This window comes from Eretmochelys imbricata, chromosome 7 (assembly GCF_965152235.1).
Source record: "Eretmochelys imbricata isolate rEreImb1 chromosome 7, rEreImb1.hap1, whole genome shotgun sequence".
Taxonomy (NCBI): domain Eukaryota; kingdom Metazoa; phylum Chordata; order Testudines; family Cheloniidae; genus Eretmochelys; species Eretmochelys imbricata.
This window is the reverse complement of record NC_135578.1, coordinates 10,689,378-10,761,466: the sequence shown is the minus strand read 5'-3', so window position 1 is coordinate 10,761,466 and position 72,089 is coordinate 10,689,378. Positions and strand designations below refer to the sequence as shown.

General features: G+C 43.1%; 2 protein-coding genes across 3 annotated transcripts; one reads left to right on the top strand and one right to left on the bottom strand.

Moving 5' to 3' along the window:
- Positions 1 to 6,027: 6,027 nt before the first annotated feature.
- GPR27 (G protein-coupled receptor 27) lies at positions 6,028 to 8,686 on the bottom strand. The gene has a single exon (XM_077822722.1). The coding sequence runs from the start codon at positions 8,008 to 8,010 to the stop codon at positions 6,868 to 6,870; it is 1,143 nt and encodes a 380-aa protein (XP_077678848.1). The 5' UTR covers positions 8,011 to 8,686; the 3' UTR covers positions 6,028 to 6,867.
- Positions 8,687 to 34,830: 26,144 nt separating this feature from the next.
- Positions 34,831 to 67,415, top strand: EIF4E3 (eukaryotic translation initiation factor 4E family member 3). 2 transcript variants are annotated; one of them, XM_077821772.1, is made up of 7 exons: positions 34,831 to 35,056; positions 54,471 to 54,543; positions 58,707 to 58,801; positions 60,859 to 60,919; positions 62,401 to 62,467; positions 64,816 to 64,971; positions 65,968 to 67,415. In XM_077821772.1, the coding sequence occupies exons 1-7, from the start codon at positions 34,887 to 34,889 to the stop codon at positions 66,012 to 66,014; spliced, it is 669 nt and encodes a 222-aa protein (XP_077677898.1). In that variant the 5' UTR covers positions 34,831 to 34,886; the 3' UTR covers positions 66,015 to 67,415. The 2 variants fall into 2 exon arrangements, with proteins under 2 accessions (XP_077677898.1, XP_077677899.1); XM_077821773.1 differs by lacking the exon at positions 34,831 to 35,056 and adding an exon at positions 39,710 to 39,818.
- Positions 67,416 to 72,089: the final 4,674 nt, after the last annotated feature.

Below are 72,089 nucleotides of genomic sequence, written 5' to 3'. Positions count from 1 at the left end.
TTCCAGAGAGGCACCCAGTCTTGATACGAAAACGTCAAGAAACGGAGAATCCACCTCTTCCCTTGGCAGCTTGTTCCAATGGTTTCTGGCTCTAGATTTCCACTTCCTTGTAGTGTACTATGCTGACTGCCTAAGATCAGCTGGGACTTCATAACTTCCTCATAACCTTACAAGACGATTTTAAAACTTTCCCACACTAACTGCTGAGTGTTATCAACCTGGCCACAACACAGGTGAAAAGTGTGAACCAAAGGGAGCAGTGCTGGCTTCAAGAGATATCCAGTAAAATTTCACAGTACAAATGTGCCTGACCCACAAAATCAAAGGAGCTCCAAGTACTGAGGTCATTACATACAAATAGAGTGCAGAAAAATGCACATTAAAAACTATTTAGCTTTACTTCCATAGTTAATTGATGAAACCCTGCATAGTAACGGACTGTTCACCCATAATAAGAAGTAGTACTTGTCATCAGTAGCTGTTTTATACAAAGATGGGTAAAGATAATTACAGATAGGGAAACTGAGGCATGGGGTGGTTAATTGACTTGTACAAGGTCACATAGGGCCTGATGTTCAGAGGCGCTTAGCACCCAGAAATCTGCTCAGACTCTGAAAATCAGACTTTTAGGGTCCAATTCTGCAACCCTTAGCTTGGACTGTTATATGAGTAAGGATTACTGAATCACTCAATATATGAGGGCTATGGAATTGGGCCCCAAGTCAGTGGCAATTCTAGGTGAGCAAAGACTACAGGAGCAGGTCTTTGGTGCTTTTGAAATTATTACCCAAGTCCCATTTTCAAAAGTAGCTTGAAAACTGAGGTCACTTTTGAAAATGGGACTTAGGTACTTTTGAAAAGTTCAGTCCTTTAGTGTAATAGCAGTGAGAGAAGACTGGTTTGAGCATGAGTGGGAGCCAGGAACTAGTGAGTTTTAATACATGGTCTCAAACAATAATTCCCCCATGGCTTTGAACAAAGCACTTCAAGACAGATATTTAAAATCATTCTCTAATTATGGATGCTCCAATTTTGACACCTTGGGCCTGATTCTTCTGAGGCTGACTTTAATTGGAGTCTTAGATGCTTACCTCTTTTAAAAAAAAAAAACATACAAAAAAAACCCAGGCCCAAGTTGGGTCCTCAAAAATCAGTGACTGCTTCTGAAAAAGTTAGCCCGAGGGACTTCATAAAAGAAATACACTGACTCCAGTCTTCCGGAAGGAAAAATCTTTGTAAAGGTCCAAAAGTGCACTATGACATAATGAAACCAAGCTTTTGACCTGTGTTGCACTCTGGCAACTTGCCTCACTTAGAGGCTGCTGTTTTCAAACTTAATTAGCTTGATTAGCTGCATATCTAGTAATCTTTATTAAATGTACAGTAATCACCTTTATTAGGCAACCGCCTGTCTTAAGAGACCACTCAAAATTACTGCTTCCCCCACTGAGTACAATTCTATTCCATCTTTATTAAGAGACCACTTTTGTTGAGCAACCAATTTTTGTCACTCCCTTGAGTGGTGGCTAAGACAGGTTTCATTTTTCCTGGGCCTCATTATATTCTTTGACAATCTGAACAGTGCCAGCATCATAGCTTTCTGGCTCAGATTATGCATCACAATAGTCTATTTTTGTGTATGCTTGCGCGGGAAGGATTAGAAATTAGAGCCCTAGTGAGATTGATGATATTTTATTTTGAAACAGAGCTGTCAACTTTAAATAAGGGTTTTTAAGGTGGGATTATACACCTCTGTTACCAGCTGAGCTGAAATCTAAACAAATACAGTATCCTGAGATATTTTAGATTTATGCTCTATAAGGCAAAAATATTCCACTGTCAAAGGCGTGAGGCCACTTCTGTGGTCAGAAGCTCCAGTGGGAATTCTTGGTAAGCACTGGCTGTGGGATGGGGCCCCAGCCGTGGAAGGATTTTAAATGTAAGTACAGCGGGCTAGGTCCTGAGCTGCATGCATAGTGGTGGGGTGTGTGAGAGGGAAGAGTAGGGGCGTGGTGTGAAGCTCATTTTTGCACACCGGTGATCCTAGAGGAGTATGCTGTGCCAATCCTCCAGCATAAGTCTGAGCAGCCTGTAGGTTCAACCCTTTGTCTCATGTAAACTGCACTGCACGCAGGCAAAGCCTCAGGAAAGCACTGACTCAGTCATAATTCCTGCCCTCTTGTAGTTATTCCCCACTTTCTGGGATGCACCTTTGTAGCTGGCCAGCTCTGCTTGCTGGGAGTGGGGAAACAGAGACTTTGCTCCTCCTAGTCCCTGCCCTGAGGGGAGTGCTGATTGTACAGCCCCTGCTCTTTCTCCAGCTTTGCAAACCTGGCAGCCTTTACGTGGCCACACAAGGCTGGGGGCCTCTCTTCCCCAGCATGACAGCTAGGGCAAAACTTTCCCCCCTTTTTTACTAGAGAACATTTTCCTCATTGGTACAGCCATTTTCTGACAGCATCAGACCCTCGGCACAGTAATACTGCAGGCCTCTGAGGGCAAGACCGCACTTTGTCTTGCAGAGCTGAGATCCTTATACTCAGTATTTGTTTAGATTTCAGACCAATTATTTGCTTTCATGCAGAGGGTGAAATCCTGGCCCTCTTGAAGTCATTGGCAAAACTTCTACTGACTTCATCAGAGAGGATGTCACCGGGAGTATCTGAAAAGAATGCATGAAATACGTCAAAGTTAGGGATTTATTGCCAATATAAACAAATAAGTTTAACTAACCTGCCATAATGTATGCAAAATAAGGTATACTACAGTATATGAGCTTGGCTAGTAAGATGCTACCATGAGCTGATGCTGGTATTGTCTGTGACACTGAACAATAATGTTCCCTGGAAAAGGAATGCTATTTTAATATACTGTATACAATATATATTAATCAAGTAAAGAATGCTAGATACAAATCCTACCTAAGTACATTAACTTTGAAAGCAACAGTATGTCAACACAGCCCCATTGCCATTCATCAAATCCCTTAAATTACTTTGCAGGACCTCTGAAATGTCTGTTGTGAATGCAGTACTAACGCCATGAAACTGAATACCTCTTTTGGTAGAAGAAGCTAGGTAATACAAATAGCTAATTCTTATTTACTGCCTTTCACCCATAGACCTCAAAGAACCTTTACCGGGGTAAACATAATTATCCCCACTTTATAGATGGGGAAACTGAGGTACAGACAGAGAAAGGTTTTTGTCCAAAGTCACCCAGCAGGCCAGTGACAGAATCAGAAATAAAACCCAGGGTCCTCAGTTCCAGTCCAGTGCCATATCCACTAACCCACGCTGCCTTATGTATGTTTCTCTCATCTGGTTGTTCAGAGGGACAGTATCCAGTTGTTAGCTCGCTTACCACTCTTGCATGCCATCTGAGATAGTTGTCCTTTTGCTGCCACTTACTCCTTCTGTGACCTTGGTCAAGCCACTTAACCTCTCTCCCTCAGTTACCCCATATGTAGGCTGGGGATAATACTTCCTAGGAACGATGTAAAAACTAGTTAGTTAACATTGTAAAGTGCTTTGAAGATGTTCATTAAAATTATTACTGAATATGATGGTTTGTGCATTTGATTTTAGTAACTTTCTCACCCTTATAACCATCTCTGGAAGAACAGTCTTCATCTCACTGTTTTTACATTTCTTTTGCTATTCTGTTTTACTTCCTGATAAATTGCTTTGTGTATAATTAGAGCAGTGATTGATTCTGCCAATCGAATATAACTTGTGAAGGCGGTTTGGTTCGTATACATGAACTGTAAACAATACAGCTTTCTTCATTTGTGTCAGTCTTTGGTGCTTAATTTTGTATTTTCTGGACCTAAATTATATTCTGTTATGGAATACGATGTAAGTCCAAAATAGCTCCATTGAAGTCAGAGGAGTCACTCCGGTCTTACAGCTGTATGACTGAGATCCAGCTCGGTATTTTTTGTGTAGGTGGGTTAAGAATGAAATATATTAAGCATTTCCACACTCTGCCCTTGGTCCACGTCAGAATTCCCTTAGATAGCACTGGGAATTGCCTACAAGGAGTACTAAACAGCCTTATGTATTTGACATTCTTTTGTTTTATCCAAGCCTTTTAGTATATCACAGCCAGATTTCGCTGTCATTGAAGTCAGCAGCAAAACCACCATCATCTTCAAAGGGTGCAGGATCAGGCTCACTGTCCCTACATGGGATTTCATGTACTGAGGTGGAAACTTTTCTGGTTTTAGTGAGACTGTCACACAGCAACATTGTCCTTTACAGCAGAATGATCTGATGCTGCTGTCTGAGTTCCTAAATATTAATAGAACCACCATTCTCCTGGAGGTGATTTTTCATTTCTACCAGTGTTGACTATAGATTTCTGTTCATGCCTCTAGTCTTTCAAGAAGTGAAATCTGGCTCTTGCAGTGGCAAGAACACTTTTAAATAACTGCATCTTACCACTATATTTTTTTAAAAGCAGAGATCTTCCCCCTAAGAGTTTAGAAGCTATGTTTAGCGGTCTCTTCATCCTCTCCCCACCGCTCCGCACTCACCAGAAAAGCTTTTTAAATCAAGCTTAGAGGGGAAAAAAAAAAAATGCCGTGTTTCTTATTTCTCTTTGTATGGAAAGGGAAGAGAACTTGGATGTGCATTTTCAGACTGTTAATGTGTCCTTAAAGGGTATCCCCGGTTGTCACATTCTTGTATCTCTACAAGACTTTTTAAAATTTTCAACATCAGTGTTACTCTGTAAAACCTGAATACAACTGAAAAGAACAACAGTAAAACAAAACAAGTTATACCCAAAAGGCAATTACCAATGATGTATAGATGTCTGTGAATAAGCCTTAACTGAGTAAGAATTGTAACATAAAAAACCCTAAAAACCCCAATATATTTCCACTTGCAATTCTGTAACTGTCGATTAAGTTTCACTTTGTAGTTCAAACCTTTGAACTATTTAAGTTGCTATCAGGCTCCTTTTTCAAACTTTGGCAAAATCCAGCCACTTTGATTATTTAAATTCATGTTCCTGTTTTTGAACCTTTTCATCTGCTTTCTGTACATTACTACTGAAGTGAAAGCTCAACTCTTAAAGCCTGTACCACATACTTCAGGAAATCTTGTCTCAAGTTTTCTAGACTCGGAGTTACAGCAAAAATTTGGTTTCACCATTCATTATCCAAATCTGAGGCTGTCTTCTCAGCCCTCTAATTTAACTGTCACACCTAACCTTAATGGAAGAAACTACAAGTTGTTAAGATATAGCAAATACATCTATGCAGTAACTTTACACTCAGGACAGATATATCTCATCTAGTGGATGTATAATAATTTTGGACTAGTGTTTATGAAAATACTCTTGCAGCAGTCACTGAAATTTCTTCGCAGAAATTAAGTCTCTTATTTGTCATGTATGTGACTTGTTATAAAACAGTGAAAATATTACTGTTTGCTAAATTTTACATCAGAGAGAGCTTCCTTGCTAAACAAATGTTTTTAACTACATATCTCTGAAGAAGCTAACTCCTGGCATGGACAGGATAGGTTGGTTCATGATCCCATTCCCAGCAACTCAGTTAATACCTTTAGGTAAGTCTTTTACAGCATAACCCACAATAATAAAATATAAAAATGCCTAGCCCATTAATAATTCAAAATAACCTTCCTGATAAGTGGAGCCTACAGATGAGCACAATGTTAAACCAAGCAACTGTGTTAAACTCCTTTGCCTACTAAAATTAGTGATACATAATTATCCAGAATTTTCCCATCATTAATAGAGCAATTTTTTACATGGTAATTAGTTTTAGGAGACAGAAAAAGAATTGTGCTATTTAAACCTGCCACCCATCATGAACTTAAGTCTCTTTAAAAATACTTTAGTGACTTTTATTGGTATAAATACCTAAAATGAGATTGAACAGCAAAGGAGAACTCTGTACTTCTCCATGATATCCTAAACTGCGAATTATACTCAGACACGAGACATGCAATTTTGTATGCACACAAATTATGTCAAAAAGCACTACTGCCATTCTAATTTCATAAAGTTTCAGTATTTTATTAAAGAAAACAGTCAAAATGTACAAGTATGTGACCCAGTTTTGTAGATAACTTCCTACAAAGTCAGTAAAATATGAATTCAACCTAGTTTAAAAACTGCTATAATTGATCATTTTTAAAGTTGATATTCATTTTAAAAGCACATTTCACAAAGAATTCTGAAATATTACCAAATGAGCAGTGCAACAAGAAAAATTAAAATTAGTTCTACACTGTGTTTGCATTTCAGGCAAAAATTACATCACTACTTTCAATACTTAAAATCACTTGAGAATGTCAACCCAACAGCTCCCCATAGAAACTGAACACTGCTTCTGAACACATTAGGAACTTCCTCTTCTTGACTTCAAAACAAATAATAAAACAACACCCTTTGAGGTCATCAAAAAATAACTTTAGTATAAAATTTTGTCTTGGCCTTTATCAAATCTTGAATAAAATTGTTAAGCCTTTATCAAAACAGACAGGAACAGAATTTTATCCATATCAGGTGCAGTCACACCTACAAAGGTTAGAAGCAAGACCAGAAACTCGGAGCCCTGTTTTGTTTTTTAAAAACTACACAAAGACAAATAAATAAAACTGCTTCTTACAGCCTAAGGTTTGGGGTATTTTGTTCATGTAAGTGGCCCATAGGCTTCAATCTCTTATGTTTTGAAGATAGCATATGCAGAGTATAGAAAAATAAACAAAATAGCTTCTTACAGCTGAAAGTTTGGGGGCAGGGTGGTGATTTGAATTTCCTCAGAACCAGAACTCGAGTGCATATGCAGAAATATGGAAAATGATCTATTTTTTCATTAAAAGAAAAGCCACCCTAAATCCCAAAGCTCTTGAGATCACAAAGGATGGTGCCCTGGGTGCTCTGTATGCTTTGGCAGCAAGGGAAGTGGGCTCTGAAGCAGACCCTGAGCTCCTTGTTGAAGATGAAGCACAGGATCGGGTTGACTCCAGCCTGAGCGAATGTCATCCACACCGAAGCAGTCAGGTAGACCTGGGGGATGGTGCTGGCCTTGATGAAGACCCGCAGGTAGCAGGCCACAATGTAGGGGGACCAGAGCAGCAGGAAGAGCAGGGTGATCATGTAGAACATCTTGCAGAGCCTCTTCTCCATCTTGAACTCCTCCAGCACCAGCAGCCTCTTGATCTGGCTGTGGGTGGCCTGCCTGATGCCCACCAGTGTGGGCGGGGTGGGGCCCCTGCCAAAGCCAGCCGTCCAGTTGGCAGCAGCTTGGCCGGTGGCTCCCGGCCCGTGAAAGGTCCAGTTCTGGCTGATGGCTGGGACTAGCTGGGCTGGCTTCATCTTGCGGTGGCCGTGGATGAAGAAGAGGAGCTTGACGTAGACCAGGTGGGTGGCGGCGATGACGGCCGCCAGCATGAGCATGAAGCCCAGCGTGTCGTTGGCCTTGACGTAGCGGTGCTCGAAGATGCACTGCTCCTCCTCCCGGATGAACTTGTAGGTGCCCACGTCGAAGACGGGCGGGAAGGCCATGGCCATGGCCAGGGTCCAGACCATGCACACCACGGCCAGGCAGGTCCAGCCCGTCATGCGCTTGGCGTAGAAGCGGTGGTGGGCGATGGCCATGTAGCGGGTCACCCCCACGCAGAAGAGCAGGAAGGCGGCGTGGAAGCAGAAGAGGACGGCCAGGAAGGCCAGCACCTTGCAGCTCAGCGGCCCGTGGGGCCAGGCGCCCGCCCCGCTGCGCACCGCCAGCATGACGAAGGGGAAGCAGGCCAGCGAGCGCAGCGCGTCGGCCAGGCACAGGTCCAGCAGCAGGTAGTAGGGGGCGCGGTGCAAGTGCCGGTCCCGCAGGATCAGCCAGGCGAAGAGCACGTTGCCGGCCAGGCTGACGCACAGGATCAAGCCCAGCGTGGCCAGCTTGAGGCCGGAGGCGCTGAGCAGGCCGCCGGGGCTGGGCAGGTGCGGGCTGCTGCTGCTGAGCTCGCTGGCGTTCGCCATCGGTCGGGTGCGGTGTGGGCGCCTCCCCTCCTCCTCCTCCTCCTCCGGGCTTCGCTCACGGGCTCCGGTCTCAGCGCTCACCGCCCGGCCGGGCTGCCCACGGCGCCCCCCCGGACCCAGGCGGCGGCGGTGGCCGCATCCCTCCCTGCCAGCCCCCGCCCCGCGATGCGCTGCGGCCCCATCACCTCGCTCCGCGATCGGTCCCGCGGCTGGGGAGGCGCCGCGGCTTCAGGCGCAGGCCAGGCTGAGCGGGTGCGGAGCGCGGCTGCGGCGCCCCCACGCCGGCATGCTGCCCCCGCCTCGCCTCGCCTCCTCCGCCCGCCGGGGCCAGGCACGGGCGGGCCCCCGCCGGTGTCCCTGCTGCAGCGGGGCGGGATCCTCATCGGGGGACATCCAACTTCCGCGGCCTCCTAGCGCCGCCGGGGGCGGGCGGGGGCTGCTGCGGCGGGCGGGGGCGCCTCGGCTCCCGCATGGTGCCGCTGCATGGCCCCGCTCCCTCGTCTTTTGTCCCACCCACGGGGCTCGACCTGCCGCCGCTGGGGCTGGAGGGGGGCGAGAGCGGCCGCTACCTTTTGGGGGCTGGCTCGGGCTCAACTTCCGGCGAGCTGCTTCTCCGGAGCCAAGTTTAGGGGCAGGCTGAGCCTGCGCAGAGGAGCGGGAGCCATGAAAGCCAAGGGACCGGGAGGGGGGCTCCCTGCCCGCCCCAGCCGCCGGCGGAGCTGTCCGCCCCCTCGCGCTCTCCTTGCGCCGCCGCCGCCCCTTCCCCGCCCAGTCAGGACAGCGGGGTGGGAGGGGACCCACGCGTGGGGCAAGGCGTTGACGAGGGGGTGAAATGGGCCTCGTCTCTTGAGTGGCGCTTATCGCCTGGCGCCGCTGAGTCGTGTCCTGAGTGTGCGTGGGGAGTGAAGGGTTGGCGGGCTTCACCCTGCTGCTTGGACCTTTCTGCGCCCCTCCCTGACAGGGGATAAATTGTTGGGGGTGCGGGAGGTTATCCCTCCCTGGCGCTCCTTTGCCTTCGGCAGGGACCAGCTGTCATGTAAAATCTCTAGGGAGAAAAGGGGGGAGACTTTTCCCCCATCCACTCACCCACCCACTCTTAAATTCAGAGGGTGTCCCCGTCAGCGTGGATTTTACCTCTCCTCCCAAGGGAACATGATCCTTATCGATTACTAATGAGCGCCTGCCTGCCATAATTCAAACGTGGGGACAGAAAGACCCAGAATGAGGGTTGGGAGACCAAGTGTGAAAAATCGGGACACTTTTTGGGGGGCCAGGTAATAGTTGCTTATATAAGACAAAGTCTCTAATATCAGGATGGGCCCGATAATATTGGGATGGCTGGTCATCCTAAATGAGGGACACTATGGAAACGAATGGTTCCTGAAATGTAAAGTAGCATGGGATACATTTGTTTAATATGATAGCTAATACTTTCAGGAACTTTGATTTCATGGCTTCCTGACAGAAATCATTTGCAACATTAAAGAAAGTATACACATACAATTAATAACCACAGGTCTGGATTCCACAGCCCTGGCACATGATGATTAGTATCTGACTCCTCAGGTAGCCCCATTGATTTCTCTGGGGCCATGCAAAGAATATGGTACTATTCAATATGTAGGAATGTCAAAATCTGGCCCAAAATAAATAATGTTTGAAATGAAACATGGGTGTAGGAATGCTAATCCCACTGCCCTGGCCAAATTCCAACTGGGGCACCGCCTATCCCCATTCCCAGTAATACAATACTGAGTAGAAAATGCTTCCCCTCTTGGCCTAACAGCTGTGGGCTGTTAATAGCCTTCAGGTTCCACCCCAGACATAGCTGCATGTCAGAGAGGGGTGAAGTAATCCCTAACGTACATATAGTTTATAAAGTGTCCATTTCAGATGAAACCATATCCATGCAAAATATTCTTGAGTTAGCTTTTGCTAGCGTTACACACACGGATTAGTACCTTACTCCATGGATAGCCCGTTGGCTTCAATGGAACCTTTGACAGTGACTGCAGCTCTACCAGAGTAAGGCTGGCAGAATGGGGCCCATCATTACTTATTGGCTGATAAAAAACAGTGAGATTTACAGCAGGTTTGTGTGGCAAACAGGTAAATGGAGGTACAAAATAAAGGCTGTTCCCTAGTAATGGGAGTGAATTCAGAAATCTGGCTCAAGTGCTCTTTGAAAGTCTTGGGGCTAATGTTCTGTTCACAGGAACTGAGGGACAGGAATGGTGGGCAAAAGTGGCGTTAAAACACCTAGATGATTGCTGTTTTCATGTCTAGGGTCCTGCTCAGCTCCAGAGTTAAGTTACAGCAACCTTGGAGCCATCCACCAGCTCAGAATAGTCACAGAAAGTTTTTTGTGACAAGGTGGTGAACACACCGTAGATGTGCGTACACTGCTACAACTGAACTGTTGGTGACAGTTGATATAAAATGTGTACTAGTTCAGTTAGTGTTGTCTTGGGGAGCCAGTGTAGTCTAAGACAAGTTGCTGTGCTTCTGTTTCCTCTTCCACCCTTTGTCTGTCTCACCTATTTAATGTAAGCTTCAGGACTCTCTCTCTCACTTTGTGTTCGTACAGCATCTATCACAGTGAAGCCCTGTTCTCGGGTGGGGCCTATAGGTTCAACTTTAATATAAATAATTACAACATTATGTAGTTTTATTAATGGCCTCTTGTGAGGGCCTTTGTCAAAGTCTTCCTGAAAAGTGTAAACAAATTATAGGACGTAATATAATACTATTATATTATAATAGTTCTAAATAATAATACTAAAACAGTTCAGTTTTATTCAGTATTATTTCTTCTTCAGGCTGTCAAAAACCATAGAAAATAGTTAGTCATTCATACCAGCCCAAGAAAATTAAAATATTAGGCTAGACATAATCTATTTGAATAGAACTTTCTGCCTAAAATTTTACTGTTGGGTTTAGTGCCAGAGGATCAGATTCTGATCTCAGTTACATCACTGTACATTTGGATTAACTCCATTGAAATCCTATGATTGGTGAAACTGAGATTAAGCTCACTCAAAGAAGTGGCCGGGGCAATTTACACTAATTCATCACATAGATTTTGTTGACCCGTGGGTTTGTTCTGGTTTGTATTTTTATATATTGCTATCATTAGGCAAGCAGAGAAACCCTGATAGCAAAATGCAGATAATTAAGTCTGCGTTTTGCTTACTACCGATACATCCAAGCTGTTTTCAGCTGTTGGGTTTCTCATTTGCACAGAAGTTTTACTGTGCCTATGGGTCATTTAGTATTCTGCACAGGTTTCAAGGCATTTCTCATATTTGTACAGCAGGTAGTTTACTTGAGTATATGGTGTGCAGTCTCCCCTATAGAGTCTAAATGGTCCTGCATTCCTTGGCTCCAAAGTTAGCAGGATCAGTGCCTTCCAGGAGGGAGCTAAGGCACTTGATATCCTAATTTTCCACAGTACAACAAAGGGCTAAGCTATTGGACTCTGGCACAACAAAGTGTAGGCTGTCAGGAGATAAACAAAACATTTTCCCAAGTGCAACTACAGGGCTAGGCAGAGGAGTAAGAAGGAGTTAAAACCTCTGGTGTCTGTGCAGGCTACTTGAATCTTGGGTGCAGGGTTAAAGAGTAAATGGATACCACACACCTGCTAGCCTCTCTCCCCCAGAGCAAGGGGGAGGCAGGAAAGGAATTATGGTTCTCAGAGGAACAATTCCTTCCTTTGCTGCTCCTGGGATGACACAGCTATGTGCTGCCCCTTACACAGGGTGAGATGTAAATTCTCAAGCCCAGATTCTTTACCACACCTCCTGAAAGGCACCGCAGAGAAGGCTCAGCTCGGGGAAGAGGAAACAAAGGTGGCTTTTAAGATATCTTAGCACTGCCTGGTGGCTGCAGGGGCTGACATGGAGTTAGAGCAGCCCTGATGGCTGCTGTCATTTACACCAGCTTCCAAACAATGCCTATGGGTGGCACTGCAGTCCAGAATCCCCATAGTGCTCAGTGATCCTGGAATGAAGCAGGTGGTGGGTAGGGGAGAGACAGGGAAGGAATTGGGTGGGACTTTCTCTTTGGGCAAAATGGAGGGGGAGATTCTGGCCCTCACTGCTACACGCCACTCCAGCGGTGTATAGGGGCTGCAAAGGGGCCACCGAGGGCTGGGGGAGAATTCCATGGTGTAAGAGTCCATACATTACCCTGGTGTTGGGGGTGGATTGTGGGTTGGAGAGAGCATGCCCGTAGCACAGAGCAGTAAGGGGAGTCTGGGCTGTAGCGCCATCTGTTGGGGGCTGGTGTGAATTACAGTAGTCATCAGGGCTTAAAAAGCTACCTGTGTCTCCTCTTCTTCTGGGTTTTGCTTTCTGTGCGGTGCCTCTCCACTGGCACAGACTCTGGCCCTGAGAATTTATATCTCATCCTGAGTCACACAGCTGTGTCCTCCCAGGACAGCAGATGATCTGGCTTGATCCTTAATACATGTCCCAGATATTTCCAGCTTCTTGTCTGGATTAGTTCAGAGAGAAGAATAATTTATATTCGGGTAGCACCCAGGAATCCGGGATAACTTTACTGGCGAAGTTATCCAGTGCTCTCAGACACTACCGAAATACAAATAATTGGGCAACTGGAGTGACGTACTGAAAGAATAAACTCTATCAGAAACTACTCTGAGAGGAAAATATCTAGGACTTGATCCATGAAAAGAGCAGCCCAGGCTAGACAGGGATGGTGAAGCTTTTTCCATAATCTAAACCCATCTGATACAGTGGGCAGGATTCAGATTATAGGAGCCTTGTTCATGGACCAGGGCCCCATTGTGCTAGGCGCTATGTAAACACAAAACAAAAAGACAGTCACTGCCCCCAAGGAATTTACAGTCCAAGTATAAGATGAGACAACAGATGAGTATAGATAGATGGGGGAGTATAAGGAAACAACGAGACAGTGTTGATCAGCATGATAGCAGTGGTATCCATGCAAAGGCAGCATAACCGGTGTCAATTTTTTTGGTGGTATGATGGCAAAGAGTTTTAAGGAGGGATTTTGAAGGAGGATAATGAGGTAGCTTTGTGGATGTTTATGGGGAGATCCCCCCAAGGAATAATACTTTGTGACAACTGTAAAACAGAAAGTGACACAACATTAAAGTAATATTGGGACATTACCATGACAATAGTGTAAGGAATTGTAAACCTTGATAGTATTACCTGACTTAAGTGGGTTGCACAGCAACCATGCTTCCCTGCTATAGCCTGTAACACACAGTGCATTGGCTCCCAAATAGTTAACAAGTAGAGAATAAAATGGTGATTTAAAGCAAAACAAGCTCCTCCCAACATCAGTCCCTAACTCCACTTTTAGGAGTTCCAACTGCCAGGTCACAGAGGTGGCATATTCAGGACTCCCATGACAGTGGAATAGATTAGCACAGGAAAGATTTGCAGCCAGTAAAACTAGATTTAAGCATTTTTGGCTTGTCTCTGTTCATAGAAGTATTGCCACACTAGTGCAAAACATGCAAGTTAGACCTGACCAGGAGGTTCTCCCTCAGTGTCTCTGAGATAATGGAGAATGACTGAGTATTACTGAATCCAGCACAATACCCTTCCACCAAGCCACTAAACATGCATATAGTTATGCAGGTCTGGTCCAAAGGTGTTAGAGATGAGCTATCCAATTTTTGAAGGGGTTATCCCTGACAGTTTAATACCTGAGATTTCCATACTGGGGGAGTATATTCTATCCTGACAGGAAAACGGTCTCTGACTTAATGGGTCTATTCCATCTCTAACTACTGAGTTCCTGTAGCTGTTGAATAGAAAAAGAGAGCACAGCTCTGCACTGACACTAATCCTCCTCCACAGCAAGCTGGATGTTTTGAACTAGAACAGCTACTCGCATTTTCCCCCATGTGATTGTGAGTCAGGCTTGGCTTCTCTATTCTTCTCCATAATTGAACAGAAGATTATTTTGACTGGAAATAACCAGACAGACCCAGCTACCAGGACTGTGATTGCTTCCATGCATGCCACTTGCTAAAAGTTCTTTAGCATTCGCGTTCCCTACAACAGACGTTAGCTTTTAAGAGCTCACTTAATGGAGAGGGAAGAAAAGGAGGCGGGGAAGAATAGGCATTTGGAATTCAGTTCTATCACTGTCTTTTCTAAGGTTGACATTCTGTGCTGCTGATAACGTGCTGTTCTTTAGAAACTGAGCTTTTGTAGATCAGTTCCTCTGTGACAGAGGACACAGCAGTAGCAAGGCAGGAAATACCAGCACCATGAAGTCTTTCTGTATGAGCTTTTGGTGGCTCTTCCAGACCCTGCCAGACACATGTTGAGAAGTTGCAAAAAGTAATCGTATGAAAATCTCTAAGGAAACTTCTATGTGCATGCAAGTTTTCTTCCTGCCTCAGTCCACTTTGCCATGTTACCCTCTCTTTGGGCAACAACTTGTCTGATTTGGTAGCATTTTACCCTTCTCGCACATGTGTAACTGACTAATCACTGTGTAAGATAGTGGGGACTCAGGCCCTGTATCTGATTGAAAGAGTGTCTTGATTTTTGATGCTGGTCTGGCACCTGCCATATTAAACAGGTGTTGGAAGCCTGCAAGGAAAAGCTAATTGAGCCCTGATCATTATGGCAGATGTGGCTCATTGGCTCACCCTGAGTATAAGAGAGGTAGACAACACCCACCCCTGGTCAGAGGAGAAAGGGCTGAGTCTGGGGTTTAGCAAGGTGTTTTTATGCTAGCAGAACTGGCTAGTAAGGACTACCTGAACCTCCCAGCAGGTATGTTGGAGCAGTGTAAAGATACTATCTGTTTATAATGTTCCACAAGAGGAAATAACTGAAGCTCTCCAGTTCCTTGAACCATAACTCTTTGGCTCCCTCAACATACCAGCCCCACAGACTTTGTCAGTAGCAACCTAACTACCTTGAATCAGGGCTATTCTGCCTGTGCACCTAAAGCCTCAGCTCCTTATTCTGGAGCTAATGAGCTTATGGAGATACGATGGTGCTTAAGCTCCTTAGTCCAGAGATAAGTAGCTTGCTGCACTTAGATGCTCCACCAGCCTCTTGTTCTGAAGCTATTATGCCTCTCAACTTCAAAATCCCCTCCTTCAGTAGGTGAGGTTATAAATTCTTGTGACTAAATAGATGTGCTATTAATTATCTGCATATCTGCATCCTTCTTTAAGGACTGGATGTCACCTGAGCAGAGAGATGAACATACAGGCTGTGAAATAGGGGGCTGAGAAGGGAAGGAATTCTTGTCCCCCTGTGACAACAATGCATATGGGTAACGGGTGATCTACTTCTAGTTCTACCTCTGTCCCTCTCCAAACCAGGCCCTTGAGGTGGGGTGCCATAAGCTCCTGTGGAGCTGTATTGTATGGTCTGAAGGAGTAGACCCCCTTTGTGAGCTCCCTGAATTTTGTCCTTGGTGTAGCAGGACCCTTTTGACCACTGAATTCAGGGCCCTCCTCACCTGTCGGAGTCTGAGGGGGAATTTGTCTTTTAGCATATAGCCTTGTGCGTCATGTCCTCTTCCACATTCTTAACTTTGTCAAACCTTTTCCATATTCAGACTTAGCAAAACATGTTCTCTCTGCAGAAAGGTCCATTTAGAGACCATGGGCTGAACCTGTTAACATTGAAATAAATGGTAAAATACCCGTTGATTAGAATAGAAACAGAAAGCAAGTGTGTTACCATAATCTTTGAGATATTGCTGTTAAAAGCAAGTGGACACCGTAATTTTATCACGTGAAAAGGGCTTTTTTTTTTTAATGGCTCAAAAGGTTTTGCTCAAGCTTTCCACAAAAACAAATTCACTTCTCAGCAGGGACAAAGCATGGAAGGGTTCAGAGAACCCTTTTGAAATGTTATGAGCCCACGGTAGGAAACCAGGTTAAAATGGAAGTTGTTTTACAATACTGAATATATAGCTTGACTTTTCTTTTGGATACTGTAGTAATAATTATTTGTTTAAAAATGTAAGATCTGCTTCTTATCATTCTATTTGTACAGCACATAATATGGTCCTGATTGGGATCTCTAGGTATTACTTTAATATCTGACCTAAATTTCCATAATCAAAACATAGAATCATGTTTTACCAAAATAGGAAACACTAATTATTCCTTCATCTGCCACCAGAAAGAATCACCACAAACTTCCACACACGGGAGAATTAGCTAAAAAAGGGAAACCTCAACAAAGTCTCTTTTTTTCCAGAGGGAATGAGTACACAAGTCTTCAGCAATATAGTAAGGACCCAATTCTCCACCCACTTCTTACTAAGCTTAATGCCTACTACAACGAATAGTCTTATTTAAATCAATGGGGTGACTCCTGTCAGTAATTGCTACTCTTTGTGGGTACAGGATTTTAGAAATAAAAACATTTCTAATTGGCTAGTCAAAGCTCCTTTATTTTTATTCTTTGTTTTGCCTTATTTTAGCTTAAAAATAAGTGAGCCCAGTTCTGACTAGCTGCACTAGTATAACTGAGAAGAGAATTTGGAACACACCCCATGTGTCTTTTAAATTTTGAAGTCACTTGCTCTCCGTGGAATACCTGTAGATTTGATCTCCTAATTGAATTATTTGGCATGACAGCAGTAGTAATGGAGTTGTACGTTGTCACTAGGTTATAATGGGGCATATCACAAATAAGAATCTTTAACCACTACTATTGCTTGGGTATTGTTCCACCTAATAATAATTACTTAAATATATTTATACGGTGTTTTTTGTGGTACTGATAAATGTTGCTTTTCCAGTGATACAGAAAGTGCTCTGGTAAGAGTTTCACAACATAATTGTTTAGATAAAAGCTTAATGCTTTCTACTGATAATCCTGTTGTCTGAAAGCATTTCTTCTTTATGACATCAGTCTTCTTACAGGCATTAATTTCTATATTCCTATTGATTCCAGAATTCAGAAAGCGTTTTGGGAATCTCTTCAAATTAAAACTTTAATATTTTTATTTTAAACCATCGAAGGGTTGAGAGTTTATTTGTACTTCTTCAAAATTGCTACACTTCTCTCATTCACTCTCAAGTTATAAGATCATTTAACTTGAACAAATAATAATACCTGAAATCTGATATTACTGTTAGACTATACTTTGTTTGTATAGGTTTCAGGTGATTTATGAATGATAGCTGTGAACAAGCTGGGTTTAGAAAGTCTCATGTGGCCTATGTGCCAGAGTAAAAGAAAGCAAGACACTGCCCTGCACCTCTCGTACATCCTTTACATCACTGGACAGGCTACCCAGATCTTGAATCAAGATGCTTGGAACAAATGGAACGGGAGGGGTGAGAAATGGGTAAATTTTCAGGCAGAAGCTAACCTAATATAAGATTTATACCAATACTAGAGAGTGCACATACAACAGTCACACCAGTTTAATTAAACTGACTTAAGTTAAATTGGTGCAGCTTCTGTGTTCAAACAAGACCTAAGCCAGTGTGCTAGCATTGTCTGCTATAGGCTATGACCCCCTGGAGAAAAGAGGAATTAAGGAAAGAACTGGGACTCAAGAGGTGTATGTCTGAGCTCGGGTGCCTCCAGAGACTACGTCTGGGATGGTGCAGTTTGCTCAGGCCTGTGCCTAGGGTAGAATCTCGCCCTTATTGCTTTCGTGTATGGGGGGTTAAGTAAACCTATCCAGCACTTTTTATATTTAAACGACTGCTCCAACATTATCTCATTTAAAAAAAAAATTATGCTATGAAAACAGTGCAGAAAAAGGGTATCTCATTTTTATGAGTTCATAGGTCTGTACTGAGCTTTTGTGGGCTACTAACTAAGGCTTTTAAAACATTTTTATCATGCTATATTATTATTTTAGCTTTTAAGACTGTCTAATGAAAGGGAATCTATTATTTTAATAGCTCGCTCTCTGGTAAGAGGACTTACTCACTTATTGAAGTAAGTAGAACTTGAAATGTCAGCTAGAAATTGACAGGAAGGCTGTGACACGTAATGGAGACGAGTGAATTCCGTAACCAAAATTTGAGCGGAGTTTAAATGTCAAAATGCCCCAGAACTCCCAGATGCCCATTCGGATTGTCAGACATAATGGATTGCTTTCTTTGTTCTCTTACCCATGTTTTAAGCCTTTGTGTATTGGGACTTTTTATTTTTATTCTTGGTTCTCACATTCTGTCTAAGCAGGTTCAATTTGACGGGAGTGTTTGGAACAGAAGTTCCACTTCAGGATGACCCAGAGGCCAGAGCTGTGTCAGAATAAGGGGGGGGAGCTCTTTAAAATAGCCAGCATAAAATTTGCAAACACATGGGTAAAAATAAGGAGAGGCAGCTTGTTCAGTGCCATAGAAAACAGGTTTCAGAGTAACAGCCGTGCCACTAGCCGTCACCTTCAGCCCCCAACTAAAACCCCTCCAACGCATTATTAAGGATCTACAACCTATCCTAAAGGATGACCCAACACTCTCACAAATCTTGGGAGATAGGCCAGTCCTTGCCTACAGACAGCCCCGCAACCTGAAGCAAATACTCACCAACAACCACATACCACACAACAGAACCACTAACCCAGGAACTTATCCTTGCAACAAAGCCCGTTGCCAATTGTGCCCACATATCTATTCAGGGGACACCATCACAGGGCCTAATAACATCAGCCACACTATCAGAGGCTCGTTCACCTGCACATCCACCAATGTGATTTATGCCATCATGTGCCAGCAATGCCCCTCTGCCATATACATTGGTCAAACTGGACAGTCTCTACGTAAAAGAATAAATGGACACAAATCAGATGTCAAGAATTATAACATTCATAAACCAGTCGGAGAACGCTTCAATCTCTCTGGTCACGCAATCACAGACATGAAGGTCGCTATCTTAAAACAAAAAAACTTCAAATCCAGACTCCAGCGAGAAACTGCTGAATTGGAATTCATTTGCAAATTGGATACTATTAATTTAGGCTTAAATAGAGACTGGGAGTGGCTAAGTCATTATGCAAGATAGCCTATTTCCCCTTGTTTTTTCCTACCCCCCCGCCCCCAGATGTTCTGGTTTAACTTGGATTTAAACTTGGAGAGTGGTCAGTTTGGATGAGCTATTACCAGCAGGAGAGTGAGTTTGTGTGTGTATGGGGGTGGGTTTTTGGAGGGGTGTGAGGGAGTGAGAGAACCTGGATTTGTGCAGGAAATGGCCTAACTTGATTATCATGCACATTGTGTAAAGAGTTGTCACTTTGGATGGGCTATCACCAGCAGGAGAGTGAATTTGTGTGAGGGGGTGGAGGGTGAGAAAACCTGGATTTGTGCTGGCAATGGCCTAACCTGAAGATTACTTTAGATAAGCTATTACCAGCAGGACAGTGGGGTGGGACGAGGTATTGTTTCATATTCTCTGTGTATATATAAAGTCTGCTGCAGTTTCCACGGTATGCATCTGATGAAGTGAGCTGTAGCTCACGAAAGCTCATGCTCAAATAAATTGGTTAGTCTCTAAGGTGCCACAAGTACTCCTTTTCTTTTTATAGAAAACAGGGTACTTTAATCTTTCAGAATATTATTTTTAATGGTTGAGAGTCTTATGTATTAATCCTGCAGTCCTCACTCATGTGAGAAAATGGGACTTCTGTGGCGAGTGAGTGCTGTCGGAATGGACCTAAATAGATTTATGATTTTTTGTTTGCCCTTTAAATGTTGTAGTTAGATTTAAAAAGGGGAGAATCAAGTATGCCCAATAAGTAAAATCCATCCCTCAAGTGAGGGTGCATGCCATTTAAAACCTTCCATGCCATTTAACACCCATTTAAGCTTCACCTTAAGGGCTTATATGGTGGAAAGGGACATTGAGACTGGGGTGAGTTGAGTCCTGTGAGCAGAATTTGGCTCACCAAGTTCAATAAGGCACCCAAGATCTGATACTGCTCCCATAGAAGAAAATGGGAGTTTGACATTGACTTCAGTCGGAGCAGGATTGAACTCCATGACAACTGAGTCCTAGCATGCAATGCTCCATTTTATGTTGATTGATGTGCCAAATCCATTTCTGTAATACGATAAACACTTAAATAAGTTTTATCTGACTATTGATGGTATTGAGAGTCACAAAACTATTTCAAACAAGCTGGAAATAAAGCATTACCATATTGGTGAAACAGGATTACTATTACAATCCAAGTTTTCATGGAATCTGTCGCGTTGCCAGGATACTAACAACCATTAGTATTCTTTTTTGTTTGAATAGATTCATTCTAATATACAAACAATATGTTAATAGGACCTTTAATATTTAATAGGAGGCTATGGGCCTGTTTTTTATCTCATTTTCAGTATGATTTCAATGACGTTAACCCCAATTTACATCGACACAATTGAGCAAAATTTGACCCATTTGATTTAGCCTCACCTTTTTATGTGAAGAAAAAATGTTTGCACCGAAGTCTGTGTTTCATAAGGTAGAATCTTGATCTGAACTAAGGAACACACTTTGTTTGAACTCTATCGTTTTTATTTTTTAAATTTATAATTTTTTTAAAAAATCTGCATGTTTCAGTTACATCCATGAAGATAGTCTGCCTCTGGGGGCTAACTTACACAGAGGTCCATGGCTTTGCTTTCTTATTGTATTGCATTTCTTAAGTATATTGGTGTAGCCTAGAGGATGGAAGTTGCTGACTTTGGTATAGAAGATTGTTGGCTGAATCATCAAACAGATTCTAGCTCATAATCTGCAAAAGATGAGAATAGACTCCACCATATCTTTTCTTTTCCTTTTTCATATTCTTCCCTTTATCGTGGAATCTTGTTTAGTTCTTCACTATTTAAGTTACGGATGCTGCTCCCAAACTTTGCAGTTCCCAGGTCAAATCCACTCTAGCACACAAATTGAAATGTTTTGCCCGTTTTGTAGGATCTCTCTCCTGCATATTGTTCCCTTCAGCTATGAACCATACTATATACAACATGAAAAGATTTCCATCTTTATGCTGACACCAGCTCAGGAGCTGTTAGTTGCAGTGCCAACAGCATTTCTCCAAAAAAAAAAAAAAAAAGTCAAATCTTTGCTCCAATGGAGGACACCAGTAACAAAATAAAGAACACATATTTGGGAAGATGCATATAATAAGTGAAGCATATTACAGATATTTCTTAGTGACATGAGACAAAGAAAAGATGCTTGGAGGGTCTTTTTCTTTATACCTGGTTTAAGGCACTATTCTAACCAATCCTGGTTTTAAGGCACTATTTGGATCAAATTTTTTTCTTTGCATTTCTGCATGTGAAATTCCTGCCCTGCTTAGTACTTGTTCCTTTCAGTGTCTCAGGGCCTGATCCAGTGTCTCAGGGCCTGATCCAGTGCCTTATGACAGTGGGAGCAGAGATGTTCTATAAGTGAGCATTGGTGGTCTAGCAGTGACAGTAGTCTGGAGATCTGGGTTCCATACCAAGCTCTAACTCTGAGGCAAAGATTCTGTGCTGTGTTGAAGCTGTGTTGCCCCAAAGCCAGTAGAACTGGTCATGGGAGGATTAAGGAGCTGATCTAATGCCCACTGAAGTCAACGGGAGTCTTTATGTTAACTTCAGTGGGCTTTGGATCAGGGCCAGATTTTTTCCATAACCTTTTCCCTTGGAGTATGGAAGGGAAGGTATTTTCCCCTGTTATATCCTCAACCTTCCCTCTGTCCAGTTGCAAATTCCCAAAATAGTTTTGAAGCATCTTGCTTAGGAGAATACTGTAGCGGCGCTATCTATGCCCTTAGTACTAACCTTCCAATCTGCTCCATAGGAACTGAGGCTTAATGCATTGTAAATCACTTTGGGATCCTTGAATCAAAGGTGATCTAGAACAGGAAAGAATGGTCATTATTTATCATTAAGATATTTGTCTTCAAAAGGTTACAGGATAGATTTATATCAAGGCATATTTTTCTACCAGTTGTGAGTCATGCAATAGATAATACATTATGGTAGATGAAAAGAAGGTATCAGAAGCTCAAATTAGGATGCTGGCTTGGAAGAGCTAGCCTGTTTAGAACACAAGATGTTTGCCCCATAGCTGCTCTTCTAACCTCTTCTTTAGCTGCAGAGCCTTTTTCAGCCAATGTAAGCTGTTTGGCCTTCCACATCTTTCACCTTAGATCTTGCCTCCAGGAGCTAAACAACAGGGAAAGTCCAAAAAGAAAGACGGGCTCTTCCACCCCAGAAAAAAAGAAACTTTCAGCCAGTTTTCATAACCACAAGAGCAGGAGATTGTGAAATACCATAACCATTCCACTGATCATTTTACATTGTATTCATTTATGTAACACCTTCAGTACTGAAGTGCTGAGAGAATTTTTTTAACCTTTTACCTGAAGATCAACCTGTACCAGGCAACCAGAATTTCCCGCTCCCTTGTGTCATCACTTAAGACATTAAGACATTTTCCCCTGAACGCTTTCCAATGCATTATCTTCTGTAATCTATGTGTGGCATGTTAATGGTTTTCATAGTGTAACTGTAAGGGCAATTTTCTTTGCAATTATAATAGAAGTGGCAGCAACTGCTATAGCAAAAACTCTATAATGGTTTCCATCGCAAGGTCAGTTTGGGTCACCTTTTTTCCAGATGGAAATTTTCCAAGCTTGCTGTCCTTCCCAAAGGTGATTTTTTTTTTTTTAAATTTGAACAAAACCAATTCAGTCCCTTTTCTGTGTTCTAAATATGTATATTTCCTTTCTCACTGTATTTAAAAAAATACTTGTGATTTTTGGTTTTTTTTACATGCTCTATAGTGAAAAATGTACTGAAGAAGCCATGAGTTCTGAGAAGTGGGTTGGTGTTTGCTCTGTAACGTACCAAGGGGTCTAGAGCAGCGGTTCCCAAACTTTAAGAACTTGTGAATCCCTTTCACTAAAATGTCAAGTCTCGCAAACCCCCTCCTAAAAATGAATATTTCCAGGGATTTTCTCCTTTACCTGAGTATAAATTATAAAAGCAGTGATCCCAGAAATATAAAATTTGTTTTAATGACATGCTTATTACGCACCATTTATTTATTAATTATTATTAATCATTACAGTATTTTAATTACATTATGAAAACAGCAATACTCTTACAAGATCTCACTTTTGTAGCTTGTATCACCTTGAATAAGGCTCCTATTTTTCATCAAGGAGTATCAGATGTGAAACAGCATGAAGGTATTTAAGAAGCCAACTCAGAGTTCCCCCTACACGAGCATTCAGGTCTTGAGCAGTCCAGGAAAACAACGTATGTTACAACAAAGCTTAAACTTGTTCTTCATAATAATTTTAAAAACAATACTAGCTGCCTATTTAATTTTAAAAACAGCAAAAAATAAAAAATAAACAGCAAAAAACCCCACCTCCCTTTCTTATAAGGAGTCTTGAAGTTTAAATCTCCTCAGCGTGATAGATATGCTTGTTTTGATCTGCTTAGCTCTTGGAAGTCCAGGGCTCCGGGCTGCTGGCCCCGTGCTGTCCGGGGTCCCTAAGGCCCTAAGGGAATTTTTTCCTGAGAACCCCCTGTATCGGGGGTTCATGAACCCCAGTTTGGGAACCACTAGTCTAGAGGATGTAAAGGTCAAAGATGAGTACTAGGCACGTCACAAATTTTGCAAGAGGGAGCCCAGCTGTGAGCATCCTTAGTTTCTCCTAAGGAAAAAAACTAGTGAATTCCAAACTACATTTAGGATGCCTGGCTAGGTACTCAAAAGTCAGGAAATGCCATAACTAAGGTTGCACCACAGCTGTAACCAGGAGTGAAAGTAAAATTGAGCTTTTACTGGTACGGGGCTGCTGTGGCCCCCCTGGAAGGGGCGGGGCCTCGGGCGGAAGGGGTGGGGATGGGGTCAGCGTCCCCCAGCCAACCCATCAGAGCTGCCTGGCCCGTGCCACCTGGGGCCACGATTTAAAAGGGCCCGGGGCTCCCACCGCCCCTGCTGCAGTCCGTCCCTCCCCCCCATTGGCGGCCGGGGGGGGGGCAAAAGAGGCAACGACATTAACTTTAATGCTTTAACATCACTGCCCCTTTTGCACCCCCCGTCGGTGGCCCTGCTAGGTTGTCGCTGCTGGTAGGAACCTGGGAGGACCGTCAATGAGGGGTGCAAAAGGGGCAGCAACGTTAAAGCACTGCCGCGGCACGGGCCAGGACTGGCGGCTACTTTTTACCGGTACGCTGTACCGGCCCGTACCGCCTTACTTTCACCCCTGGCTGTAACTCTGAGCACCTCTGGTTAGATATACCAATGGGAAACAGTGCACTATGCAGGACTGAGTCCATACTTTGTAACAAAATAAAGGGAAGCCCATTTGTTTTTAACAAAATAAAGTTACATAATGGATTTTAGCTCTGCCATGTTCCCAATTTGCAGCAAATGAAGAACACATTAAATAGAGTATATCACTGCCCATATCACTTGAATACATTCTGTTTCCATGACAACCTCTGCTTAACAGCTTGGCTATGAAATCTTTCCTAGATGGGGGATCTCTTGCCAAAAACAGTGCAGTTCAACATTATATATATTTTTAGGCATTTAAAAACATTTCCTTTAACCTTTTAGAAGTAAATATAATGGGCTATAAAGGATGCTTTTATTATATTCTAAACTTTGCTTTGGCTTTTGGACGGTTTGCTTGTCACTCTTTCCACCTACCATCAGCAAGTCTTTTATTTCTCACAATGCCTCAACACACAGCACTGTCGCAGTCAATGATTCAGTAGTGACTGTAACATAAGGTTTATATCCAGTAGAAATTAGCTTTCATGGCTGCTGGCCCATTCTGTGAGCCTCAAGAATACCAGAATCAGCAACTGAATTGTAAGCGGTATCAGCAAGAGGATCCATTCAACTTGGAGCCTGATTCAAGTCTCATTGGAATCAGTGGATGTTTTCTTTGACTTCAGGCCATTGATGATAGGAGACCCCAAGTTGGCTTAGAATGGAGGTGACATCTATTTTTTTTTAAAGCAATTTTAACGAGGGTTCAGCCTCAGTTAGTTGGCAGGTATCAGTTATGTAGGCCTGAGAACACAAAGAGGAAAAGAGAACTAGTATATTGCAAGTAAAACCAACTAATGTCTAGTTAGAAACTGAATAGTATAGAACTCATTAACCAGAGGCCTTTTAAAAAGAAACTAATGAACTTATATAGTGTTATGTGCCTGAAAAAACAACCAGAGGCCAGAATAGATCAAATGTAGTCCACTATCATGTAATGGGCCTGAAACTAGTAATGTTGGACCTTCCAAACAAGGGTTGCAGATCTTTCATGATTAGGTAGATTAAGAAATAACTTGGTACCATGTCTATAGACGGTAGAATAAATGGTGTAGAATAAATGTCCTTAGATCATTGATAATATTCATGTCCTTAAATATGTTATGTAAAATTAATAATATGTCTTTAGTTAAATTAAGTGCTAATATTACTAGATATGTGCTGGGGAAAATAAATGAATGCACAATAATACATAGGGTAGTATTACAGTAATCATTCTAGCAATTAGCTAGAGTGCAATCTGACACACCAGTATTGGTTCATTAATTTCTGGTTCCACATCTTCTGTTTTTACCAAGCATGATTTCAAGATAGTCTTGAATTACAACATTGTGGCCCTTTTTGTTTGAATTGATTTTAGTCTCTGTCTGGTTCTCTTGCACCTGTTTATAACATTCATTACTGAAAAAAACTTGACCTACTTTCCATCAACTTTTTTCTTGTAGGTTATTGTAAAATCTAATGAACGTTCATATACTTTTTACAGGTGAGCTCACAATTAGGTTACATTTGTCTATCACAAAAGGTCTTTCCCAACTGACTGTACATCAGTCATTCCTGATGCTTCCAAAGAGCCTACTCCAGCACTGTGTGTGTCTAATCACCTGCCCGCAGCATGAAATTGGTTGAGGCTCTGCTATGGCAGAGAGGTGCAAGAACTCAAATTAGGCACAGGAAAGTGATGCTAGAGGCACACTGCTACAGTTACAGAGCTAGCTGCGCCTCTATTGCGTCCCGGATCTCTCTGAGTGGTGCCAGGCCTTGGCCTTTACCTATTCCAGGGTGGAATTTTGAAGTTGTCTCAGTCTCACCCTTGGCTACAGTAGCCTGTGTATCAGCTGTGCTTATTCAGCTGGTCTAACTTGTTCAACATCTGTGACGTACAGCGATCAAGGCAGCTTTTTTAAAACCAAAGTATTAGTTATTTTAGCAGGAAGAACAAAGCATTAAAGAAAAAAGGCTTTTTAAAACAGTCTACGCATGTCTGTGCCTTACTATCACCTGATGGTGACCCAGGCAGTTCTAAGTTTTTCAGACGCCCCAGCAAGTCCCAGTGCCTCAGTCTGGTTCCCCCGAACAATTTTTGCTAGGCTAGGTTGGCCCTCCGACATCCTCAGAGATGCAGGAACTAATTTCCTGGCAGGAACTATGGAAAGCCTTTGGGAAGCTCATGGGGTGAATCACTTGGTTGCCACCCCTTACCATCATCAAACAAATGGCCTGGTAGAGAAATTTAATGGGACTTTGGGGGCCATGATACGTAAATTCGTAAATTCAGATGGGGAGATACATTTCTGCGTGGACTACCGTAAGCTAAATGCTGTAATTCACCCAGACAACTATCCAATGCCACGCACAGATGAACTATTAGAGAAACTGGGACAGGCCCAATTCATCTCTACCTTGGACTTAACCAAGGGGTACTGGCAGGTACTGCTAGATGAATCCACCAAGGAAAGGTCAGCCTTCATCACACATGTCGGGCTGTATGAATTTAATGTACTCCCTTTCGGGCTGCAGAATGCACCCACCACCTTCCAAAGACTTGTAGATGGTCTCCTAGCAGAATTGGGGGAATATGCAGTCGCCTACCTTGACGATGTGGCCATATTTTTGGATTCCTGGGCAGAACACCTGGAACATCTACAGAAAGTCTTCAAGCGCATAAGGGAGGCAGGACTAACTGTTAAGGCTAAGAAGTGTCAAATAGGCCTAAACAGAGTGACTTTCCTTGGACACCAGGTGGGTCAAGGAACTATCAACCCCCTACAGGCCAAAGTGGATGCTATCCAAAAGTGGCCTGTCCCAAAGTCAAAGAAATAGGTCCAATCCTTCTTAGGCGTGGCCGGATATTACAGGCGATTTGTACCACAATACAGCCAAATCGCCGCCCCACTGACAGACTTAACCAAAAAGAAACAGCCAAATGCCGTTCAGTGGACCAAAGAGTGTCAGAAGGCCTTTAACCAGCTTAAAGCGACACTCATGTCTGACCCTGTGCTAAGGGCCCCAGACTTTGACAAACCGTTCCTAGTAACCTCAGATGGGTCCGAACGTGCTGTGGGAGCAGTTTTGATGCAGGAAGGACCGGATCAAGAATTCTACCCTGTAGTATTTCTCAGCAAGAAGCTGTCTGAGAGGGAAAGCAACTGGTCAGTCAGTGAAAAAGACTGTTACGCCACTATCTACGCTCTGGAAAAGCTACACCCATATGTTTGCGGATGGCGTTTCCACCTGCAAACCGACCATGCTGCGCTACAGTGGCTTCATGCTGCCATGGAAAATAACAAAAAACGTATTCGGTGGAGTTTAGCTCTCCAAGATTTTGATTTCGACATCCAACACATCTCAGGAGCTTCTAACAAAGTGGCTGATACACTCTCCCGTGAAAGTTTCCCAGAATCAACTGGTTAAAATCTTCCTTGAGATGTGGAAAATATTGTTAGTCTTTATATACTTGGTAGTATATTTAGAGGTGCATGTGTCTTATTAACTCTGTTTTCTCCTAGCGCTCCAGGAAGAAATCCCAGCCAGCGTTTAACCCTATCTGTGATTTGGGGGTGTGTGTCATAAATATAAAGGGAAGGGTAAACACCTTTAAATCCCTCCTGGCCAGAGGAAAAGCCCTTTCACCTGTAAAGGGTTAAGAAGCTAAGATAACCTCGCTGGCACCTGACCAAAATGACCAATGAGGAGACAAGATACTTTCAAAGCTGGAGGGCGGCGAAACAAAGGGTCCTGTCTGTCTGTGTGATGCTTTCGCTGGGACCAGAGCAGGAATGCAGGTCAGAACTCCTGTAAAGAGTTAGTAAGCAATCTAGTTAGATATGCATTAGATTCTGTTTTGTTTAAATGGCTGATAAAATAAGTTGTGCTGAATGGGATGTATATTCCTGTTTTTGTGTCTTTTTGTAACTTAAGGTTTTGCCTAGAGGGATTCTCTATGTTTTGAATCTGATTACCCTGTAAGGTATTTACCATCTGATTCTTTTACTTTTTCTTTAATTAAAATTCTTTTAAGAACCTGATTGCTTTTTCATTGTTCTTAAGATCCAAGGGTTTGGGTCTGTGTTCGCCTATGCAAATTGGTGAGGATTTTTATCAAGCCTTCCCCAGGAAAGGGGGTGTAGGGCTTGGGGGGATATTTTGGGGGCGGGAGATGTTTCCAAGTGGGCTGTTCCCCTGTTCTTTGTGTAACACTTTGGTGGTGGCAGCTTTTAACATCAGCTGGTAAAAATAAGCTTAGGGGGTCTTTCATGCAGGTCCCCACATCTGTACCCTTGAGTTCAGAGTGGGGAAGGAACCTGGACAAGTATATGTCCCACTCCCAGCCGTTTTGTTTTCTCCAACTATCAGTTAAGAGAACTGAGGTTATGGCATACTCATATATCTCCTCAATTTGATCATGGCTTAAGGGTTGTTATCAAATTCTTTACTGGCTTTACAGATACAGAAATCAGAAGTTTCCAGTACAGACCAGTATTTACTTTGTAAGAGAAGATGGCACAGGGTGGCTTTTATCATTGTGTATCACTTTAAAAATAAATTATTTAACTACATGACAAACGTTAAAACAGTATTTTAAAGCAAAATCCTGTAAAATTCTTTAAAAGTTTCAATGATTATTTCCCTAGATGTTTCCTCATTAGTCTGAATTCAAACCTGCTAGTGCAAGGAGGTGCTTGTTGTGATGCACAGAGGATTCATCCTACAGTTGTAGGGGACAGGCGGTGTTTTCATAGTTGTTCTTTGTTTGATCCAACCCAGGAAGGTGGCTTTAGCTTCTATCAGATGCTCCATACAAGCCTCGTAGATAAAGGACACGCTAATCCAGTGCATCATCTGACTGCATTCCCTCTCCCCAGCCAGAGTCACCCTCTTATATGGGATTTCCAGCATTCGTTGTATCCTCTGTCCCCCACTGTAGACTTTTGTCACTGGCAGCCCTCATTTGCACTGGTATAAACTAGGGGTGAATTTAGATTGTACACATCTCACTTGGAAAAATGGCTGAGGGCTTGTCTGCATGGGGAAATAGCCAATCTGCACGAGCTCCCCAGGTAGATGCTCTTATTCTGGACATTAAGAGTGTCCTTTTGTGATTTAACTTAATCCAGTGGTTCTCAAACTTCATTGCACCCCGACCCCCTTCTGACAACTAAAATTACTACATGACCCCAGGAGGTGGGGACTGAAGCCTGAGCCCGCCACTCCAGCTGGGGCGCCCAAGCCCAAGGGCTTCAGCCCCAGGCAAGGGACCTGTAAACTGAGCCCCCGCTGCTTAGGGCTAAAGCTGAAGCCTGAGCACCATCACCCAGGGCTTTAGCCTTCGGGCTTCGGCCCCAGGTCCCAGCAAGTCTAACACCAGCCCTGGCGACCCCATTAAAATGGGGTCACAACCCATTTTGGGGTCATAACCCACAGTTTGAGAATCCCTGGCTTAATCAATTTTGGAAGGGGATTAAGCTAAACCATAAAACGGCATCCGTGCCAGTGTCCAGAAGGAAAGTTGTAGCAGAATAGCTATTGCGCTTTAAATTCACTACTAGCTTATTTTGTAATGGCTTTCCCACGTAGACAAGCCCTGAATCTGTGTGATTTGGTTCTCTCTATTTCTGGAGTCTTTTTGAGTACTGTTACTTACAGAGTTCATGATAACAGCAATTTCTTTTAAAACTGAGAAATAGAGTTTGCAGGCTGGATAGCTCAGTGCTAATGGAATATGGAACATTTCACCATGATGAGGCCACTGGTTTCAGTCTGGTCTAAAGAAAAGGAGTACTTGTGGCACCTTAGAAACTAAGCAATTTATTTGAGCATAAGCTTTCGTGAGCTATAGCTCACTTCATCGGATGCATACTGTGGAAAGTGTAGAAGATCTTATTATATACACACAAAAAGCATGAAAAAATACCTCCTCCCTCCCCACTCTCCTGCTGGTAATAGCTTATCTAAAGTGATCACTCTCCTTACAATGTGTATGATAATCAAGGTGGGCCATTTCCAGCACAAATCCAGGTTTTCTCACCCCCCCCCCCCACACACACAAACTCACTCTCCTGCTGGTAATAGCTTATCCAAAGTGACCACTCTCCTTACATTGTGTATGATAATCAAGGTGGGCCATTTCCAGCACAAATCCAGGGTTTAACAAGAATGTCTGGGGGGGCGGGGGTAGGAAAAAACAAGGGGAAATAGGCTACCTTGCATAATGACTAAGCCACTCCCAGTCTCTATTCAAACCTAAGTTAATTGTATCCAATTTGCAAATGAATTCCAATTCAGCAGTTTCTCCCTGGAGTCTGGATTTGAAGTTTTTTTGTTGTAAAATAGCGACTTTCATGTCTGTAATCGCGTGACCAGAGAGATTGAAGTGTTCTCCAACTGGTTTATGAATGTTATAATTCTTGACATCTGATTTGTGTCCATTTACTCTTTTACGTAGAGACTGTCCAGTTTGACCAATGTACATGGCAGAGGGGCATTGCTGGCACATGATGGCATATATCACATTGGTGGATGTGCAGGTGAATGAGCCTCTGATAGTGTGGCTGATGTTATTAGGCCCTGTGATGGTGTCCCCTGAATAGATGTGTGGGCACAGCTGGCAACGGGCTTTGTTGCAAGGATAGGTTCCTGGGTTAGTGGTTCTGTTGTGTGGTATGTGGTTGCTGGTGAGTATTTGCTTCAGGTTGCGGGGCTGTCTGTAGGCAAGGACCTGGCCACTATGGATATAGAAGCCCTCTACACCAACATTCCACACAAAGATGGACTACAAGCCGTCAAGAACACTATCCCCGATAATGTCACGGCTAACCTGGTGGCTGAACTTTGTGACTTTGTCCTTACCCATAACTATTTTACATTTGGGGACAATGTATACCTTCAGACCAGCGGCACTGCTATGGGTACCCACATGGCCCCACAGTATGCCAACATTTTTATGGCTGATTTAGAACAACGCTTCCTCAGCTCTCGTCCCCTAACGCCCCTACTCTACTTGCGCTATATTGATGACATCTTCATCATCTGGACCCATGGAAAAGAAGCCCTTGAGGAATTCCACCATGATTTCAACAATTTCCATCCCACCATCAACCTCAGCCTGGTCCAGTCCACACAAGAGATCCACTTCCTGGACACTACAGTGCTAATAAACGATGGTCACATAAACACCACCCTATACCGGAAACCAACTGACCGCTATTCCTACCTACATGCCTCCAGCTTTCACCCTGACCACACCACACGATCCATCGTCTACAGCCAAGCTCTGCGGTACAATCGCATTTGCTCCAACCCCTCAGACAGAGACAGACACCTATAAGATCTCTATCAAGCATTCTTACAACTACAATACCCACCTGTGGAAGTGAAGAAACGGATTGATAGAGCCAGAAGAGTTCCCAGAAGTCACCTACTACAGGACAGGCCTAACAAAGAAAATAACAGAACGCCACTAGCTGTCACCTTCAGCCCCCAACTAAAACCCCTCCAACGCATTATTAAGGATCTACAACCTATCCTGAAGGATGACCCAACACTCTCTCACAAATCTTGGGAGACAGGCCAGTCCTTGCCTACAGACAGCCCCCCAACCTGAAGCAAATACTCACCAGCAACCACATACCACACAACAGAACCACTAACCCAGGAACCTACCCTTGCAACAAAGCCCGTTGCCAACTGTGCCCACATATCTATTCAGGGGACACCATCACAGGGCCTAATAACATCAGTCACACTATCAGAGGCTCGTTCACCTGCACATCCACCAATGTGATATATGCCATCATGTGCCAGCAATGCCCCTCTGCCATGTACATTGGCCAAACTGGACAGTCTCTACGTAAAAGAGTAAATGGACACAAATCAGATGTCAAGAATTATAACATTCATAAACCAGTTGGAGAACACTTCAATCTCTCTGGTCACGCGATTACAGACATGAAAGTCGCTATTTTACAACAAAAAAACTTCAAATCCAGACTCCAGGGAGAAACTGCTGAATTGGAATTCATTTGCAAATTGGATACAATTAACTTAGGTTTGAATAGAGACTGGGAGTGGCTTAGTCATTATGCAAGGTAGCCTATTTCCCCTTGTTTTTTCCTACCCCCGCCCCCCCAGACATTGTTGTTAAACCCTGGATTTGTGCTGGAAATGGCCCACCTTGATTATCATACACACTGTAAGGAGAGTGATCACTTTAGATAAGCTATTACCAGCAGGAGAGTGGGGTACTTTTTCAGGAGGAGGTATTTTTTCATGCTTTTTGTGTGTATATAATAAGATCTTCTACACTTTCCACAGTATGCATCCGATGAAGTGAGCTGTAGCTCACGAAAGCTTATGCTCAAATAAATTGCTTAGTCTCTAAGGTGCCGCAAGTACTCCTTTTCTTTTTGCGAATACAGACTAACACGGCTGTTACTCTGAAACCAGTCTGGTCTAGGTTGATGGCTAGTAACAGCTAGTAATCTGCTGGATTTTGTGAAATGATTGGTGGTCTCAGCCTCGTTTCTAGGGTAATAGCTGTGCATATGAGAAAATCACCACATCTATTGGCACCGATGGACATGTTTGATGGGAATCTCAGAAAGGCATACCAATAATTTAATAGGCATGGTGACTGAACTACTGCAGTCATAGGGCCTTGATATGGTCCTTCTAGGTCAAGAGACATTGGCCCCTTCCTCATCCCCTACTCCTTCTGAGGAGAAAAACACCACATGGGTTATTTTGGCTGGATAAAGCCCCATGTTGTGTTGTTTTTGCAAGATTACAATTTTTGATGTTCACTGCCAAAATAAAAGGAGAGTCCACAGCAGGCATATCTATGGATACAGGAATCCAAACTATTCCAAATGGTCATTATCTTCTGCCTTCTATTTGAAGAGTAAATTAAATAACAAGAGATGATGCAACTAGTTTTCCAGATCTTATTTGATTTGACAAAGCAGTTAGCAGTTTCCATCTGCACAGTATAATCATTAACTTTGTTTCCCTGGTAATGTACATCCTGTTTTTTATGGGTGACCTTACTGATGGATTCGTTTTTTAAAAGGAACATGATTTTATTGATGTTCTTTTAGGATGAGGTGTATATGAAATTATTCAGCCCATTAAATATGCTTTCCAAGAATCCGATATGATTCATAGTCTCCAGTCGTGCTCTTGCTTATGCACCTGCTTAACTTTACTATGAGTAAAATTATTTTGTATTTACTTTTTATTAGAGTAAGGTTCTAGCATGTGTGCTTTCTGAAACATAAGGAACAGCTTTCCATAGACAAAGGTAAATATATTCGATCAAAAAGGTATATAGAGAATTGTCATATGCTGTATCCCTCCCATTGCCTATATGTGGTCTACTTATGCCTTTATCCTGAAGATACACATGAGCAGTCCCGTTTCACTCCATGGGATGAAACATGCATTTGTTACCCCGGTGTTTGCAGGATTAGGCCCTAAAGTCCAGATTTTACAGGTATTTAGGCATGGCTCTGCTCAGCCTTGCAAGATCTAAGTGATTTAGGAGCCTACGGTTTGGTCTACATTTGAAAGTTATATCTGCATAGTTACAATCCATCAGGGGTGGGGAAAAAATGCATTCTTATTGACTGTAGCTATGCTGACAACTTCCATTGCAGATGCAGCTATGTTGATGGAAGAACTCTTCCATCAATGTACTTATACCTAATATCGTTGAGGGAGGTGGTGCCATTACACTAACAGGAAAAATAATTTTGTTAATGTAGGCTGTCTGCCCTATGAGGGTCTAGATATACCCCAAGTCTCATTTTTGAAAGGGGTCTTAGGAGCTAAAGTCCCATTGACAATGAGGTCAACATGTGTGAATTGGCCTGCTCACAGAGCCTACTGCGGGATCAGGGCCTTAGACTGGGAGTTCTTTGGGACAGGGAATCTGTCTTCTCCAACTGTAATGCATCTGGCAAACTTCCCAGGTATAGGAAGTGCCATAATGGAAAATGGATCATGTACTTTAAAAAATGGTTCGCCCTCATTTATGAGGACAGTGATGTGTGCACCCTTCGATGTCCCCGCCTTTGTGGGGGTGTCTGTGTGTCTTTCTCCTTTTCGGTAGGGGTCGGTGTGCTGGCGTGGTGCACTGACCGGTCTGTGTCCCTCTGTCGGTGTGTCCTCCCCCCTTTCCCTGTCTGTCTGTCTGTCCCCTTCTATTAGGCTTAGGGTTGCCAATTTAGGTTGGACGCATTCCTTGGAGGTTTCATCACAGGACATAATCGTTAAGGAAAGATTTAATTTTTAAATCCTGGAGGGCTGGCAACGCTACGAGACTCTGGGTGTCTGTCCTTCTCCTTGTCTGAGTCTCCCTCCTTGCCTGTGTGCCTCTTCTCCCGGCATCCCCGCCCGCCCTTGTCTGCCTGCCTGTCCCCTCGTCTGTGTGTCTGTCCCCCTCCTTCTATGCTGCCCCCGCCCCCCATCTCCTCCCCTCCCCGTCCGTGTGTCCCAGCGGCGCGGCGCCCCCTGCTGCCCGGCGCGGGGGTGGCAGGCTGGCGCCGGCGAGCGGAGGCCCTGACAGCCTCGGCCGGCGGCAGGAAGCGCAGGGCGATGGCGCTGAGCCCCCCCGAGAGCCAGCCGGGCCCGGAGCCCCCGCACCCGCCGCCCGAGCAGGAGGGCGACGAGGACCCGGTGCCCATCAACCACCAGCAGCTGCGCAGCCTGGAGCCCGAGCCGGGCGGGATCCCGCTGCACTCGCCGTGGACCTTCTGGCTGGACAAGTGAGTGCGGAGCCGGGGCCTGGGGACCCTCCGCGGTACCCCCTGGCCAGGCCCTATGAGCCCCCTGGACCCGGGGACCCTCCGCGGTACCCCCTGGCCAGGCCCTATGAGCCCCCCTGGACCCGGGGACCCTCCGCGGTATCCCCTGGCCAGGCCCTATGAGCCCCCGGGGACCCTCCGCGGTACCCCCTGGCCAGGCCCTATGAGCCCCCGGGGACCCTCCGCGGTACCCCCTGGCCAGGCCCTATGAGCCCCCCCGGACCCGGGGACCCTCCGCGGTACCCCCTGGCCAGGCCCTATGAGCCCCCCTGGACCCGGGGACCCTCCGCGGTACCCCCTGGCCAGGCCCTATGAGCCCCCGGGGACCCTCCGCGGTACCCCCTGGCCAGGCCCTATGAGCCCCCGGGGACCCTCCGCGGTACCCCCTGGCCAGGCCCTATGAGCCCCCCGGACCCGGGGACCCTCCGCGGTACCCCCTGGCCAGGCCCTATGAGCCCCCGGGGACCCTCCGCGGTACCCCCTGGCCAGGCCCTATGAGCCCCCCTGGACCCGGGGACCCTCCGCGGTATCCCCTGGCCAGGCCCTATGAGCCCCCGGGGACCCTCCGTGGTACCCCCTGGCCAGGCCCTATGAGCCCCCCTGGACCCGGGGACCCTCCGCGGTACCCCCTGGCCAGGCCCTATGAGCCCCCCTGGACCCGGGGATCCTCCGCGGTACCCCCTGGCCAGGCCCTATGAGCCCCCCTGGACCCGGGGAACCTCCGCGGTATCCCCTGGCCAGGCCCTATGAGCCCCCGGGGACCCTCCGCGGTACCCCCTGGCCAGGCCCTATGAGCCCCCCGGACCCGGGGACCCTCCGCGGTATCCCCTGGCCAGGCCCTATGAGCCCCCGGGGACCCTCCGCGGTACCCCCTGGCCAGGCCCTATGAGCCCCCCTGGACCCGGGGACCCTCCGCGGTACCCCCTGGCCAGGCCCTATGAGCCCCCGGAGACCCTCCGCGGTACCCCCTGGCCAGGCCCTATGAGCCCCCCGGACCCGGGGACCCTCCGCGGTATCCCCTGGCCAGGCCCTATGAGCCCCCGGGGACCCTCCGCGGTACCCGCTAGCCAGGCCCTATGAGCCCCCGGGGACCCTCCGCGGTACCCCCTGGCCAGGCCCTATGAGCCCCCCTCGACCCGGGGACCCTCCGTGGTACCCCCTGGCCAGGCCCTATGAGCCCCCCTGGACCCGGGGACCCTCCGCGGTACCCCCTGGCCAGGCCCTATGAGCCCCCGGGGACCCTCCGCGGTACCCCCTGGCCAGGCCCTATGAGCCCCCCTGGACCCGGGGACCCTCCGCGGTACCCCCTGGCCAGGCCCTATGAGCCCCCGGGGACCCTCCGCGGTACCCCCTGGCCAGGCCCTATGAGCCCCCCTCGACCCGGGGACCCTCCGCGGTACCCGCTAGCCAGGCCCTATGAGCCCCCCTGAACCCGGGGACCCTCCGTGGTACCCCCTGGCCAGGCCCTATGAGCCCCCCTGGACCCGGGGATCCTCCGCGGTACCCCCTGGCCAGGCCCTATGAGCCCCCGGGGACCCTCCGCGGTACCCCCTGGCCAGGCCCTATGAGCCCCCTGGACCCGGGGACCCTCCGCGGTATCCCCTGGCCAAGCCCTATGAGCCCCCTGGGACCCTGCGCAGTACCCCCTGGCCAGGCCCTATGAGCCCCCTGCCCCTGGGCACAGGGACCCTGCGCGGTACCCCCTGGCCAGGCCCTGTGAGCCCCCCAGACCCGGGGACCCTCCACGGTACCCCCTAGGCAGGCCCTATGAGCCCCCTGGGACCCTCCGCGGTACCCCCTGGCCAGGCCCTATGAGCCCCCTGCCCCTGGGCACAGGGACTCTGCGCGGTACCCCCTGGCTAGGCCCTGTGAGCGCCCCCCGGACCCGGGGCCCTCCGTGGTACCCCCTAGCCAGGCCCTATGAGCCCCTCTGGACCCGGGGACCCTGTGCGGTACCCCTTAACCAGGCCCTATGAGCCCCCTGGCACCCTCCACGGTACCGCCTGGCCAGGCCCTATGAGCCCCTCTGGACCCGAGGCCTCTCCACAGTACCCCTTAACCAGGCCCTATGAGCCCCTCTCCCTTTCCCCCGCCTGGGGACCCTGTGCGGTACCCCCGGGCCAGGCCCTATGAGCCCCCCCACCCCAGGGCACAGGGACCCTGCGCGATACCCCCCATCAGACCTGCCTGGGCCTCGGGACTGTCTGCTTGACCCCTAGCCCTGGGGCCCAGGGACTCTCTGCCCAGGAACCCTCCGCAATACCACCACCCCCCCTCCTCCGGCCCCCCGCAAGGTCCGCCTGGGCCTAGGAACCCTCTGCCTGACTCCCCGCTTCCCCCCGGGCCCAGGGACTCTCCGCCAGGCCCCATGAGACCCCCCCCAGCATAGAGACCCCTGTCCTGAGCAGGGCCCTGCTCGACCCCCAGGCCCAGGGCCCAGCGCTGCTGTGTCTCTCAGACCGGGGAGAGGTGGTGGGTCTGGTCTTCTCTCCCTTGCAGACTCTGCCGGGGGGGAGAGACCAGCTCCATAACCGCCAACCGCAAATACATGGGGCTGAGCTGCGGGGGGCGGGGACGACCCTCTCCTAGTGCAGAGTACAAGCCCCCCACTGCTCCCAACTGTACCAGCCCACTCACCCCCACACTCCTAACTGCCCCAGTCCAGACTCACCGCCTGACACCACTCCATTCCTGACTGCCCAGCTTAGAGTCAGAGTTTAATGCCTGCCCCCATTTTTGACTGCCTCACCCTAAGGTCAAAGCTTGATCCCTTCACCCCATTCCTAACTGGTTCACCCTCACTGCTTTTACCCCATGTCAGAATGAAATCCTGAAACCCACCCTCTAATACACACATCTGTACCCAAACTTCATAATGTGAGATTGGCTTGTTATCCTACAGAACTGGGTTGTAAACAGAGAATGAGTCCAGGAGCCATAAATAAAAAGCTTCTTCCTATTAGTCAGCTGTGGCCTGAAACTAATACAATTTCTTACAACATCTTGGATTTCATTAGCACCTTTCCCCCCACAGGGCTTTACAAACGAATCTTCAACCTGTATGCTGGGATCATTTCAGCTGCTGCTGAAATGTTGCCATGCTTATGGCAGCTGTTTAACGTGTGCACAACAGCTCTCAGCACAACAAATTAGAACATGAAGTGAAGGACGACAGTAATAAAAACAAAACTTGTTTGTAATGCTGACACTTAAGATCATAAATGAATTTTTAAAGGAGTAAGAGCTCACCAAGTTTCCTGAAATACTCTTATTGCTAATTATTGAGCACCTGCAGTGCACTGAGTGCAGTACAGAAGAAGAAATTGTCCCAGTGCCGTAGTGTTTACGATCTAAATTGAATACTGACAATGCAGTTCAGATGCTACAGGCCGTCTATATATAATGTTTTAGCAATTTAAGTTTTATTTGTTTTATGGTAAACAACCTAGAGTATTTTGGCAAATAGGTATCCATTGATCACTGCTATTACTCACAGAATACTCTAGGGTTTTGATATGATGTTCTTTTTAAAAATAAGCATAAAAACATTTCAAAAACATCTCTGATCTTCACCAGAGTCTTTTGTAACACAGGTTGAACGATGATGAGTTATTTGTCTCACCCTGACTTTCATGTGTACTACACATGGGAAAACTTTCTATATGTAGGTAGTATAGACATTAAATAAATGAAACATTTTTATATACCACTAGTTGGTAGCTTTAACATTTTCTAATACTGTAGTCATAACATTAAGAAAATACATTTCAAAAATGCCTTTTGTTCATAGTATAATAAACATTGATTCAGGTAATAGTGTTGTTTCAAGCCCTAAATTTAGACATAATGGTTGTAAGGGCAATAATAGTAGGCTAATGGTTATATTTATAAGATCGTGCTGTTATTTCACTTTAGTCATGTACACACCTTTATAGTTTCTTTAATGCCCTGATCCTGAAAAACTGACTCAACATGGGCAATGCCTCCTCCCCCGACTTTAGCGTGATTTTATGTGGGTGCAGGGATCTACCAGCACTGAGTTATTTGAAGGACTGTGGCCTAAATTTGTAATCTTTTAAAAACTGCATCACTTCTTGTAGATGGTCCAGCAGAAGTGAGCTTTTTTGAGGAAGTAGCTAAATCTTACATTTGTTAAGCAAAGTGAATGTCTAATGGTCACCTAACATTTTACCTGCTTGACTGTTTTTAGGAGCTTTACCTTATTCTGTAGCTGAAACATGGGTAAGGCTACGTTTTAGTCACGGGTATTTTTAGTAAAAGTCACGGATAGGTCCCGGGCAGTAAACAAAAATTCATGGCCCGTGACCTGTCCATGACTTTTACTATACCCCTAACTAAAACTTTGGACGGGGGGGTCTGAAGGAGGGTGGCGCGGGCTGTGAGCTGCGAAGCCAGCACTCTGGACGGAGATAGCACACAGAGCTGCCTGGCCATTACTCCACCTAGAAACTGAGTATTATCTCATTCATATATGTAAAGTTGTACACTTGCAATTCTCACAGGCAGTAAGCCTTTTTCAGTATGTTTGGCTACAGTATTCCTCATTAGATATTGTGTGCTGATATCTTGCCCCATATTTATTTTAGGAAAATGAGAATGATGGAAGTATCTTGGAGAAAATTATTATTCAACAGTCGGACAAGGAAGGTCATGTGTATGATCTTCAAATGTTAATAATTCAGCTGCATCATAAAAGATCAAGGTAGCTTCCAGCTTTTTAAAAAAAAAAAAAAAATATATAACTTTTTAAAAAGTGATGCTAAATTCTACTTTTAGGTTATGTTCTAAGTGTTCCGAAACTAGAGAGGAGCATTTAGCACATGAAAATTAAACTGTTTTCCTCCTCCTTTTGCAGGATCCCTAGTCTGTACCTGCTGTAGTTTACCTGCTTTTGTTGTTTGTTGTAATGCTGCAGCATGAACTGTGTTGGTGACATTGTATTGCCCACGGACCTCCATTGGGTCTTACAGATGCCTGTCACTCCAACTCAGCAATGCACCCTTACGCCCACATGGGGCCGAGGCTCTGCACAGGTGTAGGGTTCTGCCCACATGAATCAGCTTTCAGGATCTTGAGCCTTTGAGTGAAAGGAAGTCTTGTGGTTTTTACAATAATCTGCAGTCTTGCAAGTTTTCAAAAATGATCATATTTCATAGGGTATAAGCATTTTAAAAACAATGCTTTAAAAACTGAAGACTCTCGTTAGGCAGTTAGCAGTTTCCTGGTGTGTGTGATGTCTGGGTTATTGTGTTAAATGAGAATTCGACAGCTCCAAAGAATTTGGGTCTTGCAGAAAAAGAAAAGAAAATGGTAAGTAAGGAGCATGGATGCCCCCAATACTAAGGTGGCTGGAGGCATTCAGAACAATTGTTTCATTTGATCTTGGAATTTAGATCTGCAGATCATCTTTGTATAAAAAACAAAGCTACAACTGAAACTAATATATATACCCATTTACACATGTATATCAATTTCATATGTCAGTACTGAGCAAATTTTATAGCAGTTAATAAGCCCCAGAAAATTTGAACACAGCCTATAATATGACCAATGTACAACAATTTATGGCTAATGCTACACTGAGGCCTGGTCTACACTGGGGGGTGGGGATCGATCTAAGTTACGCAACTTCAGCTACATGAATGACGTAGTTGAAGTCGACGTACTTAGATCGACTTACCATGGTGTCTTCACCACGATGAGTCAACTGCTGCCGCTCTCCCATCGACTCCGCCTGCGCCTCTGACGGAGCTGGAGTACAGGAGTCGATGGGAGAGCGCTCGGGGGTCGATTTATTGCATCTAGACTAGACGCGGTAAATTGATCCCCGCTGGATCAGTCACTGCCCGCTGATCCAGTGGGTAGTGTAAACATACCCAGAGTAAAAACCTTTCTAATGAATAACTAAAATAATATGCTAGTAGCACTAGCTTCTAGTTTTCAAGCTGTGCTAGGAAAAGACTGCAGCTGGATCCAGCAATCTGATCTGTGGGTAACTTCTCCAGAGCCCCAGTTACTTCAGTGGAACTCCACATGGGTACAAGGATCTGCTATGTAGGTTAGATGGTAGGATCATAACTTAATTCTGTTCCTGCATGACTGCAAAAGCAGTGCTTTTGAGCTAAATTACTTACGTTATAAGCATAGATTAATACTACTGTAACCAAAAAACCACAAACCTTTTTTGTTTTAAAAAAAGAAAAAATATCAGTGGCTGTAGTTTCTTGTGACTAAACATAGACAAATTTAGTGCAGTGTTGTTAGTCCACTCCAGGGAAGTGAAAACTTTTATTTCCAGCACTTATCCTGTCAAAAATTTAGATTTCCCTTTTCCCTTAAACGTTATTATGAGCTTTGTAATTACAAATAAAGGAGTTTAAAATATAGTTTTAAATATTTCCACCAATCAATTAAATCTGTGTATTTTAGTGACCATTTTGAAATTATACAATTGTGGATTTAACACTTATATGGCATATATAAAGAAGTGAAATAAGATAGTAACCAGACCCAAAAACAAAAATCATGAAACATCCTGTGTTTAAACAGTTGATGTCTTATTGGCCAAGTAAATATTTTAGTTACTGACTTTTTATTAATGATAACATTGTTGATAGTAGATTTTTTTTTCACATAAGTATGAGAGAGACTTTTTGTCTATGCCACCTTATAAGGGAATAAAACAGTATCCTAACCGACAGGAGTGGGGCAAGGGATGTTGTAACTACTTCCGTAAGAGGTGCAAATGAAAGGCACTGTTTTGCCATCGCAAACAATTTTCAAGGCATTTGTTGTCAATCTCTGCTCTTGTCTGCATGTATTATTAAAATTAGGATAAATCCTTCATTGCCAGATAGATGATCTGAATGGCCTAATATTAGTCTTATCCTTCAACTTCTGTAATTCGGTGCTTAAAAATTATGTTGTTTCTTAATACATAGAATTTAGCAATGAAGAGCTACAAAGATTAATTTCTGGCCTTCACAGAAAAGTGAATGGCACTTTTGCTTTACCTATTTTGAAAATGTTAAGGTGATTAGACGTTAAGAGCTGGAAAGCTGTCCTGTATTTTAGTCTTGCATAAAAGATTTAGGGGAGATTAACAGTGGGCAATCGGTCGCCACCCCCATATTGAACAGCAATAATAGTTGTGATAACTAGCAAAATCACCCCCACAAACGTTTTTTAGAATTGATATTTGCTGTGGTACTAACCTAGAACAAAATAAATACTGATGCACATATATTACAATAAGTTGGTGCATGAACTGGACGATAGAGAGCACAAGGATATATCTCAGTGCATCAATGTCTTATATAAAATACACTGATTCTTAGAACCACATGCACAAAAACCACCAGCTTTTTGGTGGTAAATAAGCCTGATAAGCCCTGTTGCCGTATGCTTGAGAAAGTGGCTGTTGATGCACTGGGGGTTGTAGGGGATCACAAACTAAATATGGGTCAGCAATGTAGTACTGTTGCAAAAAAGAGCAAACATCATTTAGGGATGTATTAGCAGCAGAGTTGTATGCAAGACACAGGAATTAATTCTTCTACTCAGCACTGATAAGGTCTCAGGGTATGTCTACACTACGGAATAAGGTCGAATTTATAGAAGTCGGTTTTTTAGAAATCGGTTTTATATATTCGAGTGTGTGTGTCCCCACAGAAAATGCTCTAAGTGCATTAAGTGCATTAAGTCGGGGGAGTGCTTCCACAGTACCGAGGCTAGAGTCGACTTCCGGAGCGTTGCACTGTGGGTAGCTATCCCACAGTTCCCGCAGTCTCCGCTGCCCATTGGAATTCTGGGTTGAGATCCCAATGCCTGATGGGGCTAAAACATTGTCGCAGGTGGTTCTGGGTACATATCGTCAAGCCCCCCTTCCCTCCCTCACTCCGTGAAAGCAAGGGCAGACAATCGTTTCGCGCCTTTTTTCCTGAGTTACCTGTGCAGACGCCATACCACGGCAAGCATGGAGCCTGCTCAGGTAACCGTCACCGTATGTCTCCTGGGTGCTGGCAGACGCGGTACTGCATTGCTAGACATTAGCAGCAACCCATTGCCTTGGGGCAGCAGACAGTACAGTATGACTGGTAGCCGTCATTGTCATGTCCGAGGTGCTCCTGGCCATGTCGGCCACGAGCGCCTGGGCAGACATGGGCGCAGGGACTAAATTTGGAGTGACTTGACCAGGTCATTCTCTTTAGTCCTGCAGTCAGTCCTATTGAACCGTCTTATGGTGAGCAGGCAGACGACATGGATTGTTAGCAGTCCTATTGCATCATCTTCTGCCGGGCAGGCAAGAGATGAGGATGGCTAGCAGTCCTACTGCACCATCTTCTGCCGAGCAGCCATGAGATGTGGATGGCATGCAGTCCTTCTGCACCGTCTGCTGCCAGCCAAAGATGTAAAAGATAGATGGAGTGGATCAAAACAAGAAATAGACCAGATTTGTTTTGTACTTGTTTGCCTCCTCCCCCATCTAGGGGACTCATTCCTCTAGGTCACACTACAGTCACTCACAGAGAAGGTGCAGCGAGGTAAATCTAGCCATGTATCAATCAGAGGCCAGACTAACCTCCTTGTTCCAATAAGAACAATAACTTAGGTGCACCATTGCTTATTGGAACCCTCCGTGAAGTCCTGCCTGAAATACTCCTTGATGTAAAGCCACCCCCTTTGTTGATTTTAGCTCCCCGTAAGCCAACCCTGTAAGCCATGTCGTCAGTCGCCCCTCCCTCCATCAGAGCAACGGCAGACAATCGTTCCGCGCCTTTTTTCTGTGCGGACGCCGTACCAAGGCAAGCATGGAGGCCGCTCAGCTCACTTTGGCAATTAGGAGCACATTAAACACCACACACATTATCCAGCAGTATATGCAGCACCAGCACCTGGCAAAGCGATACCGGGCGAGGAGGCGACGTCAGCGCAGTCACGTGAGTGATCAGGACATGGACACAGATTTCTCTGAAAGCATGGGCCCTGCCAATGCATGCATCATGGTGCTAATGGGGCAGGTTCATAATGTGGAACGCCGATTCTGGGCTCGGGAAACAAGCACAGACTGGGGGGACCGCATAGTGTTGCAGGTCTGGGATGATTCCCAGTGGCTGCGAAACTTTCGCATGCGTAAGGGCACTTTCATGGAACTTTGTGACTTGCTTTCCCCTGCCCTGAAGCGCATGAATACCAAGATGAGAGCAGCCCTCACAGTTGAGAAGCGAGTGGCAATAGCCCTGTGGAAGCTTGCAACGCCAGACAGCTACCGGTCAGTTGGGAATCAATTTGGAGTGAGCAAATCTACTGTTGGGGCTGCTGTGATGCAAAGTAGCCCACGCAATCAAAGATCTGCTGATATCAAGGGTAGTGACCCTGGGAAATGTGCAGGGCATAGTGGATGGCTTTGCTGCAATGGGATTCCCTAACTGTGGTGGGGCCATAGACGGAACCCATATCCCTATCTTGGCACCGGAGCACCAAGCCGCCGAGTACATAAACCGCAAGGGGTACTTTTCAATAGTGCTGCAAGCTCTGGTGGATCACAAGGGACGTTTCTCCAACATCAACGTGGGATGGCCGGGAAAGGTACATGACACTTGCATCTTCAGGAACTCTGGTCTGTTTCAAAAGCTGCAGGAAGGGACTTTATTCACAGACCAGAAAATAACAGTTGGGGATGTTGAAATGCCTATATGTATCCTTGGGGACCCAGCCTACCCCTTAATGCCATGGCTCATGAAGCCGTACACAGGCAGCCTGGACAGTAGTCAGGAGCTGTTCAACTACAGGCTGAGCAAGTGCAGAATGGTGGTAGAATGTGCATTTGGACGTTTAAAGGCGCGCTGGCGCAGTTTACTGACTCGCTTAGACCTCAGCGAAACCAATATTCCCACTGTTATTACTGCTTGCTGTGTGCTTCACAATATCTGTGAGAGTAAGGGGGAGACGTTTATGGCGGGATGGGAGGTTGAGGCAAATCGCCTGGCTGCTGGTTACGCGCAGCCAGACACCAGGGCGTTAGAAGAGCACAGGAGGGCGCGGTATGCATCAGAGAAGCTTTGAAAACCAGTTTCATGACTGGCTAGGCTACGGTGTGAAAGTTCTGTTTGTTTCTCCTTGATGAAACCCCCTGCCCCTTGGTTCACTCTACTTCCCTGTAAGCTAACCACCCTCCCCTCCTCCCTTCGATCACCGCTTGCAGAGGCAATAGAGTCATTGTTGCTTCACATTCATGCATTCTTTATTCATTCATCACACAAATAGGGGGATGACTACCAAGGTAGCCCAGGAGGGGTGGTGGAGGAGGGAAGGAAAATGCCACACAGCACTTTAAAAGTTTACAACTTTAAAATTTATTGAATGCCAGCCTTCTTTTTTTTGGGGCAGTCCTCTGTGGCGGAGTGGCTGGCTGGCCGGTGGCCCCCCCACCGCGTTCTTGGGCGTCTGGGTGTGGAGGCTATGGAACTTGGGGAGGAGGGCGGTTGGTTACACAGGGGCTGTAGTGGCAGTCTGTGCTCCAGCTGCCTTTGCTGCAGCTCAACCATACACTGGAGCATACTGGTTTGGTCCTCCAGCAGCCTCAGCATTGAATCCTGCCTCCTCTCATCACGCTGCCACCACATTTGAGCTTCAGCCCTGTCTTCAGCCCGCCACCTCTCCTCCCGGTCATTTTGTGCTTTCCTGCACTCTGACATTATTTGCCTCCACACATTCGTCTGTGCTCTGTCAGTGTGGGAGGACAGCATGAGCTCGGAGAACGTTTCATCTCGAGTGCGTTTTTTTTTCTTTCTAATCTTCACTAGCCTCTGGGAAGGAGAAGATCCTGTGATCATTGAAACACATGCAGCTGGTGGAGAAAAAAAAAGGGACAGCGGTATTTAAAAAGACACATTTTATAAAACAGTGGCTACACTCTTTCAGGGTAAACCTTGCTGTGAACATTACATACATAGCACATGTGCTTTCGTTACAAGGTCGCGTTTTGCCTCCCCCCACTGCGTGGCTACCCCCTCAACCCTCCCCCCTCCCCTGTGGCTAACAGTGGGGGACATTTCTGTTTAGCCACAGGCAAACAGCCCAGCAGGAACGGGCTCCTCTGAGTGACCCCTGAAGAAAAGCACTCTATTGCAACCAGGTGACCATGAATTATATCTCACTCTCCTGAGGATAACACAGAGATAAAGAACGGATGTTGTTTGAACGCCAGCAAACATACGCTGCAATGCTTTGTTGTACAGTGATTCCCGAGTACATGTTACTGGCCTGGAGTGGTAAAGTGTCCTACCATGAAGGACGCAATGAGGCTGCCCTCCCCAGAAACCTTTTGCAAAGGCTGTGGGAGTACATCCAGGAGAGCCGCGAATGCCAGGGCAAAGTAATCCTTTCACATGCTTGCTTTTAAACCATGTATAGTATTTTAAAAGGTACACTCACCGGAGGTCCCTTCTCCGCCTGCCGGGTCCAGGAAGCAGCCTTGGGTGGGTTCGGGGGGTACTGGCTCCAGGTCCAGGGTGAGAAACGGTTCCTGGCTGTCGGGAAAACCGGTTTCTCCGCTTGCTTGCTGTGAGCTATCTACAACCTCATCATCATCTTCTTCTTCTTCTTCATCCCCAAAACCTGCTTCTGTGTTGCCTCCATCTCCATTGAAGGAGTCAAACAACACGGCTGGGGTAGTGGTGGCTGAACCCCCTAAAATGGCATGTAGCTCATCATAGAAGCGGCATGTTTGGGGCTCTGACCCGGAGCAGCCGTTCGCCTCTCTGGTTTTCTGGGAGGCTTGCCTCAGCTCCTTAAGTTTCACGCGGCACTGCTTCGGGTCCCTGTTATGGCCTCTGTCCTTCATGCCCTGGGAGATTTTGACAAAGGTTTTGGCATTTCGAAAACTGGAATGGAGTTCTGATAGCGTGGCTTCCTCTCCCCATACAGCGATCAGATCCTGTACCTCCCGTTCGGTCCATGCTGGAGCTCTTTTGTGATTCTGGGACTCCATCATGGTCACCTCTGCTGATGAGCTCTGCATGGTCACCTGCAGCTTGCCACGCTGACCAAACAGGAAATGAGATTCAAAAGTTCGCGGTTCTTTTCCTGTCTACCTGGCCAGTGCATCTGAGTTGAGAGTGCTGTCCAGAGCGGTCACAATGGAGCACTCTGGGATAGCTCCCGGAGGCCAATACCGTCGAATTGTGTCCACAGTACCCCAAATTCGAGCCGGCAAGGCCGATTTAAGCGCTAATCCACTTGTCAGGGGTGGAGTAAGGAAATTGATTTTAAGAGCCCTTTAAGTCGAAGTAAAGGGCTTCATCGTGTGGACGGGTACAGGTTTACATCGATTTAACGCTGCTAAATTCGACCTAAAGTCCTAGTGTAGACCAGGGCTCAAATGGAGTATTGTGTCCAGTTCTGGGCACCCTACTTCAGGAAAGATGTGAACAAATTGGTGCCCAGAGGAGAGCAACAAAAACTATTAAAGGTCTAGAAATTATGACCTGTGAGGAAAGATTATCATATTCCCCCCTCCCCAATTTTTTCAGTCTTCAAGTACATAAAAGGTTGTTACAAGGAGGAGGGTGATAAATCCTTAGCTACTGAGGACAGGACAAAAAGTAATGGGCTTAAATTGCAGTAAGGAAGATTTAGGTTAGACATCAGGAAAAACTTCCTAACTGTAAGGATTGGAACAAATTACCTAGGGAGGTTGTGCAATCTCCCTTCTTGGAGATTTTTAAGAACAGGTTAGACAAACACCTGTCAGGAATGGTCTAGATCAGGGGTTCTCAAATGGTGAATCAGGACCCCTCAGGGGTTGCGAGGTTATTACATGGGGGGTTGCGAGCTGTCAACCTCCACCCCAACCTTGCATTGCCGCCAGCATTTATAATGGTGTTAAATATATTTAAAAGTGTTTTTAATTTATAGGGAGGTCTCACTGAGAGGCTTGCTATGTGAAAGGGGTCACCAGTAAAAAAGACATTTGAGAATCACTGGTCTAGATCAGTGAGACTCAGACCTCAGTGGTTCAGGAGCCAAGTTAGTGATCAGCCTTACCCAAAAGAGCCACAATAGTGAGAATTCGTTGTTTCATTTACTATAGTATGGCTGGGAAATATTTAGTTTATATATATCTCATAGCAACATGACTGACCCTGTATTATTATTTTATCAACTACAATTGGTTAATAACAGAGTAAAAGCCTCCTGACTGGTTAATATCATGTGTTGCAAAGAACTGCAGGAGACACATTAAAGAGTCACTTACAGTTCCCAAGCCTCAGTCTGAGTATCACTGGTCTGGATAATGCTTAGTCCTGCCTCAGTGCAGGACAGGGGAGGAGGTGACTATCAATGTCCCTTCCTATCCTACAATTCTACAATTCTAAAGAAAGCCTATAACTAACACATATAACTAACATAACTTAATCTATCTTGTAATCATCTCTGTGGTGTCTAAGAACCTTTTGGTCAGAATACGATATGCTGAGTCTACCTGAATGGATATTGATGAGGCTTATATGTTGAGTCTTGGCATATGACAGTTGCCCTACTGTTGGAACACCAATAGAGGCTCTCATTGCCTCTGACTAGAACCTCACATCTTCCCTATCCAGCATAGGAATATTTTTGCAATTTGTCCAGTTTATAACATAGATACATTAGAGGTACTCATCATAAATCTGTTACATTGTTGACTGACCTGACTACCGTGGCTCTGACCATCCATTACGCACCCTGAGGGAGTCTGGAGATGATTGAGAGCCCTGGTTTGAGCCTACTATAGCAACCTCAAAGAAAGTCAAGGGTACATTTTAAAATTAGAATTTGTCAGCTGATACAAAACTTTTCTGTCTCTGATGTGCTGTGGAAAACTATACTAAGGGTCACACATTTATCATATGAATTCAGGGAAATGACCTCCTCTTTTTCAATACTTGATGATAGCCTTAAATAAATCAAAAGACCTCAGTGTTATAGGAATAGTCTTGATAATTTTATGGTTAGACCAGCTGTTTTTCTGTGTTTTCACAGAAAGGAAAAGTAATTTCCTATGTAAGCTATTTAAACTTCTCTGGCATAAGGGCCTTATTTATCAAGAGAAGGTGCAAGAAAGGTAACTAAAGGGCTAGATAATTTTATATTAACTTGTGTGAGAACAAACATGAAGCAAAACTGAAGAATTCCATGAGGGAAATTTTAAAATTGTATAGGGAAAGATTGTGATTGGAGCAGTGCTTCAAGGTTAATAAGAACTAGGGAGGAGAAATTGGTGGGACTTTATTCAAGTTGTAGAAAGGTAACTAATAGCTATTAATTTATCAACATTAGGCTCCAGAATTAAACTCTTTATATGAAAGGGGCAATTAGATCTCCTTAGGGCTCCTATTTCTGTATGTAGACTCCGTTAGTTCAGATGCAGAAAGTCAGACTAGATCCCACTGGTCTCTTCTGGCTTTATAATCTGTGAATTTGTGAATCAGTATAATTGTATGTTGCATCATTTGTTGGAAGAACTCAGAAAAAGGAGTTTTCTAAGTTTTTTGTTTGTTTTTTCATAATTGTTTGTGCCAATTTATAAATGATCTAAACTTTCTTCCTGTGCATTCTATAACAAAAGTTAATTGTTTAATAGATTTAAGGCCCAGGAGGAACCATTCTGATAATCTAGACTGAGCTCTTGCACTTCCAGGTATTGAAACACTATAAAAGGCACCCCAAATTCTGTCAGTGTTTTCTGTACATTTTGCAGAAAATTAGACATTTCTCCATTCTTCTAGCTGTTGTCTGTATTTTGGATACTTTTTCTTCTTCTCCAAGTTGTGGCTTGGGCTACTCTTTTCTGTCCCATAAACAAATGTGTAATTCCATTTCGTGTGGCAACTAGTGCAAAGCTAAAACTTCCAGATTGACCATTGCTTGCATTTTAGGACTTTCAGCAGTTTTTTTTCTCACTAATCCAATAATGCTTTTTTGTAGAAAAACAAAATTTTCACAAGTAAACAATCTAGAAGTACAGAGGCGTATTCTTAAGGACTTTGAAAATTATTTTAAAGTGAGTTAGATAGCAACTCAACCAAGATTACTGGGTCATTTTAATATAGTTATGGTGATCGCTTTTCTTTAAGTGTTAATTTTTTCTTTGCAGCTCAGATATTTTTCTGTTCTTTAGTTTGTGTTCGTGCTCATGACAGAAGATTGATGTCATTTGCTAGACTTGGGTGTAATGCTGAAATATGCTATGCAAGCTTGTCCACACAGCACCTGTAGTATTTGTCAGTCAAGTTGCTAAAAATAAGCAGTGAATAGTCTTCCACCTAAACCTTAAAATGAGTAATGTGGTGGCTGGTGGTTGTTCTCTGCCAGCTTGTAATGTTGTGAATGTTGTTTCTCTGGAACATGTGATTTGTAGCTATCAAAATGAATGATTTTATGGCCCCAAAGTGGAGTACTCCATTCTTTATTCCCCAAGAGATTCCTGAAGTGGCATAAAAATGTGATAAATATCCACTGCTGACACCCTGCTGGCTTTTGAAGTTTACTATTTCATAATGCTTATTTACCATTCATGGGAATAGGTTTTCATCTTATCACAACGCTCCAACAGCAACATCAGTGAACGTATGTGGGGATGATGATGTAATGTATAGTAAGGCAAAATTATGTCCATGTATGACTGTGAAGTTAGGAAACAGGCAAAAGGAAAGCATGTCAAAACTAATTTTTCAGACTATTATCTATTTGATACATTTAAGAACAAAACAATCCACCCATGTCTTTTGACCACAGAATTACAATGTAAGAAACACAAAATGTTAGAGACTCTTAAGATGTGAGAAGAGGCAAAATAGCATTGTTTCAAATGTATAGCCACAGTATTTTACACTGATTATTAAAGAGCTGTGTGAATGCAGTAAAAGTTGTGAAAGGACTACTACCCTTATTAAGCAATCTTCTGGCCTCAGAGACTACATCTGTGTATTGCCAAATATATTGCTGTCAGCCTACTCTCCATTTATCAGAAAAATCTTTCTGTCATGAAAATGATTTTTGTTGCTCAATTAAGACCAGGTTCACTGGACTTAAAATACTTGAGAAGTAAGTTGTGGTGTGCGTATGTGAAGCAAATCTTCATTTGTCACTGTAATAATTCATTCAGGGGACATGGGGAAAATATTTCTTTTTAATTTAGCAGATCTGCTGACAGAATGTCACTTCCAGTAAATTTTTCATAGTGTATAAAACACACTGCCATTAGAAATAATCTACATTGTACTGAATCCATGACTACTTTGGAAACAAGGAGACACCAGTGTAACTGTTCTAACTCATTTATTTAAACACAGTTTTCTCATTGGGTCCATCAGCACAATGCAATGTCTATGCCATTGTCATCAACAGATAAAAGAGTCAAACATACGTTGCTGTCTGCTCTGCATTGAAGAAATAAATAATTGTTCTAAGCTATCTTTTGTGTGTTCTTAAAAAAACATTCAGCTTTGTAGCTGTATCTTCAGCATGTATTCCTGAAACAGAGACAAAGTACAATCTTTCTTTTCTCCTTATTGCTTTCTCAGTATGACTTTTGTGAAGTTACCATTTTAACCCAGTGGTGATTAAAGACACAAATAATGTAAAATGTATTACTGCCAGTAAGAAGAGAGAAAAAAGAATTTTGCCAGCACTCATTGGTTTGAAGAGAGAGACCAATTTGAGTTGTCCAGATCAAAGAAGAAGACAAAGCATTTCAGGATTTGGGAGGCAAGATAGACAAAAGCACAGACAGAGCAATGTGCTGTCTTCTCTCTGCCTTCTGTCCATTGAACGCACCTGTCATGCTTGTAACGTGTATCATCCGCACACACAGTTGTTTGCAGTTTTGCACAGCACTTGTGCAGCTCCACCGGCAGTAGCAATATCAGAAAATACACACCTGCCATTCAGTGATATTTGTTTGAGTGTTTTACGCTGTGGAGCCGCAAAGAAATAATAACAGGTTTCAGAGTAGCAGCCGTGTTAGTCTGTATTCGCAAAAAGAAAAGGAGTACTTGTGGCACCTTAGAGACTAACTAAGTTATTTGAGCATAAATTGGTTAATCTCTAAGGTGCCACAAGTACTCCTTTTCTTTTTAAAGAAATAATAGCTACACTATTCACTTGTTCAGGCTCAGCCTGCAAGATACACCACTCTCGTATCCTGCATTAGGTCACTGGGCATTGTTGTAGTGCTAATGTACACAAAAACCATTAGTGCTGAATTTGCACCGTTGTAACTGATCCACTCAGTACAGGCCCGCAGTCTCCTATGCCAGGCGAATTGACTACTCTGTTCACTGTCTCCTGTTTTCCTGATTACTTGTTTTGTTTCAAGCTTCTGCAGTCTTTTGCATCTGAGTTTGCATGCATTTCACCTTATAAAATCTTAAGGCTATTTTAAGGGAATGAAAATAGTATGGAAGTTGTTTGGAGAAGCTGAGAGGGATTAGTTCAGCTCCTCACCTGGTGTAAATCAATGTAGTTCCATTACTACAGTGAGGTTACACCGACTCTTATCAGCTGAGGACCTTGCCCTGTGGCTTCACTAGATGAAGATAGGTTTCAGAGTAACAGCCGTGTTAGTCTGTATTCGCAAAAAGAAAAGGAGTACTTGTGGCACCTTAGAGACTAACCAATTTGATGATCACTTTAGATAAGCTATTACCAGCAGGACAGTGGGGTGGGAGGAGATATTGTTTTATGATCTCTGTGTGTATATAAAGTCTGCTGCAGTTTCCACGGTATGCATCCGATGAAGTGAGCTGTAGCTCACGAAAGCTCATGCTCAAATAAATTGGTTAGTCTCTAAGGTGCCACAAGTCCTCCTTTTCTTTTTTAGATGAAGATAGTGCCTGTACAACTGCAACTGCTATCAACAATGCAACTGTATCTGTGATAGCAGTGGTGTAAACACCAACATATGCAGGGCTAAGGTGTTTCACCTCCATGTCATAAAGGGCTAGACAACTCGGGGCCGGGGGGTTGAAATGCTAGTGGGCTAGTCTGTGGTGTTGATGCTGGAGCTGTATCAGCATTAGGCCAATGGTGGGAGAATTATCTGAAATTCTCTGTGTAGACACAGACTGAATGCATTGCATGGATCATAAGAAGGAAAAACTAGAGAGCTGACCATTTAGGGTTTATACTTGCATCGGTGCTTATGTACTGTATGTTTCTTGTTAATGTGAACTCTGCCTGGTTTTTGCAGGGAGACTTCCTGTATCATTTGTTTCTTTTCCACTTTTCTCTACGTATGTCTGTTTTATCTTTCATCATTTGGTTGTGCACAATTGAGGGAGAATTTAAGTATCAAGGTTTTGGTGGAATGTCAGCATATTTTCAAAATAATTAAGCATAACGCTAGCAAGACCCTGTGTAAATTTTCTGCAACTTTAACTGCTGGCATTGCAGCCAAAGAGGTAGCCCTATGTGCTGGATCTACCTGTTTGATCTCTGTGTAATCAATGCCATTTTTAAAATATGACATCTGACTAAAAGTGCTTCTGTTTTCCCTAAGAGAAATTACAGCTAACAGTTGGTAAAATTAGCTGCCTTTTTTTTTTTTAAAGTGTGGTGTCATTTTTTTGTTTGTTTTTTTTTTAAATTTCAGGTACTATATTATTTGTGAGAGTTTGTAATATGTTGCCATCTAGTGGGGTGTGTATGTAAATTAAAGGTGATTTCTTTAAAAAAATCATAATTATTGCTTTGAACTGCATTGTTAATACAGCTAAAACTCCTTAATAAGAGAACATTAAAGTATGACATTTAAATATTTTAATAAGTATTCAAAGATAAATCAGATGTAAATCTAGTTGAAATTTAAAAACATTAACCCTGAAATTTCATTTAAAGGAACACTCTCAGTACCCATGGTTCAAAATTTGATCTGGATTTTTTCTTATTTCCGAGGACTCCTTTTGATTATAAACAAATAGAAAACCCACTTAGCTACTCTTTCCCTTTCTCAAAATCCACACCAGTAATCTAGCAAATGTGAACAATCCTATAATTACAGACCAGTGTTCTTGCATAATTAAAGTGGGTGGGTCCCTTTTTAGAACAAGCAGCTGTTTCTTTGTTTTAAATATTTAATGTACAGTTTAATTAGAACATAAATATTTTTAAAATATCCTGACAACTCTCAAATTAAACTAAACATAAGAACGCTCGGCCTTTACTTTTAAAACTTTTTATAGTAATTTTTATAGTGATTGGAGTTGATTGTATAACTTTGATATGTTTGTAAATGTGTCAGTCATTTGCGAAGACAATCAAGTAATCATTTTTTGGATAAAGTATTTTATTAACATTAACTTTTTTTTAGGTCACTTCCAGGTACCACAGCAGCTGAATGTGCATCGAATCTCAAGAAGATCTATACAGTACAGACAGTACAGGTAAGATTAAAATTAGAACTACAGAAATTGCTACACACGAGAAATAACACTCAAGTTATGAGGTTATATTGGCAACCATGTGCCAGATGAGTAATTCTCATGCTTTCACTTCTCTGAGGTACAAAATGTAAGTATCAGTTGATAGTATATGCTGTTCCTTAGGCTTCCCTAGAATTTCACTGGTGGCGTGTTTGGTTCCTGGGTGGTTTCTAAGGCTCATAAAGGGGTGAGTTGCAGGGTAATACACTTGTTTTTGCCAGATTCTGTCTTTCTAGAAGATTTCAGAGCCTCAGGCTGTGCCTCTAAATTGGATCATGAAACTTGATTTACTTTAAATCTCTGCCTTTTGTCTGCCTTTTCTCCAGCTATTCTCCAGTGTAATAAATTATTATATGAGCAATGGAAGATATAGTACACTGAAGTCTTCTCTTTGAGTACCCGGTTTGTGACTTTTTTTCTTGTGAACTGATTTGTTATGTTAAGGCTTTGTCTTTTTTCCAGAACGCTTGCAACAGATGAGAGATTCTGCATAATATCATTCCGTGTTTTCCCTTTTACCTGTCATATATATAACTTTGTATCTGCAAAAAGTCAGTGGGTAACACTTGCACTCTGTATTCTGAATGGAAATAACCTTATTAGGAGTGTGGGTCCATATTAGTGCTGGAGCAGGCATGAAGTATCTGTTGTTGGGTTTTTCTTACATAATGTTAAAAGTCTGGCTTTAATTCACAAAAAGCCAGGATATTCTGATATGAGGCTAAAACTCTGTGGTGGCAATTTGGGGGATCTATTTACAGCTTATGACTTCTGGTTGATACTGGAGATTCTGCGTATGTGTGTCAGACTGCAAATTCCCTTTTGAATGTGGACCTTGTTCACCTTTTTTGCTGTCTTTTAACTCCATATAGAGCTAAAACCCACTGGAGGTGACAGAAGAAGTTCTTGCACCTGGCACAAGATTAACAATGGATGGTTGCTAAACTTTGATGATTGCCCATTCAAATGGAGTGCCTTTAGGTGGATACCGCTCAGGGCAAATGAGTTTTTTTTCAAGTCTGAACTCCAGGAGGTAGTAATGAAACAAAGGGCCATCTAGTAGGGGACTTTATCGCATAACAAGGCTGATGAGAGGGTCACCTGACATAAGGGACAGGAGGTTATAAAAGAAAGGGTCTCTCATCAGTCTTTTTTTTTTGGCAGGCAGTAAGGGAGGCTGGGCACTGACAGCTGAGTTCAGAGAGAGGGTTATTTTATTGTTTTGTCTAGGTCTGTATATTCTTGTGCTACCTGAAGAGGGATTAGCTTTTGAACCCTTGGCAAATCCTGGGTGTGTCGGTTTGCTTCTACTATCATGTGTTGGGGCATCCAGCAGGGTGAGGGGGAGCAGTGTTAGCGCATTGTCCTGCAGGCCTAGGCCAGCTGGACCAAAAGGGTCAATTTCTGTGAAGGGGTAGAGACAGAGCACGTGTGTCCAGGAAGTATGCCAGAGAGACCAAGGAGAGAGAGCGAGAGAGCGCTGCAGCCTCCTCAGACCAAGGGAAGCTTAAGAATATCTGGGCCCAGTGTGGTGGGACCCATACATCGCAGCCTGGTGAATGTCAAGGAGAGAAGGCTTTACAAGGGCTGTGTGACAAAAGCCAGGCAATTTGGAGATGAGGCTAGAACCCTGTCTTTAAAGGGACACTGTCTTGGTGGCTATGTTTTGAAATAAAACTGCCTTGACATTTGTATGGTTTTATTTATGCCTTGTATCAGTTGTCCCTTCCCAGCCACACTTTCCCTCTGTTCACTCTGAGGCAATTAGCTTCAGAAATGTTCAGAAAATGAGGGCGTCGGTCAGAGCTCTGGCAAACAGGGTGCAACTGGATAGCTTGCGGTTGTGCTTTGCAGACCTTTATTGCAGGTGTCTGTTGTCCTGTCTACGAATGAGAATATGCACATCGTTCAGGTGATTTCTGTAGAGGTTTCTCCCCAGGGAATTAAGTTTAACAGCATAATTATGCCCCTGTTTAAACTGGCTGAAATGGTTCTTACTCTGACAACTGAAGAGAGCACTGCTCAAGCCCAGAGTATGGTGTACATAGCATCACTTATCATTGCCTTTTCCACTCTTAATCCAGACACAATTAACTAAACTGGACCTTATTGTATTGAAGAGCTACATTGGTTTCCTCCCATCAGGTTGTTAAAGTTTTAGAGAATTCCTTCAGGTCCCCTGAGAAGGCTGTTTCCATTAGATGAATTATCGCAGGCCAGCAGCTTGGCCTATAACTTGTCTATTGATGGGTTTAGCCTCAGTATGTACTAACCTATATCTGATAAGACTGCCCTGTGGAAAACAACAGAAATGTTCAGTGACTTTCTCTGTACTCTTTAGAATTTGCTATCTCATCAAAGGTAGTTGGTACAGAACATAGTAGCCTATACAAGTTCAAGAATATTATAGGTGTGAGCCAAAACCTTGGAGACACAAAGGGTTTCCCTTATTCTTTCAATTTCGGCAGATTATTGCTTACTACTAGACTGGTGAAAGCAGGGCACAGAAGACAATCTAAACTCATCCAGTTGTTCTGTTTCTGTCAGACTTTTCTATTATCAGTTCTCATGGCTTTAGGTAGTAGTACTCAACTTTTAACAGCTGGATAACAAAGTAGCTTTCAGATCGAATTGCAGAGAGCCACAAAATCATATTATAATGTTGCAAAGTTTGTTTTGTAAAGTTGCACTAATGCATGATTATGATACAACATAATGACTTAACATCTTTGTTGCTTCTCCTTTACCTGTCTGCTGGGAAGGAGGGATCTCTTTGTTCTCCTCCAACCCCCAATACCACTTCTGGGGGCTGAAATGGGATTATTCTTGCTCTTTTTCCACCTCATCCCCTCGATGGTGGCTTCCTCTCTTACCTGCCTCTGAGAAGTAGAGTCTGATGGTTCCCCTGCTACTTGGTCTGTTCAGAAATCCCCAATCTTGCATTACCATGCTATATCATATTTTGTCATAGGCAGTACTCTTTCTGCCTGAGCTCTGACAAAATAGGTGGATCACCAACTAGGCATGATGCTCATAAGAGCTATAATGTAATCTTGTGATACAAGTTACCATGACGAGCGGTGTGATCTGAATCTCTAGACAGAAGAGCTAGAGGATTACTGTTCTATGGTATTCTGTTTAGTAAATAGACAGAATAAGTGTTTCTTTTTAAAAAGCACGTTAAGGAAGTTTTACTCAAACTGCTTTAGATATATGTTCCATTGTAACTCAGATTTAGATAATATTTAATATATTGGTTTTATTCCTCACACCCATTATGCTTTAGTATCAAAGGCTCTGTTGTTAGGGTAAAAAGGTGTCGGTTGGAGGTTGTGATACAGCACACATCGCTTCAGCACATACAGCATGCTACTAGGGTCAGGTCTACACTACAGCCAGGATTGATGCTCTGAGATCGATCCACCCGCGGTCAATTTAGCGGGTCTAGAGAAGACCTGCCAACTCGACAGCAGATCACTCTCTAGTCAACCCCTGTACTCTGTCTCCTACGAGAAGAATAAGGTAAGTTGACAGGAGAGTTTCTCCCATCGAGCTTCTCCCATCCCCCTGCGGTGTAGACCCCACAGTAACTCGACCGAAGGTACGTCGACTCCAGCTACGATATTCATGTAGCTGGATTTGCGTAGCGTAGGTCAACTTACCATGGTAGTGTAGACATAGCCTCGGTTAAAATAGTAGATTTAAGAGCTGATACTTCTATTCCACATTCACGTATGAGGACACGGAGTGTGGAGTTTTCTGCACTTTGGGAACTTCATTACAGAGCAGTTGTTTCCCTTCTCTCCACCTTCACCCTCCATAGAAATATGCATTTGCTAAGCAACAGTGGCTTCCTAATAGGACACAACTTGTCATAGTTTTAGTGACTTGTAATTAAAATATTACCACTTCTGAATTATGTTCTCTTCAACAAAAAAGCTGAAAGTGAAATTGTGATGAGCTTTAACTTTAAAGAGCTTAAATACATAACCAGGGTAAATTATAGTTTTCTATGAGCAAGAATCTTGATAATTTTATGAAGTACAAGCAAAGCAAGTAAATCTGTATACAGTTCACTGTCATACGTGAATGATACTAGAACCTTTCTTTTTTTTTCTTTAAAGATTTTCTGGAGTGTCTATAATAATATTCCTGCTGTGACAAATTTGCCTCTGAGATGTAGTTACCATTTAATGCGGGGAGAAAGACGGCCACTTTGGTAAGTATCTTATCATTGTAAGCTCCTGGGGATAGGGACACTTATGTTGTTGTGGAAATAATAAATAATGGGTGGAAGGAGAGAGCAAAGAGTTGCATGTCTGTACTGTACTGCCTTTAATCAGCTCGACTTGGGATTCAAAAGTAACTTTCATATATCACTAAAGATCTTGTTCAGCTTAAAAGCTAATTATCTTAAATCGAGCATTTATTAAAAATTAGCATGTGGACATATGGGCTATAAGAAAAAGAAATATGGGCTAATAGTATAGTACACATTTATGTTGATTAATTGTATTTGAATTATTTTTAATTTACTGATTTTTCTTTTCTCTCCACACTAAATAGGGGGACATTAATGCAACTGACTAATATTCGTTGGTAATATTCACTGTGCCAAGTATGCTCCATATGTGCACATATGCACATACCTGTAGACATGCACACGCATTCCTTTAGGCTTAGATCAGGGAAGATTGACTATCAAGTTTTTTAACAGTACATTGCAGCTCATTCCAATTTGATAGCTTATTGTTCGTAGAATGGAAACTCAAAACTATAAACCATCAATTTTTTCTTTATAAACTGAGTTTAATTTCTCTTCCCACTCATATAGTTCATGCACTTTTTAGTTAGATGGATTAGGAACCTTCTGAGTAGGCTGGCTACTTTTTTGCACGGTTTCATATTAGTTTGGCTTGTGATCGAATTACAATTCTTTACATATTAACAATAGACCATAAAATGTTTCACTGAATTTTGACAGACTACTGTAGGTTCAAGTGACTAGCGAGTCCGCACAAGAACTCCTTTTAAAAGATATTACTGCTGAACAGTGTAGGTTAAATTGGTTTTAAGTAAATGTCGACATTGGGATATGCATACACCAGCCTTGATATTTTTGCTGGCAATGTCAAAGGATAAGCGAGAGAACTTTCTGGTTTTGTTCTTCTCTATTTTTAGTTTTGATTTGGTCAGTGATTTTGGGGAGGGGGTGCACTTCAAAGACCTTCTCTGAAGATGATGCTGGTCTATTTTAAAACTCCTCTGTCAAAGAAATTCAGTGTACTATATTTAAGGAAAGGAATGCGCAATGTTGATCTCATCACTAAGTCGCTGTCTTAGTAAGTATTAATAAATTATTGCACAGGAAGCAAGGGTCTTATTGAGATTCTCAGATTAATTAGGGTTTAAAATGTGGTTTTTAGCTAATTATGGCCATGTTTTTATAAATACCAATCTATTTTTGTGGGTGTTTAAAAATGTGCTTTCCTTGATTTATGTCCTTCCCAAGCCTTCCCTCAACACTCACCCCCATTGATGGGAGTCCATTTTGGCTGGGGAATCTTTAGAGGCTGCAAACAGTTTTCAGCAGTTCGGACATTGTACATTAAACATATTAGTGTATACCTTTTAAAAACTGGTTCTTGCACTTTTTCTTTTGTGGAGCCATGACACGAATTCAAGTTTATAAATTAGCTGCAACAGAACAAATTGGAAAAGGCTGTGACTAATAACTGTAGCATTATGAAGCATGGTTTAAAAGTGTTGTCAGCCCTAACTCCAGATCACTTGATTTTTTTTGAAGGACGATTAATTTCCAGTGATCACAGAACTTAACTGAAATATGTACAAGCTCCTGTTTTCACTAGTAAGAACCTGAGAAGAAACGAACCGCCGAAGTAGGAGGTTACCGCAATAAACCATGAAATGTTTTGTGGTCATGTGTTCTCTAAGAATTTGCAGCCATTTCAAAGGTGCCCTGTGATCAGGGAAAATAGAATTATTTCCTAACACACACCACATAGGAGAGGGATTGGATGTCGACAGGTGTGCTTCACACGAAGAATGAATGATTTCTCTCTGGTGTCAGAATTCCTAGCACAAGCCTTGTTACCTGGAATTAGTGCTCACATTTCAAATGGGATTGTCCTGGAAAAATTAACCCCATAAATAAGTTTAAATTTTTATCATACTATAAAAAGCACACTGTATGTAAACTTTACCTACATATGGTTTTGAATGGTTTGTTTTCTTTGATATATTTCCCACAACCAGGGAAGAGGAAAGCAACGCCAAAGGAGGTGTATGGAAAATGAAGGTCCCTAAAGAAAGTACGGTATGAAATGTTCATTTCTATCTGGAAATGACTAGTCAGGGTTTCAGCTTAATTTCCATATATAAAATGATGACAATTTTCTTTTCTCATCTAGGTAAGTGTTTTAGGAGTAGGGCCTAAATAGCGAGGACCACACTGTCACTAACCAGTCATGTTCTTCACTGCCATAAGTACTGCATAATAATATTCGTTTTTCAACACACAACCTAATGTGCTTTTTATTCTCATAAGCCTGATCCTGCAAACATTTTTTACAGGATGAAATGCTTCCTGCACACAAGACCATAGGACAACTCACAGGAGTGAGTTTATGCTTGGTGGCTTATGCTCTGCGCTGGTAATGAGTTTGCAGGATCAGTCGGTACATTAATATATGAATCGCTCCATTGACAGAAAAAACACATCAAGTCAAAGATTGTCAGATTGACATCTTCAGACTGCATCTTGAAGCATGACCTCCAATTTGTCTTTCCTTACTATAGATTGATACAGTACCTTGTATTGGCTGATAATGAACCAATGAAATGTTTTATGCTAATTCTTTGCATCCTCAAAGGTGGATAAGAATGTTCAGAAACAAAGGGAAAGTTTTCTTGGCTCATTGTGTTTGTGCTTTGTGGTTTTAACCTTATTTTGTTTTAATTTATCATTTTTAATAGTACTAAAAAGCACAAACTAAATTGAAATAATAGTGAGGCCATGGTTTGTTTAAAAGCAGCATATGCAAAAGCCATTATGGCTGTATAGACAAAGATAGATGTTGCCATATGCTCCAGAAATATGATTATTTCCCGGTAAGCACACACCTTGGAGCATATTATTTAATTTATTAGCCCAGAGTTGCATGTGATTTATCAGCAATAGGGTTCCAAGTTTTGAATGCTTTTTTGGCTTAGATAGTAACAAAAAGGAAATAACAGTAACATCTGTCTAACATAGCCAAAGACAACTGTGTGATAGGTAGACTTTTCTAAAAAATTGTAATTCTCTAGTTAGCATTTGAATTTGTTGAAAGAAACTTTTTTCATAGTCAAAGGACAGTAAGACATGAGATTTAAATATAAATTTATCAATTTTTCTAGTACAGATTGGTTCTTAAAATGAACAGTACTTATTTTTGATAGAAACAAGCATTCACAAATGTAGTTTAATGGTCTTTTATCTTGCATAAGCAGGAGAAATACTTGAGAGAAATCTACGTTTGTACTTTACATTAATTAACTATTTAGGTTGAGTCCCAGTCACAAATTTAGAGAAGGTAAATTTATATTTAAACATTCAATAGAAGAATGTCAAGTTATGCTACCTATAAGTATTATAAATTCTTGCTCCAACTCTGTGCAAATAAGGAATAGTATAACGTAAGATGCACTTATAACACACAGCCTCAGAAACTGCACTCAAGGCTGAGCAAGCAAACCTTACACATACACTGAAAGATCAATAACCTAGAATAATAACTGATTTTTTTTTCTTGTTAGTCTGCAGTTTGGAAAGAGTTATTGCTGGCAACTATTGGGGAACAGTTTACAGATTGCTCTGCAGCAGGTAAAGAGATCATTTTCTTAGTGTTTTCTTCTTATTTCTGTAGATTTATTTTAAGCCCCTGTCCCAAGCAGTAGGTTCTTGTTCAAAATATTAAAACATCCAACACTTAAAAATTGTGTCACAGTATATAAGCATCCCTATTCTCCCTGTCATGAACACAAAAGAGGACAGACAAGGTTTCCTGGCTAGCTATGTGGGACAGAGTTAGCTCTAGATCGGGGTTCTTAAAGTTTTTGTCTCTGAGGCCCCCACCCCCCCCGCCTCCCCCCCACATGCTATAAAAATTCCAGGGCCCAACAGATGCTTCAGCCGGGGTGGGGACGCTTCAGGGCTCCGGGCTTCAGCCAGGAGGGGTGGGAGGCTGGGGCTGAGGGTTTGGGACTTCTGTCCTATGAGGTGCCGCTGGAGCTTGAGGAGGCTGCAACACCCCCCTCCCACCTCCGGTTGAGAACCTCTGCTCTAGATTATTGTTCTTGCCTGCCTCCAATGGCCCAGCTTGAATCCCTTGGGGACTGGCAAATGTTCTAGGTTTTAAACATCTGTGTATCAGCAGGTGTTCTAATAGTTTAATACTAATGCCATGGTGCCAGGATTCTGGAAGTCTCAGCAGGCATCCATTTGCTTGTTATGGGGTGTTTTGTACCATTACTGCTGAGAATCTATCTATCCTAAGCACTTTTATGGCGCTCATTACTGTAGTATCTATATGCCCCACAATCTTTAATGTATTTATCCTTGCAACACCTTTGTGGGGTAAGGAAGTACTGTTTTCCCATTTAACAAATAAGGAATGGAGGCACAGAGAGGTTAAATGATTTGTCCAGGGTCACAAAGGAATTCTGTGGCAGAGCTGGGAATGAACCGGGCTCTCCTGAGTGCTAGGTTAGCAACCTAATCAGTGGACCACCCTTCTTCTCATTTGATATTGCTTGAACCAAATTAGTTGTTAGTGTTAATTTTACACAAAATGTACTTGAAATAGGTTGCCTGTTACGTGAAACCACTAAATTCACTCAATAAGTGATATTGTTCAGATGCAATAATTTAATGACCGTATTTTCAAACTAAATCTAGTCCCTAAAAATATACTTGAGATTGCATGCTTTATTTAGGAATGGACTGCAGAGGGGTTGTGAGCGTAACCTTGCCTAAGACATATTATCATATTTTACATATTCCAGTCATCAAACACTGGTAGAGGTCTGTCTGTTTCAGAATATAAGGCTGAGTTATAGGAATTGTCCATAGTTACTGGAGAAGGCAAATGCTTGGCTAACTTGTCAGTCCACTGAGCTAGGAAATAAATGCTCAAAAATTGTTACTAAGCTAACTTTTCTGTTTGATCAAGGAAAAATAAAAATATATGTTTATGACTACATTTAAATGTCCTAAACACAAGCATCTGGTTAGACAGATGTTTATTTAATGCCCTGAATATTACATTTTGAAGTTGTTCCATTTCTGATTTATCATTCAGTAGAAAATAATTTGGTTTCTTAATTCCATAATGAAGTTCAACAAAGACCTTTCAAACCAGGGAATTTCTCTCCAGCCTGATCAGTACAGTAGAGCAGAAAAGTAGTATTTATCTCTCTCTTTGGTGTGTTTGGCTTGGTCATTGTCTTGGATTTTTTTCCAGCAACGGTTTGTTGAGCTAGTATACAGATAATAAACTTCTCTGACTGCTTGTATTATAGGAAACAGAATAAAGGTGCCCCACATCCTTCCACAGTAAGAAACTTTTTAAATCTGTGCCTGTTCAGTCATATGCGTAGTTAAGCTGACATCAGGAAGTGAAAAAGCATGTATGCCTTTTACACTTAATCCTCTGTGCAGAATTCTGTCCCAATCTCAGTGATTCAGCAGTAGAACACAGAGTTCTGAATGCTGGGAGCAGCCCTGTGAAACTGACCATAGTCTTGTTAATTTCATCCTGCTGCTGCTGCTGCTTGAGGAAACTGTGTGGCAGCCCTATTGAAGCTTACATTCTGGAAACTTTACAGTCTCCATCATACTTTGAAAAATAAAGCTTCCTACATAGTGGTGACAGATTTTTTTTTTAAATCCCTCAGCATAAATTCCTTATATTATTGCAACACAGAATTAAAGCCATAGCTATAGATTATGAACGGCACCATTTCACTGTCAGGTACTATTTACAATAACTGCTGCAAGTAAGCATACCTATGGTTTCTACACTGGTATTCCCTTCATTCTAGACCGCTCGTTTTCATTTCATGTTTGATTTATTTGTACAAAATGTTCCACAGTAGCATAACTAGCCAGAATAGACTCTTCTACCTTTTAAAAAAACTGATTATTTCTTCAACACTTCTTCCTCTATACAGATGATGAAGTAATAGGGGTTAGTGTCAGTGTTCGTGACCGAGAAGATGTTGTTCAAGTCTGGAATGTGAATGCATCTTTGGCAAGTGAAGCAACAGTTTTAGAAAAGATCTATGAACTTCTGCCACACACCTCCTTTAAAGCAGTGTTTTATAAGCGTAAGTATCTTGTCAATTTATTTCCTCATAGCAGGATTTCCAGTTTTTGTTAGCGAAAGTGATCGCAGATGAGTATAGGATAACCTTGTTAAGTGACTGACTGACTGACTGACTGACTGAATTTTTAGCATTCAGAAATGTAGCATCTCTTGTTGCATGAGGATTTTTACTTTCTAATTATTGGAGATTTTTTTTCCTCTGTACAAAATCGTGAGAATGGCTTTCGTAGTTAAGTTTTAACAAATTGGTTTGTCAGATTCACAAGGTATTTTTGGTCTGCAAATGCAATAATAAAAAAATGCCTGCATAACCCTCAAGATTGTGAGCTATTGTTAATTAATATATTTATTGGTATTGTAGCAACTACAGTCAGGATTTGGGGAGGAGAGGGGCTTCTGCTAAGCTCTGTATAAACACACTAGTAAAAATGGTTGTTGTCTTTTCTCTTGTCCTCCCTGACCATTCATCCTTATTATTGTCTTCTCCTGTTGTTCTCATCTTAATTTAAACTGTAAACTCTTCCAGGTAGGGACTCTGGGTGAAATTCTTGCCTTTGTTGAAGTCAGGGTGCTCTTTTGCTAATTCATGGTGCTGGACTGGGAAGGAGAAGAGAATGGGGGAATTCCTCCGGGGGTCTGATCCAAAGCCCATAGAAGTCAATGAGAGTTTTGGATCAAGCTGCAGCACAAAAAAACTTAGGACTTGATATAATAACTCATATCCATATGAGTAAAGGTTGCAGGGCCAGGCTCGTAAGTACAGTCATGTTAGATCTTGCATTATGCCTTAAGTGTACAGGCATTTGTAACAAAAAGCTTAATGCCTTAATGGAAACAGACTATTTCTTACTAATAGTAAAAGCAACAGTAGGAATACTTTTTATCCATTAAAATATACCTCAGTCCCCAAATTTCCATCCCTTAGCATCTTTTTACTTAGTACTTGTTCATATAGTCAATTTAAAAGTTGAGTTTTTTTCCTTTTTTCCCCCGTTAGCTCACAGAGAGCATCATGCTTTTGAAGGTGGACGTAGAAGACATTAACTGCACCCTGTAAAAAACTCATACTTTGTAGTCTGAGTTTGGGAAGTGGTCTAAGCAGGGAGATGGATGGGCAGAAGCCTTGCAGAAGCACCACATCTGCTCGTCATTTTCAGTTTGTTTCTAATGCTTTCAAATTGGGCCATTATTACTCAAAATGAGGAAAATGGTTGCCTTGATTACTAAACATGGTGCTCCTTACTTTCTTAGCTTTCTACAGTCTCAGTTTAGTTTCCTTGTTGGGGGGGGGGGAAAATTGGCCGCTTGTTTTTCTTTTGTTCAGACTGTATTTGTATTTCTGTTTTGTTAAACTTAGAAGACTTTCCTTTCTTTTGAAGTAGTTGTACTGTACTTAGTAAATTGCAAATATGCACAAACATGATATGCTGCTTTTTCTAGGTTGCTGTACATAGAGGAATCCTGGCTTGGTCAAACGTGTTTTCAGTATTTGTTTTGAAACATTCCTATCATGTTAAGATTTACTCACTGTCTTTGTCCCGAGAGAGAGAAATTGCACTGCATTATTCTAATATCAGGTCATGTGGTCATGCACTGATAAGAGCACACATACTGTAAAAATAAATAATAATCACTGAATGAGATCCTGCAAACAAAGAGCACATTTGTATTGGGACTGACTTAAATTCTCTGAGTTGTTATCCAGTGTTTAATTTAAGCTATCTCAAAAAACCACATTCAGCCTAGAATGAGAGATCTGTCAATAGAAAACCCTTCACCTCTTATTTTAGAGGAGATGATATTGAAATAGTTTTGTATGCTTTCTTATGAAGTTTTTCGGTGCACTCACTAAAAAAAAGGTTTCACAAGTCAATTCTAACACATTTTACTAAATAGATCCTTCTCTCACCATGCTTTGATCATATTTGGCCTCTGCCTGCACCCATAAAGGTCAGTACCAAAACTCCTGTTGGCTACAGTGCAAACAGATAACCCCCACTGTATTTAGTTTCAAGCTATGGTGGCACCTTAAGTGAGGTTGTTCTTAATTTAGAAAAATGAAGTTGATTAACATTTTACAGCATGAATGTGAATATTTACAATGTTAAACTCTAGGTGTGTTTTTGTCTATATTAATTATTGGAGGTTTCAGTATGTTTTATTATAGTACCAAAGATTTATTGAGTTAGTTCTTTTTACTAAAGGAAGCTTCAAAGTAAAAATGAATGTATACTCCACTGAGTATTACTGGATTGGTGTGTTTGTTTGGAAATTGTTCAGATTGCACTGATTTCCACATATTTAGTATATTAAGAGGCAACCATTGGAATTAATTACACTTATAAATTAAAAATTCCCTTTGAATTTTTTTACTTCATCTGTATTTATGAATTATAATTGTGCAGTTAATGAGGATAATTAAACAAAATTTTTCTAAAATCAAAAGACTCGCTTCAATAATTGCTTTCTGAGATTGTGTTACTAGAACTGCTTTCTTAAATTAGATATAGTCAGATGAAAATTCGTCTCCAAGAAACTATACATCTAATCCTGAACATACATCAAAATCTTTATTTTTAAAAATTCAAATATATATATTTTTGTTAACATATGAAGAAAGGGAATGTTTGATTAATCTTTATCAGAACTGTCTTGTATTTTCAGTAGTAAATCTGATTTTAGGATTTTTTTTATTTTGAAAGACTTGTATTTCTTTATATGTGCTATTAAACTTTGCATGTAGTTTGATGTTCTGAAATAAAAGCAGAGAGACTTTATGCTTATGTTAATGACTTGATATTTTACAGTTCGCATTGTTTCAGTGTCTCAGAATATGAAATTTACTAGTTACTGTTTGTCTAAATGAGCTTTAACACCTGTGCTATTCTAAAGTCTAGTGACAGATTTCAAGGATTTCCTTCCATTAAGTTGAATTCTCTTGGTTACCCCATATCTGTCTGAAATCTTTAAATTTGTTTCAGAAATTTTAAAATTCAATATTTAACTTACAATAAAAAGAAAAGGAGTACTTATGGCACCTTAGAGACTAACCAATTTATTTGAGCATGAGCTTTCGTGAGCAACAGCTCACTTCATCGGATGCATAATATGGAAAGTACAGAAGATCTTTTTATACACACAAAGCATGAAAAAATACCTCGTCCCACCCCACTCTCCTGCTGGTAATAGCTTATCTAAAGTGATCACTCTCCTTACAATGTGCTGGAAATGGCCCAACTTGATCATCATACACATTGTAAGGAGAGTGATCACTTTAGATAAGCTATTACCAGCAGGAGAGTGGGGTGGGGGGAGAGAAAACCTTTTGTAGTGGTAAACACCCATTTTTTAGCTCACGAAAGCTTATGCTCAAATAAATTGGTTAGTCTCTAAAGTGCCACAAGTCCTCCTTTTCTTTTTGCGAATACAGACTAACACGGCTGTTACTCTGTAACTTACAATAGACTTCAAACTAAAGAAGCTGTTTAAATTATTTCTAAGATTTCTTGATAACACAGTAGCTTTAAAGAAGAGACTGTCTTGTAGAAATTCAAAGATGTTCTTTGTGCACCAGGTGACCTGGGTCTTGCTTATTTTCTTAGGCCCAGATTCAGCAAAACACTTAAGGACAAGCTTAAATTCCATTTGCTTAAGTGACTTGCTGAATAGGGATTGATTTAGTCACATGCTTAAAAGGCCCTTATCTTTACCTATGCTGTATGAGAGAGTAGTCTCCGCTTTTCCCCCCAGGAAATGAATAGAGCCAAGCCTTGGAAAGCCAGAGCTCCTGGTTCTGCATAGGTTGATGTATGCAGATTTGCAGGATACGGACAGCTAAAAAGAAAAACCTTGAGCTGTACGGTATGGAGTTGCAAATCAATTTCAGAGAAAGTAGGGAGGGCAGACAACTCATGCAAATAAATTCTTAGTGACTTTCAAAAATGATTACCTCTCCCCCATCTGAAATACTTTTCTGAATTACTCTGGAGGAAATGTGACTGAAATTCTAGTCAGAAATTAATCTCTCACATCACCCCTCATTTATTTCCACCTGTTGGAAACAAATTCCCTCTCCCCCATATTTGCTTTGTGGACTAAATTCCCGGCTGGCTGCCATTCTGCTGACTTTAATAGAAGTGCACCTACTGACAACAGGTAACTAGAATTCGGCTAAATAACTAGAATCTACTAATCCGACGTTTTGGATTATTAATCCTATTGAAGCAAACTGTCCTTATGCCAATACCATGTAGTTTAACATTTCCTGGCATGCCACATTTTTCTTATTTTAAAAGTCTTTATGCTGGAACATTGCAAGAGACATTGTCACAGTTAGTACGTCCGTATTTTGGCCTACCTCTGCCTACCTTATCTCATATCTCCATATGGGCCATCCAGAGTCCACTGAAGTCCGTGGAAAGACTCCCTTTGATGTCAGTCCCTAAGTGTGCTTGCAATTCTTATTTGTTTTTCCATCCTAAAAAGAAAGTAGTTAGCAACCTTATTCTAGTACTGAATTTTGAAGCTGTGCTGAAAATGCATTGACTGGCAGAAGAAATTTACCTTTCTCTCCCTCTGAAGTGTACTCATTTGTGTCTAATTTGTGTGAAATTTATTAGAGATTGCATTGTTCTGAATGCCCACGATATAATGGCCTAGTATATGATTTCCTGCTTACTCACCAGCTTTGGTTTTTTTCTGCTTGATTTGTGATTTGTAGCAAAAATTCTTATTGTTACTTTAATATTATAATTCGTTGGGTTATTTAATACAAGGTTAAATAAATTGATAAATTAGGGTTCAGTCCTGCATAAACTGGTAAAATAGGGTTCAGTCCTGCATAGTGCTTATTCTATACAGTGCATATGTGCATTGATTTCAATGAGACAACACTAATTAATGTTTGCAAGATAATGCAATTGAACACTGCCAGCCTAGCACAATGCTTCTACTTAGGGAATTGCATTGAGTCTCTGAGCTAACATGAGTTGGAAGCTATGTGGAAGTTAGACATTCAGCTATCCTGCAAGCAGCATAATATATCTTCGGTTTGTCCAGTATAGCTGAATATTGGGCATACTTCTGGGAGGAAGTGGGTATACTACTTCCTGTTTTTACTAATTAGAACAGGCTTAATCATTAACTATAGATTTCCATGTTTTTTAATATTTCAGCCAGACCGTCAGTATCCTTTCCACTTTCATTCATTCACATTTCTTTCTGATTTTAATAAACCCTATATATAACTTCCATAACATCCACAGAGTAACTTTGGTTCCCGGGCTGAAATTAGTAAGGATCCTTTCATTCTAAAATGTAGTGCTTAGGCTCCAATTCATTAAATTGCGTGCCTATAAATTAAAATTAGGGTTGGATCAAAATCCATAATGTAAGTCTACATGACAACACTGATGTTCGTTTTATGTATATTTTTATGCTTGCAATGCTCAGGGCATGTCTACACTAGAAACTTAAGTCAACCTGTGGTAGGTCGACTTACAACCACCGCAGCAATTACTATAGTGGTTGATGCCCACGCTACCTATTCTATCCGTGGCACATGTCCTCACTAGGAGCGCTTCCACTGACTTTCAGCCCCCCACATTGCCCCTCTTAGACGGGAGCTCAGCTTCCCCTCTGAGCTCCCTGCCTCCGGGAGCCCTGCTGGCCCTGGGCTCTCGGCTCCCTGCTGCCAGGAGCCTGGCTGCCTCGCCAGGCTCACGGTGGGGAGCTCCCTGCCTGGAGTCTGGGGGGCTTCCAGTGGGGAGCCATGAGCCTCCAGGCAGCACCCAGGCTCTCTGCAGGGAGTGGAGATACTCTGGGCAGCAACTGGGGGTCCAAGCAGAGAGCCTCCGGGCAGCAGCCCCGCAGGGAGCTGGGAGGCGCAAGCGAGATAGGGGAGCTATGACCAGAATGACAGCCACCATCCAAAGTAAGTAACGCAGTGTCTCCACAGACCCTGAATCGCCCTAACTAAACCAGCATAAGCCCTATGCCTCTCGTGGAGCTGCAGTTATGTCGGTGTAGTAAGTCATTTTACATCGGGGAGAGCAAGGCTGTAGTGTGTACACTGCCATAATTAAGTTGACATAAGCTGCCTTATGTAGACCTAACGCTATAGTGTAGACCAGGCCTCAGTCAAGCGAGCTTCCAGAATTTGAGTCAATTGGTCTTTAGTTCAGACTGACCTATCTGATGTTTTCTGAAATATGTTACAGTAATGTTCAGAAAAGTGGACACTCCATAAGTGTCGTAAGTATTTTTCTTGTTGTACCTAGAGTTGAGCTTCATTGAACACGATTAAACGAACAGTGCACTGCTGTAAAATAACCCCAGACTATTCAAAAGAATCTCAAAATAGACCATGAACAAATTCCTAGTAAAACGAATTGCCAATTCTGATAGATCAGCTAAGTATTAATAGCACCAGAGATCGTCTATAAATATTCTCGAAAGGGAGGAACGGAAAAAAACAAAAGCAAATTAGTTGCTGCTCTTGTCAGGAGCTGATGACGAGTTGCCTTCTCTGGGAACTGTTATTACCATCTGAGTAAGAGGTTACCACTGCAGCCTCCAACGGAAGAGAAACCCAGGAGCTGAGCAATCTCTGCAGGGGTGGGAGGAAGAGAAGAGCTTAGCTAGGGAGTAGTTACACTGGCTGGAGAAGTGTGGAACCACATGCATAAGGCAGGGAAAGGGAGCCACGTGGATCAGTGTTCTGAGGGGGGAATGCACTGCCGTGTGCAGAGGGAACAGAAGCACGGATCTCCTGCTGGCATGCTGCGGAGCACAGGGGTGTGGGAGAGAGCAGGGGAAGGGCCTGTGGCCTGCTGCTGAAGCAGAGCAAGTGGGCGGGAAGGCGAAGGAGTTGCAGTGAGGAGAACAGAGGAAGAGGGGTGAGAGGAACAGCCGTGGATGATTATTTTTAAGTATACTCCGTTGTGGTAGTTGCCCCAGGAATGGGTGGTGGCAGGGACTTGTAAGGGAAGGTTGGCCCTTCTTGAGAAGCTGTCCAGGCTCTCGCCTGCTCTAGAGCTCGCCCGTTGACCATTAGTGATGCATGAGCAGCTCAAGAAGTCCCTCTTCATTATGCTCGAGGTAACTGGGAAATCTGCATAA

Excerpts from the sequence above, each read along its gene's own strand:
- EIF4E3 (XM_077821772.1), top strand. The coding sequence starts at position 34,887 with ATGGCGCTGAGCCCCCCCGAGAGCCAGCCGGGCCCGGAGCCCCCGCAC. Across the intron at positions 35,057-54,470 it reads TGGACCTTCTGGCTGGACAA|GTCACTTCCAGGTACCACAG; the intron begins GTGAGTGCGGAG and ends ACTTTTTTTTAG. Across the intron at positions 64,972-65,967 it reads TAAAGCAGTGTTTTATAAGC|CTCACAGAGAGCATCATGCT; the intron begins GTAAGTATCTTG and ends TTCCCCCGTTAG.
- GPR27 (XM_077822722.1), bottom strand. The coding sequence starts at position 8,010 with ATGGCGAACGCCAGCGAGCTCAGCAGCAGCAGCCCGCACCTGCCCAGC.